The sequence below is a fragment of the Nuphar pumila genome, chromosome 7, assembly GCF_984573655.1.
Source record: "Nuphar pumila chromosome 7, dmNupPumi1.hap1.1, whole genome shotgun sequence".
NCBI classification, from domain to species: domain Eukaryota; kingdom Viridiplantae; phylum Streptophyta; class Magnoliopsida; order Nymphaeales; family Nymphaeaceae; genus Nuphar; species Nuphar pumila.
In genome coordinates, this window is record NC_143255.1 from 111,508,149 (window position 1) to 111,580,237 (window position 72,089).

At 37.4% G+C, this 72,089-nt stretch overlaps 2 protein-coding genes and 1 pseudogene across 3 annotated transcripts; 2 read left to right on the forward strand and 1 right to left on the reverse strand.

The window, feature by feature from the left end:
• The first annotated feature begins 675 nt into the window (after positions 1–675).
• LOC149832943 (expansin-A7 pseudogene) lies at positions 676–4,147 on the forward strand (annotated as a pseudogene).
• An 18,108-nt stretch (positions 4,148–22,255) lies between these two features.
• On the forward strand, positions 22,256–26,977 carry LOC149832944 (uncharacterized). Its single transcript, XM_090012658.1, has 8 exons — positions 22,256–22,641; positions 22,941–22,962; positions 24,550–24,606; positions 24,687–24,768; positions 25,965–26,060; positions 26,142–26,266; positions 26,344–26,362; positions 26,447–26,977. Exons 1-8 carry the CDS (start codon positions 22,542–22,544, stop codon positions 26,729–26,731), a joined length of 786 nt encoding a protein of 261 aa, XP_089868784.1. The 5' UTR covers positions 22,256–22,541; the 3' UTR covers positions 26,732–26,977.
• A 16,417-nt stretch (positions 26,978–43,394) lies between these two features.
• On the reverse strand, positions 43,395–51,087 carry LOC149832945 (uncharacterized). Of its 2 annotated transcripts, none has more exons than XM_090014789.1 (4): positions 50,788–51,087; positions 48,775–49,158; positions 45,509–48,600; positions 43,395–45,376 (listed from the first exon to the last, which is right to left on the reverse strand). In XM_090014789.1, the coding sequence occupies exons 2-4, from the start codon at positions 49,003–49,005 to the stop codon at positions 43,936–43,938; spliced, it is 4,764 nt and encodes a 1,587-aa protein (XP_089870915.1). In that variant the 5' UTR covers positions 49,006–49,158; positions 50,788–51,087; the 3' UTR covers positions 43,395–43,935. The 2 variants fall into 2 exon arrangements, with proteins under 2 accessions (XP_089870915.1, XP_089870914.1); XM_090014788.1 differs by having other exon boundaries at positions 50,262–51,077.
• Positions 51,088–72,089: the final 21,002 nt, after the last annotated feature.

Genomic DNA, 72,089 nt, shown 5'->3' on the forward strand with positions numbered 1-72,089 from the left:
TAAATAAATAAAAAGTGTCTGTACCTACAAATGACTAGCAAATATTATCCCAAGCAACTTAAGTGGTCATCTGAGCAGATTCTTAAAAAAGTAGTCATTCATCTTAAATAGTGAAAAAATTAAGTGGCTAAAAATAAATTTGCCATGCATTGACCGCCTATACTTAAATTATCCTAAAAAAGTTATACATAATCAAAGGGGGGCATTTATAATCTCTCTCTCTCTCTCTCTCAAATGTTAGTGGATATGAGAGGAGACATTCCTTTGAAAGATAAGTTTTGAAAATGTTGATGATCATATTTTTATTCTTTTTGAGACAAGAAGATGAAGCCTAAAACCTAGGGTGGCTTGCCACCAACTCTGCTACAAGGATGCACGATGTGATGCCATGAAAAAGCCCATGGTGGATTGCACGTCTTGGACGTCAGAGAGAGAGAGAAAGAGATCATGGCAGCACGGCTAACAGTTTTGGTCTCCATGTCATTATGATAATATTACACTAAAGTGGTCTGTTCAAATAGTCAATGCCGCCATGCGTATCTACAAAATATATATATATATATATATATATATATATATATATATATATATATATATATATATATATATATATACTTGTGTAGATGAAAGTAGAACGAAGTAGATAAGCTTTGTAACAGATTTAGCATCGGCTTCATGTCTTCACTGACCCACGTCCTTCTCCTCTGCTTCATAGTGCTCAGTTCACGGCCTCTTCATCTTCAGGCCGATGATAACTCAACATCCAGTGGTGGATTCCATCCCGGTTTATGGACCCCTGCTCATGCCACTTTCTATGGTGACGAAACGGCATCGGAGACCATGGGTATGTCCTTATATATGCCTCTTTAGTTTTTGCTTTCTCGGCTAGATGGGAAAAGGGTGATCCTCATTTCCACGCAGACAAAAGCAAGCCCACTGTTGGAGCAGCATCTGGGCCATCAATATCCAGCTTTACATGGTCAAGATCATACTTTCTTATGTTATACTTATAAACTAATTAACCTGAATACAGGTCTTGGACGTCCCATCAAAACTCTAAAGTTTAGCTTGATTGGGTGAGAATAATATGGTGATGGGTGACATCTTATGAAATCCTTGTGTGGCAACTGTTTTTTGCTGTAAAAGAAAAAAGTGTCAGCTTAGGTATCTCATCTAGGGATGGCAGTGGAGCGGGGGACAATGGGGCTCCGCCCCGCCCTGTTTGGACCGGGGATGAAGGTTAAAATCTATCCCCGTGCCGGGATGGACATACTCTTTTCCCCGCCCTGCCCCGTCTCCAATCCTTTAAGGGATGACTGTAGACTAAGGGGAAATGGGCCCTGCCCTGCATTGCCCCCATTTGACCCGGGGATGGAGGACATGAAACGGGGATGAAGGCGGGGGTGGAGGTTAAAATCCATCCCCGTGCGGGGATGGAATTTCGGATTTTGAAATGGGGCGGGAGTGGAGACCTTGTCCCCCGCCCCGCCCCGGTCGACTGCCATCCCTAATCTCATCAAAATCTGAAGTTAAGCATGTTTTGGCAAAAATAATACAGCAATGGGTAACCTCATAGAAAATCCTTGTATTGCACTTTTTTTTAAACCTAAAACTGCACCAAGATATGGGCTCCCTATATATAAAAATTATGTTGTGAAATTTAAAAATGTGTTCATTGATTTGGGCCATGTTGCATACACAGGAGGGGCATGTGGATATGGGAACCTTTTCAGCAGCGGGTATGGAACCAACACAGCAGCACTAAGCACCATACTGTTTAATGATGGAGTTGGATGTGGCACTTGTTACCAGATAAGGTGTAGTGATGGACCTCATTGCCTTCAAGGATCTCCCATCATAACAATCACAGCAACAAACCTTTGCCCACCAAACTGGGCACAGGCTTCAGATAATGGAGGGTGGTGCAACCCTCCCCTCAAGCATTTCGACATGGCCAAACCAGCCTTCATGCAGATTGCCGATTGGCATGCTGGCATTGTTCCTGTATCGTTCCGTAGGTAACTTCCCTTCCCCTATATATGCAAGCGTGTGCATATGTTTTATGAAGACACCGATGTAGATATTTCATCGTCGTTGTCATCATCATCATCACTACCACCAGCACTTTCCTATGTACAAGTACACATCAGTAATATTACATTTCATCCTATATTCCCTATGTCACAAAGGTCACGGCATTTAGCATCCTGTGTCTAGGAGACAGACACAAACAATATCTTATTATTCTTTAAATTATTTTAATCATTCTTATTCAATGAAAATTTTATATATTAAAAATGTCAAATTAATCACATTTTCACCAATTAAAATTAACAAATCCTCGTGTCATGTTTTTCAAAAGAAATTGTGAACTTTGTCTGGTACTCTTAGCAAAATCACGGCTCGTATCCATGTCTTTGTGACATAAAACTTCGTCTTAACATATATTTGTTCTAAGAAACCTAAGAAATGATTTCTTTTTTCTTTATATATACATAGGAATGTTTCATTTAACACCGTCACATATTTAACATGGATCCTCTATCCTATATATATATATATATATATATATATATATATATATATATATATATATATAGAGAGAGAGAGAGAGAGAGAGAGAGAGAGAGATATGCTAAGGTGCTCACCTACTCCCACCTACTAGAAATCATAGTTTTATGTTGCATCTTCTCAACGAGACCTTATAAATGTATTCAACATAGATTATTTGATAGGAGTCATGTTTTGGATCATGTTTTTTGGACATAAAAATAAGATATTTTACATAAAGTTTTAGTAAATTTTGAGCTATCGATTTTAAAGATCTTCAAAAACCTACATGTATGCCATAATCACATGATCCAAAACTTGTTTTTTGCTAAATAATAATTGTAAGTAGTTCATATATATATAAGGTCTTATCAACAACAAAAACTCAAAAATTTAGAAAAATCGAAGCTTCTATTGGGTGGGAGTAGGTACTCAGGCTGGACCATATCATTATTAATATATATATATATATATATATATATATATATATATATATATATATATATATATATATATATACACACATAGGCTTCTATGGTGGTATTGTGCTACCATATCTTATGGTGGTACACACTTGATTTACATAGGTCTGGACTCCGAAAAGCAAAATCTATGAACGATGATTAACATGTTCTATTTACTATTTTAAAGTTGATTGAAATTAATAAAATGTTTTGTAGCATTTTTAAACTACCATTGTTTCCATAAATTGTGAGGCATTGATTTTTCACCATCTCAAAAATGAATCTTGTGGTGTAATAAACATGATAAAACCTTTTAACATAGATAATAAACCATGTTAAACTCATGTATACAGTTAAATATACCATTTGGTGGCTAGATCCATTCAAACAAGGGAGTACCACCGGAGGTACCATGGTACTGTACCACCGCACACACACTGGGTGTTATGGCAGAGAACCAATATATATATATATTGGAAAATCATCATAGTTTATTTTATTATAAATCCTTTAAGCAAAATTCTGGATCCGCCATTGGGCACCACATTGGATCCTAAACCCCATAAGTGAAATTGGGCACATAATTGGTCTCCCTGTAAAGTCACGGGCAGGCGTTTTGGGGTTCAACCCCAATAACATATGGGGTCTATATGCTCTCAACCCTCTCCCCCAGCCAGGAGGACCTAAACCGCAGAGATCATATGATTACATTTCTCAATGACAAACATGTACTCATAAATTAATGAAGGGCAATCAAACCCCCGTTTTGAATTTCATATGGAGAAATAATACAATACTGACACATGGAGGTGGAATGCAGGGTCCCATGCACGTCCAAAGGTGGCATCGAGTTCACCCTGCAAGGGAATGGATACTGGCTGCTTGTATACGTTATGAACGTGGGAGGAGGGGGAGACATTGGAAGCATATCTGTTAAGGGCAGCCAAACCGGATGGATCAAGATGTCCCACAACTGGGGTGCCACATACCAAGCATTTTCTGCACTTGGAGGTCAAGCTCTGTCCTTCCGAATCACCTCTTACTCTACTCAGGAGACCATCGTCTCATGGAACGTTGCCCCTGCAAACTGGCAATTTGGCATGACATATCAGGCAGATAATAACTTTAGTTAGGCCTTATTAAGCCTGCCCATAAGCTTCGATGTGCCCCTTATCTTAGGATGCCCTACTTGTCACTCTTTTCTTTTTTTGATTTTTTTCCCTTCTTTTTGTTGGTGTTGTTGCGTCCTTATAAATGCGAATCGCTGGATGAAGATGATTTTGGTTTTTGTTTCTATATATATGAGTGATGTTCTCCATTACAAAATAACCCCACCATACAAAAAATTGTAATTGTAATTGTAATTGAATGGTTTTTTTTTTCTCTTTCTTGTGAACTATATAGATCAAGATGCGTTCAAGTTAGTATGTTGATGCTGAATGACGTTTCATCGAATGATGCCCTTTTTGACATCCAAAGATGGTACTGGCTGCCTTGCCTTCCCAATAATTTGTGTTAAAAGTGATAATCCTGCTCTTTTCTTTATTAATGTGCAAACTTGAAACCCACCGAGCTCCATCTTATTGGTTAGGAGAAACCTTAAATAGGTTTCACTCATCCCTTACACTACAAGAAAAATGCGGATTAGCGACGGATGATATCCGTTGCTGAACTGTTTAGTGATGGATATCGTCCATCACAATTCCTTGGTTGCTAAGTAGCAACATAACTGATTTGTCGCTACTTCCGTCGCTAATTTGAGACAGATTAGCGACGACCATGATCCGTTGCTAAATAAACATGGATTTGGTTTTGCGATAAATACATATTCGTTGTTATTTTAGCGATGGATTACATTCCATCGCAAAACCAAATATTAGCGATGGATAATATTTGTCGCTAATCCGTGGCAAAATTTTAAAAAATCCAAAGAGAAACAGCTCTTTGAGACATCGAAAGAAAAATTAAAATGCCTCATGTCCATTTCTAGAATCTTCCAGATGTTTCTACAGATACGACCACACAGGGTCATCAATCAGACTTTCTATATGTCTCTATCTCAAGTTGTCTAGGGTTTTTAAATTTTCACATGAATTGAGATAGTCCCTGTATTGAAAAATCTTGGTTAGACACAAACTTACTAGCAATACAAATCACCAAACTCTGCAAACGCCTACAATAGAACAATCTGACCTAAAGAACGTGTATTTTATCAAATTTCAAAAAAAAACAAGACCAAAGCGGAAGAGACTACCAAGAATATTGAAAGAATGCGAGAAGATGGGGCCTACGATCCTCAAATCCCTCGCTGGGATAGCCATGCTCCTCATGATCGCGCTCTTGTCGCACTAGATGAGTTCTGACTGCCCCGTCCGATGGAACCTCATCCAGAGTTGGGCTCCTATCTTCTTCTTCCCCTTCCCGCCAGCCACGGTGACGGCGTTGATGCCGGGTGTCAGGAGGGATTGCATCTCAGTCTTCTCAAGGCCAATCTTCTGCTTGGAAATGGAAGATTGGACAAACTCCAGTCTTTTCCCCATCCCCGATGCGCCGTCTCCACCTCCGCTCCATCAAAATCTCATGGAACAGAGGCCGACATATGAAAAGAATTAGGGCATCCCATGCTACAATGAACGATCAAAAGGCACAGAGAGAGATGCCAGAGAAACGGAGGGTTCGGCCAGAGATGTGGACGATGACAGGAGGTAGATAGTTTGGCAGCCTCTCGGGTTCTCTCTTTATATAGAGACACGAGAGATGCACCCCGCGCTCCAATTTGAGGCAACGTCCCTATATAAAGGGGAAGAAGAAAAGAGGGAGGAGGAAGTCATGGTGGTGATGGGTCTTTGATGGATGCCCAAACGGGGAGGAATACGACCACTGTCGACCGGATGGGTGTCTGCTGGTGGTTCTTGAACCCGAAAACACCTCAAAGGGAGAGAGGCTCTGCTGGTGGCTTTCGACCGAGATGACTCCTTAAGAAAACCGGACAGAGAGGGAAAGGAGAGCAGAAGGGAGAAGGTGGCTGATCCTTGGCGTACCGAAGGAGGACGGCGACCTCACTGGGTCTCCGACGACGGTGCGAGTCGGCGACAGAGGTGGAGTGAGGGAAGAGGGAGGTGAAAAAAGGTTTGGGGATGGTTGCAAATAGTGAAAAGGGAGGATATGAAACAAAAACAAGGGGCTTGCACTAGGGTTTTACTGGAATTGGTTGTTGAATTAGCGGTGGGAATATTTTATCTCAAAATTCATCGCTAATTAGCGACTTTGAAAAAATTTTGTATCAAATTTCATCGCTAATTAGCGATGAAAAAATTATGTCGCGAAGTTGCGATAGAGTTTGAGACATAATATTTTTATTGCTAATTAGCAATGGATTTTGATACAAAAATTTTCCGTCGCTAATTTCAATTTTAGGGACAACTAGTTTTCTCTAGCTAATCTATCACAAATTTGTGACTGAAATAATCTATCATAAATTTATGTCGCTAATTAACATTTTTCTTGTAGTGTTATGTCATCCCTATCGTCTTACCCCTCTTTAGAATTTCATTGATGCAAGTTATTTTAAACAAGACCCAAGGGGTTTGGCGCAGGATGGAGCCTAGGCCTTTTGATGGGCAGCTCAAGTTTAAATTCTAAGGGCGTCAACCCCCTGCGCAAGCCAAAGCTTGGCGACTCCCTGGGGTTTTGAGGGTAAGTCCTCGGAGTTTTATACTGACAGGACAACAACTCTATGATAGGTTGAGCGATTGCGGCTAGGTCTCTGCGTCTGGAGTGTTTTTTTTAGTAAAAATAAAAAAGGTTGTTTTGAACAAATTGGACTCCACATATGTGATCTACATCATTCATTTGGTGAAGATCAACATTTAAATCGCTGAAATCAGACTTGTGTGCAGGAGTTTTTGGCAATTTGAAAATCAACCGTGGACAAAACACAAAATTTTGTAATCTAAAAGATCATATTTTTTGTTGAAGAAATACTATTAAAGGGTCAATTCTTATTAAATAGACCATGCTATAAGGTCGGATTTGTTCAAAACAACTTGCATCATGAGATTAAAGATGAGTACGGAGATGGGCGATGAGTAGAACTGAACTCATGTAAGCCAACTGGAGTGGCTGGAGCACATCGGTTTTGGAAGTCTACCAGAGTATGCAATCATCAGAATCGGTCTACATATTCAAAGCTATATGTCACCGATTTCGTTGTGATATTTTAAAAAATGTCAATTCATTCCTGAAAAAAAAACACATCATATTTTTTCAAACATTGCCTATTTGGAATATTTCTTTTTTTTCTGATATTAACATTATTTAAACCATTTTTAATATTTAATGTTTCTGGTTTTTACACTTTTATATACTCATATATTTTTATGTATTTTATATATAACAATATTTTCTTGAGATTTTCTTTGCCAAGATTTTCTAGAGAGCAATTTTTTGCGAGATTATATTGAAGAACCCTATTTTAGCAAGGAAAAATATTTGCCACCAATGAAGGAACTAATGATCTAGAAACCATAGTTATAAGTTGTATGGACTCAATCTAACCACATAAATGTGTTCATCATGGTTTGTTTGCTAAGGATTAAGCCTTAGATCGTGCTTTTATGATGTAAAAATGTGATTTTTAGAGTTATGAAATTTTGGAACATTGCAGGTCATTGATTTATGGACCCCTTTAAAAACCTAATTATTTGTCATAATCACATTATTCAAAACAATTTTCGTACTAAATAAACCATGTAGAACACATCCCGTAACATTTTATTTAAAAAATAAAAAAAAATGCAGAAAAAAGTGATTTGTAATCATTAGTTCATTGCCTTCGTTACTAGCCAATATTTACCCTTTGAGCAACGTGAGCTTGTCAGACTCCCGAGGGACAACAACAGGAAAAGGAGAACAGATAAAGATGCTACTTTTTTTTTTTTTGACGGAAAATAAGATTCACCCACAATTAATTTATGCACCAAATTCTTTATAATATTCTTTATGAATCTCTAGCAGCATGGAACACTATCACCACATGCAAGAGCAATAATTAAAGATGTTATAATTGGTGTGTTTTAAATTTTTGCATCATTAAGGTGCAATTTTCTGTAATAACAAATTATCTATATGCCATTGGAGGTTTAAATTGGGTTATATTGTCTATTTAAGGACAAGATACTGTCACCCAGTGAGGGGTCTTATAACTTTAATCTTGTAGGCAGGGGCCCAAGTTTGTTCATGTTGGAACTTGGGGTTTCAATTGATCGTGTATGACCCGAACCCAGCCACACTAGGTCCGATAGTGTCAAAGTTTGGTAACAAAGGAAGGGGTCTGATTAACTATTCAAGTCAGACCTGTAAGGTCCAGTTAGCACACCAAGCCAGATACAATTTATGAATGTCATACCAAACACTGGTCCAACCCGAGTTTCAATTAAGATCCGTAAATTTTCAATGTAAATAACATAAAAAAAAAATATTAAGAGTATAGCTGGGTCTGGTTTATGTAATCCTTATGGGACCCTGATATGGTTTGTCCTGTACAAGGTTTGAATGGACCCAGGTTCGGACCCATATCAGCACCTCTTAGTCAGATCCAGGTCCAGACCAACCCATTTCTGGAGAGCAGAGATTTGTATTGATTACCTGGTTAAAGGGATTCACCAAAACCTGAAAAGTTGTAACCAAGGTTATATCAACTAAAATGCTTGCCAATGTGGTTTCTCTTAGCCTAGCTTAAAAAAATGTATTTTTATATATTAAAATATAAAAAAAGGTAGTCTTCATGGATTTAAAAAATAAAAAATACTTTCTCATGCCTTATTTTTCAAAAAAAAAAATCAACTTGAATCATATATCCGGTGTATCCATGTCTGTAGTTGTTGGTTGACCAAGAATGAACTCAAAATTAAAGTTTCTGTCGTGAAAAGTTGGGTACACTTATTCTTCCACGCAATGGACCCCTGTCATGGCTAGAGTGGATCAGGTCCAAGCACCTTGGGCAGTTTTGAGTAAGGGTTTCGATGGGTCAGGTTTGGTTTGGACTCAGTGAGACCAAACCCATATTTGATTTGAGATGTTGATACCGGGTTCAGACTTGGGTCTAATCAGATCCACCATAAGAAAAACAGTACCCGATCCTATAAGGATTACATGAACAAGACCCAAACCATATCCAGAAAAATAATATTTTTTATCTTTCTTACATTAACAAATTGCACATCTTAGTCAGAATTGGGGTCTGGACTGGATCTGGTATGAAATTCCATCTCATATCTGGCTCCATATATTAATCAGACCCTTTGAGTCTCACCCAGATTCTAACCGAACCCTATAGGGTGAGGGTTTGATCTGGGTCAAACGTGACCCATCGACACCCCTAGTTGCAAGGCACCTTGGTAGAATCTTACCTTTGGATCATTTTTTTCTGGTGTATATGTCAGATTTTATGAGGTTTGAAAAATCAACGGCTTATAACGTAGCAAAATTTCAAACCACAAAAAAATATATTTTTACATAAAAAAACTATGATCCACGGCAAGAAAAATGTTAAGTAGTGACGAAAATAATCTGTCACAATTTTGCGATGGATTAGCAAGAGAAAATTAGTTGTCCCTAAAATTGGGATTAGTTACGGAATTTGCGACAAAAAAATTATGTCTCAAAATTCGTCGCTAATTAGTGACTGATTAGCGATGGAAATGTTCTGTATCAAACTCCGTCGCAACTTTGCGATGGATGAGCGACAAAAATTTTTTGTCGCTAATTAACGATAGATTTTGAGACAAAATTTTTCTGTCGCTAATTTTTTATGTAAAATGATGCAGCTAGGGCACAAAATTAACTCTTCTCTCTCTCCCCTCTTCCGCTGACTGAAAGGGCCCTCTCTGCCTTCCTCCTCTCTTTTCCCGACTGCGCCTCCCCTCTCACCGCATTGCTCGTCCCTCTTCACCCTCTCTCCTCAATTGTCCGACCTCTAGCCTCCAGTCAGCGGAGTTCTCCTCCATTTGCGACCCTCGTCGACCTCCTCTTCTTCCTCCCCCTCCCCGAGTCTTCTCCTTACCTCCTTCCTTCCCCATCCGCAAGCCGCCGGAGTGGCGCCATCACCGACCTCTCATCCCCTCTTTTCTTCCCCTCCTTTCTTTTCTCCACCCTGCACCACCACTGTTGTTGGGGCTCACTTTGTCTCCCTGACGAGTGCCAACATAGTGGCCCTCCACTATTGCGATTCTTATCAGCCGGTATCAGATTCCCCATTGGCCCTTCTTTGTGTTTTTTTTTTCTTCTTTTTCTTTTCTGCCTTTGTTTGTGCAGGAACAACAGTGAACGATTGTGTACTAGCCGAGGTCCATCCATATCGCCGAGCCTCTGACCTATATCCGCCAATCATGAAGGTCTGTTCGGGTGACCCCCTTCCCCAATCTCCTTTCTGTGTATATGTTACTCTCTTCCCATTTCTTATCTCGTTGGAGTATTAACAGATTAGGAGTGTTGTTGATGGCTCTTCCTTTTGTAATGGCCATCGAAATAGGGATTTTGACCTTGGGAGTAATTCAGTCTCGGCTCGGATTATGTTGATAGGTGAACATTTTTTTTCTACAAAACAACATTGGTTAGGTCTGCTACCACCGAATTGGGTTTTGGTTTTATTATAAAACCAATTTCAATCGTTTAATTTTCCTTGGTGTGTTCAACCTAATATTTTTGACCAAACCTCATGACTCTAATAGGGGTTTTCTCAAATTTCTGCATATATGCGTTAGTTTTGAATTCTTGTTTACTATTTAGCTGCTTTAACCCTATGTTGAGTTTGTTTTTGCTTCTATGTTTTGGCGAACTCCTCGTCTGTGTGTCGATTCCCAACATTGTGAATCATGTATGGTTGTTGTGTATAAAGTAGAGGTACTTTTGCATTGTTGATTCTTTTCGATATGGTCTTTGTGTTTTGGATTTGGATACCTCAATTTTCGTTCCATCGTGAGGAGCGATATTCTGGACTGCGTGCAGCCGTGGGGTTACCCCACATGCCTGTCCAAGTTTGTTGGATTTGTTAGTCCGCTACTTGTTGTTTTTTTCTCAAATTAGGTTACAAAAGTTTGTTTTTGTTTCTATCGCTCGTATGCAAGATCATATTTAGATAAGTCGGTCGTTGTGTGTGTGTGTGTGCAGCTGTAGCGTTCTCTCCTTATGGGAGGGATGAGTAGATCATGTAGAGTAGCACTCGCACTGGACTTTCAGGACCTTAAGTTTCACTTTACTTTTTATTATGTCGAAAAGGTAGAATTCCTAAACTAAAGTTTTGGAATGTTATTCATGTTGTATGATAGATTCTTAAAGTTAGTTTATATGTACACTGAATTCGCACCATAGGCACAATGTAAAAATGCATTGTATTGTTTTGTATATCTATACTTTGCAGGTGCGTAGCTGAGTTAATTACACGATGCTTAGTGCTAAGCATCACATGCGATTAAAAATGCAATGCAAAAAGAAATAAGAAAAAAATGCAAAGGCAAAAGCATGCAAATCGAGTAAATAGCCGTGGTGAGTAAGTGATTCAAGCGCATCACATGTTATTTACTTTCTTGGATGTAACATTTTCCTGGTCACACACTCACTTAGTTGTAGATATCTAAGACTGCTTTGCTGGAGTTCAGAGCTCATGCTGAACATGATTTGAATGTATGGAAATAGAAGTACTCTTATTTTTGTAGTTCGGAGTCTATGCTAGTCATGGTAGTAGTTAGCGGGATATTGGAGTGTGTTTGTTGCAGATACATGTTTGACATTATTATGATATGAATGATTGAATGTATTGCAATGTTTGACGTGACTGTATCCATGCTTGCATGAAGTTACTTTCGAATTAATTATGCCCTCCATGTGAAATTGTATCATGAAAACATGCTTAAATTGAATGTTTCATGTTTATGAATGTAATTTCATCTTTCTAAATATCTTTATGATATATATATATATATATATATATATATATTAAATCATTATATCCACCAACAATGCATGATAAATTTGATATTTTTTTCATCGATGCATTATTATCATTCTCTTTTAACTGATGAAGATAATATATGTAACATTATAGGATAAAATGACTGCAAATCGTGAATAAATGTACTGTAGGATAGTTGATAATGAGGTGTCCCTTGAATATATGGACAGTGTTGACAGTTTTATTGAATTTGCAACAACAAGTGTCAATACAGTGGATCTGATCGGTCGGATCAGGTGCCCCTACAAAATGTGTGAGAACAACTGATTTGTAGAACCTCATGGTGTTAGACATCACCTATACATGAATGATTTTGTGAGTGATTATCAGAATTGGACGCTTCATGGTGAAAATTTTTGGAATAATTTTGACGTATGGGTGAATATGGTGCACTATAATTCAGATATGAATTTGATAGTTTGATGCCGCGGGACCAAAACTGAGTTCTGCTATGGTTACTAGTGATGTACCAACTGGGGTAGAAGAAGAAGCAGCAAATGATGCAGCTAGTAGATTTTATGACTTACTTAGAGATGCTGATGAGCCACTGTGGAATGGTTGCGAGAGTCACACTATCTTGTCTGCAGTTCTTCAACTACTGAATTTGAAGTCAGAGTATAATTTGAGTAAATCATATTTTGACCGTCTATGCTCTATTGTGAAGACTATGTTGTTCAAAGATGAAAAATTGTCATAAATTTTTTATCGTGCGAAGGTTATGGTCAACACTCTAAGTATGGGGTATCAAAAGATAGATATTTATCAAAATCACTGCATGTTATATTTCAAAGATCAAGAAAATAGCAGATCATGTCCATCATGTTGGCATCCTCGGATCAAGCCAAAGACAAGAGGCAATGCTAGCACGAGGTCAAAAGAAGTGACATACAAGTCACTCTGCTACTTTCCTCTTACTCCTAGATTGCAACGATTGTATATGTCTTTGAGGATAGCTAAACACATGAGATGACATGCAAATTTGCACGATTGAATTACTATAAAAGTTTTTTGACAACTTTAAAAGACATATAAGCATGATTTCATCACTATGAAAGTTTTTTGACTGCCTTATAACACATATATGCATGATTGAATCACTATGAAAGTTTTTTGACAACCTTAGAACACATATAAGCATGATTTCATCACTATGAAAGTTTTTTGACTGCCTTATAACACATATATGCATGATTGAATCACTATAAAAGTTTTTTGACAACCTTAGAAGACATATAAGCATGATTTCATTACTATGAAAGTTTTTTTAGTGCCTTATAACACATATATGCATGAATAAATTACTATGAAATCTTTTTGACAACCTTAGAATGCATATAAGCATGATTTCATCACTATGAAAGTTTTTTGACTGCCTTATAATACATATATGCATGATTGAATTAGTATGAAAGTTTTTTGGCAAAAACAATAGTTAAAAACATATTTTTAGCATTGGTGGGTACTGTGGCAGCCCTAGGGTTGAATCAGAATTGATTTCTAGTAGATCAGACTGAGTCAGGCTCGGTTAGGCATAACCAAGCCGAGCTTTGGTGATTTGAGCCAAGCTGATCTCGACTTTAGGCTAAATCGAGCTGAGCTCAAAAATTGAGAGGTAAGGAGTGTGGCTCGGGTAGGGCTTAATTGAGCCAAGCACATCAATCCAAGAGGGAGGGGGGCTCAGCTTGGCTGGGGCTCAACTAAGCCAAGCTCGATTGATCTCGAGCTAAGCTCAAAAGTCAAAAAGAAAGGGGGCTCAGCAAGGCTGGGGGATCAATCCAAGCGGAGCTAGGTTGAGCTCAAGCCAAGACCAAAAACTTTAAGAGGATCGGCTCGACATAGTTCGGCAACTGGACTGGGCTCAATTGGGTTGAGCCCAGACCAACAAAGGCCAACGGCTAGACTAGGCTCGACTGAGTCGAGCCCGATCCAGCTCAGCCCACTACGTATGAGGCGCTGGGGGAGGCATCATTGGACCAAGAGCAGAAAGAGAGATGGTGAGCGAGATGGCAAAGGGCACTCTGGCTCGAGGGACCTCCAGCTAGTCCTTCTAACCGACCACTATGATAGCAACAACTGTTGTCGTTTCCCCAGGGATAGCATAAGGGTCTAGGGGAGAGCCAGGGAGGGCGATGAAGGCAACCCAAACTCAAGTGACCTCCAACCAGCCTCCCTGATAAATACAAAAGGAGCAGTAGCAACAGCTGCTGCTGCTGCCAAACCTCGGTGAAAGAGGGAGGCATGAGAGGCGGCAAAAGGCATATAGAGTTTGGGTGACCTCCTACCGGCCTCCTCCGACCAGCATACATGGTAGCAGCAGTTGCTACTATTAACATTTCTAAGCAGAAGCGAAAAATAAAGAAGGGGGTGCATTATCAAACTCAGTTGGGTTCGGTACCCAGTTGAGAGAGAGAGGAAGACAAAGGTTGTAGGGGGGATATGGTCGAACCCCTTCTGATAGCTTCTTGTCAAAGGAGGGTTATAACCCCTTATGAAGGTTGGTTTAATACTTGGGTTTGGCTTGTATCCGATTGGATCCAACCCCAGACCCAAATAACCAAAAAGAGGGTCTTGGGTTTTTGGATTGGGTTGGTTCCATTTGGACCCAATTCAATCCACTAATATATATATATATATATATATTGTTTGATTTGGGCTTGGATTTAGAATCCAATCCAATCCAATACCACATTCACAAATCTAAATCCAAGATTTATGGATTTGGATTGAGATTGGATTGGGTCCATTTTGCATCCAATCCAATTTCAATGTATTTTAAAACATTATAATAATTAGGTTTTATCGATTTGGGTCTGAATGTATCCAATCCTTATGTTATATCTTATGTATTTTGATCTTATTTGGATCTTGGATCCAAATTGACATTATTTCATAAATATCTTAGTTTAATTGTTTTGAAGTTGATTCCTCTATTTGGATCTGATTCTAGACCTGTTTAGAACAACAATTTGGATTTCTCTAAGACCAAACTTGTTTTGAGGTTGGATCCATCTAATGGGTCCAACCTATGTCTTTAAGGTTTTGAGGAGTCCAAATTTCTTTCGAGATCCAAATTGAAACCATTCTAGACTTGGAGCGAGTCCAGTGAATGGATCTGAGTTCTTCTTACAGTTTTTTACAAATTCAGATCGCTCACTGGATCCAAACTCATTTAACTAGGAGATCCAATGGATCCTAGGCATCTTAAATGCATATTTCAAATTGGTTTTCATGGGAGTCGATCCTCATGGATCTTCCATCGAGATCCAAATCGGAAGGTGTTTAAAAAGCTCAAAATCAGTTAATTAATTTGTTTACAATGATAACTTAGTATAGGACTAGATCAAATTTCTGTATCAAACTTAAGTTCAGGTCCAAATCGTGAATAGGTTCCAACTTAACAATCTAAATCAGAAATATAAAAGAGCCAAGATAATTTATGGACTAAATTAACCATTCATCAATATAATGAATTGTTAGTAAACAATTGTCAAACAAATTAACAAGTCTTTCTATTCACAATTAATCTCACATCTAAATAATTAGTTCTTGGTACCACCTGCAACATTTCGCTATCGTGTCAGCTAATTCATTAATTACTTGATTTTTTGTAATATAAGGGTTAAACTCATCAAATCTCAGTAGGAATACCATATCAATTCATGTATATGCAAAACCAAATATACATATGATCATACATCCTTTCAGAACATATACGGAGCAAATCACAATCATAATGAAATCAGAGGAACAACTATACTAATTAAATTCATGGAGCATGCTACAAAAATAACACATATCTATGGTTAAACATTTGAATTATTAAAGGTATAAATTAAACAAACATATACCTTAGAGAATGTTAAAGTACATAAACCAATTCAGATATGCTTGTAATCACACGTGATACATGAACCAATGCATAATGCATGAGGTAGCTTTTTATCTTCCATATTACCACTTACTTTTGAATGCATAAACATGTTACTTATAATCAATTTAAGTTTTCTCCTTAAACCCTCTGTGGGTACTGTCATAGGTAAACACCAAAGTACATGCCAATACCAGGGGTATTTTCATCCCCACATAATTTGTATTTTATTAACCTGGTTTGCATATGTTCCTTGAGGTGACATCAAGCATCGTCACCCCAGTCGGCCACTGTGTAGCATCATTAGGCATCCTCACCCTAGCCACAACTTGGCATTATCAGGCATCCTCACCCCAGCCAATCTTTGTTGTCATCGGGCAACCTCACCCTAAACAATTCTTGGTATCATCGGGCATCCTCACCCTAACCAAGTCTTGATATACTAATACATTATCAGCTGAAGCACCACACCATCCCCAGGTCTCAATGGTAGAAAAGGTTCTCTACTACCGTGGCTGAGGACACGAGCTATAAAATCAGACTCTTAAAAAAAATAACACCGCAGAGTTTCATACCACAATATCCCCCACAACAGCCATCTAAGGATTCCAACATCATCAGAGGGCAACCAATCAGAAAATTATTAGCACACAATTTAGTATTTTTTTACATCTTTAATTTTTATACGTTCTTTCTAGAGAACAATTTTGGATCCACATCCATAGCATGCAATCATGCCATAAAAGCTCTATATCCAGCTCTAACATCCATATTATCTCATTAAACATCTGATTGGGCAATCTTCCAGCTCAGACACGTCATTATACTCATATGTATAACATGCATACATGCAAAAACTCATACCTCAACTCATTACAAACCAAGAATAAAAAATTTTGTATGCATAGACTATTTTCTGTTCACAAAACAATTTTTATTTAATTTTGTATTTTCAATAAAAATTAGTCATAAATCATATAAGATGAATTAAATGCGATGATTTTTACTATGGGTGGATAGATATGTTTGATTCAAGCTTACAAAAATCCAGAGTTAAATTCGATTTCAACAGAGAATTAAAAATTAAGTAATATTTGTTGTTTCAGTTATTTAACAGAACAAGTTCTAGAAAATTACATATTCTAGAGCAACTTCCTTGAATTTTTATTTCTAAACTATAAAGAATCAACATTCAAAATTTAAAATATGTGTTTTTTCATATCCAAACTAACATACCTTAAAATATCAGCCCCAAATATTGAGTATTCTGAGAGATAATTTTTATCAAAAATTTCTATCTTTATAAAATCACTATCAAGACAAGATTCCTATGTCGATTTTCAGAGGGCATATCACCCAAACCACAACTTATCTGAGTTTAGAATTTAGACTGAAACTACTTCTATATGTATGAAACATCTTATATTTTTATAGGATTTATGAGTTCACAGTTTAGAAAACCGAATTTATCAGTATGACTAGTCGAATTAAAATGCATAACACATGCAAATTTTCAAGAATCAACAAGAACTTCATGATTTCAACCAAAAACATCAATAAAATATATCCAATGCTTTTGATCCATCAAGAACAGATCAAACTCATGCATACAAATATTTAATCATGTTGTAAATACAAAAACATAATATATATTATGAATTTGCATCCGAAATTAAGTGTTTTACCAAAGAGAATATGTTTTTCTCAAAATCGATTTTCGAAAAAAGATTTTGGGTTGTTAAAACCTTTATACACCACACAATATCAATTTTCATGTAATATCTATGCTGATATATGTGTTGATACGTATATGTGGATCATCCCACATCATGCACATATATCTCATTAGGATACACAAGTATAAAGTTACGATATACATACCTAAAAAATAGTTAGATGTACAGGAAAAGATCTCTCGAATCGTATTTACCAACAGATTCTTTCTATGGTATGCACCATCAATGAAGCACACACACACAACCTTCAAAGAATTTTTTTCTCTAAGGTGAAGCATGCGGGAGGAAGAAGGAAGAAGGAAGAGAGAGAGAAAGAAAAAGACAAGGGGCGCGTGAGAGGAGGAAGGTAAAGGCTTCTTATAGTTTTTTTATAAGTTTTCTTAATCCCATAAGAAAACTTCATTAATTCTTATCTAATTTGTATTTCATTTCAATTTATTAATCCTAGCTAATTAGGATCCCTATATAATATGAAAAGTATTAAATACATTAGCTAACTAAGTCTCTTAATAAAATATGAAAACTATTAATTTAGTTTGACTAAACTAAATAGGTTGAAATAGAAAAGTAGGTGTGGATGTCCCCCCTAGATTGGCTTGATTAGATTGAGTCTATCTTGTAATGGACTCCAAGATCTAAGAGGGGGCTACCTAAGGAGCGTCTCACCCCATCGGTTAAGTTTCTAAATTCAATCAAAATTTCAAACCCAAATTAATTCTCAAATTGGAATTTAATCTAAATTAAATCTCAAATTTAAATTCAACTTCAAATTCAAATTCAAATAAAATTTGAGACATAAATTTCATCTTTTTATTTCTCAAAAAATTATGAAAAAATCTCAGGTGTTACATGTAGCCTTATCCATGACTACAAAAAGAAGATGACTTAGACCAACGACGAAGCCAAGAATCTAAACTAGGATGGGCACAAATATACAGTAAAAAAAGTAATTATTAATAAATTATAATAATATGTTTAAAAAATCAAATAGTTATCTAAAGTGTACCTTTTACAATTGGCAACATCAATTTTTCATATTTAGAAAATAATTCATAATTGATTCATTGTTAATTCATTAAAAAAAATAGCAATTGATAAAAATCATGGAAGTCCCATCTATGGTAATTGATAAAAAAATAAAATCCTTAATATTCTAACCAAAATCAAACATTTATTATTCATGGATTCATGTTTAATGCTAATTGAACAAGAAAAATGTATGAAAACACTAAAATCATAACTAAATGTTCATGATAATTTATAAACCCCAATTCCTACAAACGTCATAAATTTTGTATTTATGCTAATTGATAAAAAAAATAAATCCCTTAATATTCTACTAAAAATCAAGCATTAATTATTCTTGAATTCATGCCTAATAGTAATTAAAAAAATACAAAGAACCCTAAAATTATAACTAGACATTTTTGTCATAATAAAAAAAACTAAATCAAAACCCTAAATTGTAACAAACATCATCAATAGATATTCTAATTGAGACAAGCCTCCCCAATTCAATTTCTAGAAAACCAAATTAAATGCACCTCACTTTTACAAATATAATGAAAAATGCCACTCTTGATAGAAGGCCTACTCTTCATGCTACCTGCCTCTCACTTAGAAATAGCCAGAATTGCCATTATTGGTCATATATTCTGACTGGGTTATGGTTGCTTCGGGACCTAGTGAATAGAATTGAATGAGGTCCAACAAGTTGAATGCAGATCAAGCATATGCTAGTAGAGTCATAGTCCAAACCCTTGATCCAACCCATGCTTCCAGTTGGATATGTACCATTATGGATCAAGTCCAAGTCAGACAGTAAACTAATCAAGCATATTTTTGGTCAGACCTTGACCGTGAGATCTGATCAGCCCACTTTTAAGTGGGTTGAACCTATGAAATGAACAGGTCTGACCCCTTTACAACCTATTCCGACCAAATGTCCGTCTCGGTTAGTTTTTGGATTTGGACTTGACCCTAGATCCAAAGTTCATGCTAAGCATGTCAAGTATCTATAATGAAGTTCTTTTAACAAGATGATCATGTCATGCGTTAGTCCAGATCTGAACATTGTGCAACAGATCTGAGTCTGGACCCGAATCCGAACTAGTTCTAAATTATTTTCCTTTCTGGATCCGATGGTCAGTATGAGTTGCTTGAATTTACATTTTTTCTAGTCCGCAGACCAGTCATACCAACCCTGAGATCTCATTGGTGCAAGAAGTTTTGATCAATTCCTATCTGGTGGGCATGATCTGTATTATCTCTTCTTTGAATATTGGTGTTTGAATAATTGGAATCTGACTTGTGTGCAAGATTTTTTGACAACTCAAAAATCTATGATCGTAAAAACTTCAAAATTTTATAATTCAAAAAAATATATATATTTTCATGTAAAGAAAACGTGATCCAAGAGTCAAATCCTATCAAATCAACCATACCATGCTGAATCTCACCTAAAAAGTATGATTTAATAAATAATAAAAAAAAACTGGTTGCAACAATGAGATCCTAGGGTGGGTATGACGTTGAAGATGAGTGGTTCCCCTTCCAACAAGGACTTGCTCCACCCCATTGGCCACGGCACCAGCAGCAGTATAAACGCCGCGTGAGATCAAGCCAGCCTATGACAATTGACTATTTTTTTCAACAAATTGGCTTTGGTAGTAAAACATATCTCAGATTTGGACCAATTCTGGATCCAAATAACGTGATGAAGTGGGAAACAGCTCATAATGAGTGGAGTCAAATTTGTGCACTGTCCAGACTGGGACCCACCGAAAATAGTTAGAGAAAAAACAAATAAAACCTGGTTTTCTCTTTATTTTGTACCCTATTGTGTGGGTCATAGAGAAACCCACCCTTCTTTAACATTTTTTTTTTCATAAACATCCCTACGTTTATTTTGTTTGTTTGTTAAATGGTAGTTAAAGGTTAAAAAAAAAACGTCATTTCTTAAATGGTTATAAAAAAAATTGATAGAAATTTTATTTTTCAGAAAAGAAAAACGATTATTACTTTTTGTTTTATCTATAAAGTAGGGACGATTATATTAAAACACATTTTTTTTTTTAAATTCTTCTACCCAAGGTTTTTTAACCAATAGAAACGATGCAAGATGTGATTAAGCCTGCAGCCATACCGAGGTCCACCCCGCATATCTTTCTCTTCTTTCCTCTCTCTAGATCTCTGAAATAGTGCCAAACCACGTTGGCGTTAACACTGTAGATTTACAGATAAGGATCCTGCCTTCAGCTCTGTTTCATGTACTCGAGGCAGGGCAGGGTCCCTGTTTTTTTCAGTCGGCTTCTTTTTTTTTTAAATGTTAAACCGTGCTTTTAGTTTTGTTTTTCTTTCTTTTTGTTTCGCCTTTGCTTCTTTATTGCTTTTGGTTTGTGTTTCTTCTAGCTTTCGAGATGATTCTTGGTTCGCTTCTAAGTCATCCTTTGCTTTCTATTTCTTAAAATTTCACAAGTGCCTAACTTTCTGTTTTAGCTTCCCACTTTTGCTTTTCCAATTGACAACTTTGGGTTAGGCAAACCCCTACCGATAATACAACTAATACCATTGGGATTCGAACTTGAAACGCCCCAACAACACAAGGTGACCTCTTGCCAGACAAGCGGAACCCGTTGGTATATTTCACTATTTTGCATCCTTGGTCAGGGATACATATTTGGCCCAAGGATAGAACCCGGGCTTCACTCACCCTGATCTAGGCTAAGCTCTCTTGCTTGTTTATGCTTTTGGGAGAGGAAGTGAGACTGTCTTCACTTTATTCTTGCACTTTTCCAAAAAAGCATAAACTCCCTTGGACTACCAAACAGAGCCTACATGTCCAAGGCAGCTACCTTTATGAGTTATGGTAATAACTAAGTGAGCCAACCCTATGCCTGGTTGGATCTAGTCAGGTTTCAGATCAATGGATTATGGCTCACAAATGAGTAAGTGGCCTCCATTTCCAAACAGCTATATTATCAGCGTTGTGCATAGCTATTGATCTTATTTGCAATGCCATGTGAAATGTGGCTTTTCCCAATATATGCTGTAATCGCAAATCACAGTCACAGCACTTTCACAAATTTAGTAAAACATGTGGGAAAAGTGAAAGTCATGACTGATTTTCACTTGAGAATGCTTTCGCTTGAAACTCTAAAAAAGTGGCAGCAAATTTGACCCTTTGTTTAAAATCGCTTTCTCAAGTGTGATGCTTCATTCCACCTGTCACCAAATCAAACGCGTAAAAACTAATAAGAATCAAATCCCATTAAGGGCTCTCCCTAACTAATTCTAAATCAAGACGGGAATCGAAATATACAATCAAAAGTGCGAACCATTTAAAGTGTTGTGCAAGCAAAATAGCATGTTTGGTTAATTTCATATCATCCCTTAGACACCTTTCTCATCAATCTGGGTATCACAATTCTCTTGGCTAGGGAAATTTAACCATATATCCAAGTACCAAGCTATGTGTGTGTAGGGGGGGGGGGGAGGGGGGTTGGTCAGCATGCCTCCTAGTCAGAGATCCGGCATATAATGCAAAGTGAATTCTAAATAGTTTTCTCGCAAAATGTCAAATGTATTTAAAATCCAACAAAGTTAGAAAAAATAAACACGAAGTTTTTTTTATTAGAGAGAGAGAGAGAGAGAGCCAGGGTTAGTTCATTCATTTCCATCATCACCGGTGGGCTCTCTCTCTCTCTCTCTCTCTCTCTCTCTCTCTCTCTCAAGCACATTCTCCGATCGGATTCTCTATTCTCTCGGCTTCACGGGTTTCGTCTTTTCCAATTTGTTGGGTTCTTGTGCGTGCCGCAGCAGCATCCGAAAGAGAGAGTGTGGTATCAGGGGTTTGAAGAAGAAGAATAAGAACAAGAAGAGAAGGAAAGAGGGGTTCTGTTTGGGGGTTGAAGATGTCTTCCCAAGCGTCCATGGACACGATGGAGCTCCGCAAGAACTACGCCAATCTCTGGCACACCGATCTCATTCACACCATCCAGGCCGATCTCCCATGTACGTATCACCACCACCACCACCATGATCATCACTATCATTGGTTGTTCCCATAAAACAAATGAATCCTTTTCTTTCTTTCTTTTTTTTGGTGGAGGTTGGGGGGTGGAGGGTAAGGGAGGTAAGGGTTTGTGGGGAGTTTTTTTTTCGATGAAGGTTTGTGGGGAGTTTTTTTTTCGATGAAGGTTTGTGGGGAGTTGGTTTATGAATTTATACATCATTTTGTCACTGTTTGTTTCTGAGATCTTATTCCGGTTTTGGGTATTGATTCTTTCCTTCCTTTGGTTCGTTTTTCGCAGATTGCTGCTTCTCGTTTTGGTGGTAAGTGCTTCCATCTCTCAATCTTTGGATCCAATGTTACAATCATTCTCCTCCGTTGAGGATTTTGTTCAGTTTGGTTTTGTGTGAATTTCTTTGTTGCTTTCTGTGTATGTTAGGAATTCCATTTTTTATGTGGGAAATTTGGGGGGGTTTCGTGAATACTCAATTGTTCCTCAATAGAATTGATGTTCTCGTCCCTTGTTTTGCTCAAGAGAGCCATGAAAGGAATTAGAAAGGAAATTTAGTGGAGGCGTTGATGAGTATGTTTGTTGCTTCGCCTGATCTGCATTTGAATAGAATCATATTCCCTTTTGATCCTCTTATATAGACATTTACAATCATGAGAACCCAGATTTTTGTAAATAATTATTGAGCTATGTGTGATATTGTGCCATGTTGATGAAAAAATTAGCAGACAATTCGTTTCTTTTGTCGTACGGTAATGTAGGATAAGTAATATGACGTTTTATGTTCAATTCCAAAATACTATTCCACTGTAACCAATAAAAAAAGTAAGAAGATTTTGTGCAACGGACACCTCAGTAAACAAGACTGAAGTGCCTTAATTGCCATGATCATTGGGGCATCAAACTCCAATAGTGAATCAACCCTGAGGTCAAAAGGATTTTGTAGATCAAAATTATGGTAGTATCTATTTAGTATTAGACCGTCAGCTTATCGTAATATCTATTTAGTATTAGACCATCAGTTTATCGTAATATCTATTTAGTATTAGACCGTCAGCTTATTGTAATATCTATTGAGTATTCAGCTTCTCCCAGACGCAGGTGAATTAGGCTTGAGTTATATGCCATAAAAGGTTTTGTAAGCCCAAAAAACAGTGCTTTGATCTGTTGCATTGTTGGACAAAACTTACTGAACCAGAGCACTGGTATGCCGCAAAAGTCAAATAATTGGGTAGACCGGTTATAATGACACTATCTTAACCAAGGGATCTTAGGTTGAAAACATACTGGGACCAATCATCCAGCTTGGATATCCCAGAAAAAGGAAATAAAAGAGGAAGGAAGCTAATCTTTGGTACCTTTTCATACTCTTAATCATCATCTGACCATCCCCATATGGTGAGTAATGAACCATCATCCTGTATATAAGCAAGCTGGGGGCCTAACTCTTGTGGGATCAGTGTTGTGAAAAGCATTGAGGCATAGCGAGGCGCTCCACCAAAAACTTAGGCGAGGCAAAAAGCGTAAGCCTCAAAAAAAAAAAATTTGAAAACTTATACCTAAAAATATAAATTAATAAAGAAATGCTTTATTGATGAAATAACAACTAATAAGAAATAGAAAATCTCAAATCAGTACTAAAAAATATAAGATTAACGTATAAAAGTAACTAAAAAACTGATTACATTACTGGAAAACTAATTATATAATTGAAAAATATAATGTCCTATAAAGCAACAACCAATAAGCAATAGAAAATCTCAAATAAGTATAAAAAGCAAAATAAACTAATTAACATTATTCTTCTTTGTATACAATGCATTTACACTTGGTTCTCACTTTTAAGGAACTGGATTTTTTTTTCCTTATGAGAATCTAATATAATACTTTCTTTGTTTAGTGGTCCATGTGTATCATACTTGCTTCGCAAAAGAGCTCTATATAATGATATGTCCAGGTACCTACTTTTTCTCATGTTCAAAAAATTTGCTATTTTCCCTGCATTATTTTTTACTTCATTGTTGACATTTGCCACAGATATGTATGTTGTGCAGGGTACATGCCATGCAGTGGAAGATGCGGCGAAAGTAAATGCCCAGAGTTTTGCTTATGCACGGAGGTATGAATGTTCTTTTGTTCATAAAAAGAAGCCAGCTGTTAAACTTCTCTACCAAGAATATACCTTAATCTTTGAATATCAGAAGCTAGCACATAATCTACTTTTATAACTGAAGTAAAACTATCCTCCACCGAAGTCATGGGCTGATTTTGTTGCTTCAGTATACTTGTAATTTCATTATTAAAGATAATCTGTTTCTGGGGATGTTTCAAGCCGTTGTTCGTGAATATGGTAATTATGCTCAATTAATTAACAGATCAATTCTGACCCCCAAATTGTCAAATATCAATGCCTTGTGACTTCTCTTCGGTTGAGTTCTCCTCCCAGTAGTTTCTGTCTACATTTGATCTAGAGAAGTTTATACACAACATGAGGAACAAGTATCAATAGCCGCTCAGTTTTTGCAAAAGATTTTAGCTGAGATTATGACTTTTGGGGCAGTGCATTATGGATAAACCGTATGTAAAGGTAGCAATTTAAGTTAGTGAATGTTATCATAGGAAATTTCGTTTTAGACTGCACTCATGCCCTTATGATGGCCTACAGCATGGACTATAAACTGGAGGTCCTTGTTTTAATTTATTCTTGTTGTGATTAGGTATGACAATTATTTGTAACAAGGCACGTATTCCATTGTTAAGAAAGCTTCTTGATCTCTCTGTTTCCTTATTTGATATTCAGATTTCATTAGGAAATACTTCTGTTATTTAATTTGGATGGTCAAGTGTGTTGCTCTTAAATGTTTCTGGGCAATGATGATTAATTTCTGTGATCCTTACAAAGGGAGATTCATAATTCACTGGTATTTTATTGTCTGTGTCACTATTCTCGATTTGGATTCAGATATCATACCCCTATAATTTGTTTGAAAGAAAGAAGGGATAAATTTGTGCTTACTACCTTTATAATTGACAACTGCAATTTCTTGTGTATTATAAACTTTCACGTTTGTTTCCAAAAGCATCACCCTCAACATCGCCACAACTTACGTGCTCCTTTCTTCAAGATGTTCCCTATATCACAGTGTGCAAGGCTAACAAATGGTATGTGATGTGTGAACATGTGCATATTTCAAGCTGAGATTCTGATTATCTGTGACAGGTTTTTCAATGTTTTGGAAATTCTGTTCCATCAACACACTTTTTGTTGTGAACATTTGTATATTTGAAGCTGAGATTCTGATTTATCTGTGACAGGTTTTTCTATGTTTTGGAAATTCTGTTGCATCAACACGCTTTTTGTTGCAAGATGAGTTCAATATTCAGACAACACCATGTGACAACTGCATAATTGTACTCTCTCTCATAATATTTGACTTGTTTCTCTCCATCCATCAAGTACAACTTTGCTTACAATTCATGGGCTTCCTGTAGGGATTCATGTTCTGTCTTCAGCAACTTGCATGCATATTTTCACTTGTTGCGATGATTGTTGGAAGTGATGAAATACAGGCTGCTTCACAATTGCTCAACTGTTTGTCAGACTCCGTATACTGCACGTAAGTCTCATTGCCCATGTCAGTGTATTTGCCAGTCTTATTTGGTCTACTGAGCTCCCTGTCATTATGTCTTGCAGGGTTTGCGCATGCATGCAGGTCTGTTGGAAAAAATATAATTTCCAGGTAACATTGGTATAATGGTGAATTCATTCTGTTTTATACATTTCTGGGATTTTTCAGACCCAACACAAGATTGAAATGGATAAACGAGATGGCAAGTTCGGCCCGCCAGGACCAATGACAGTGCCTCCTGTTCAGCAGATGTCACGCATAGACCAACCTGTTCCACCACCTGTCGGATATCCTCCCCAATATGGTGCACAACCTGCATATGGTCAGCCTTATGCGTACCCTGCTCCTCAGGGCTATCCTCCTGCTCCTTCTCAGGGCTATCCTCCTCAGGGCTATCCTCCTGGCAGTTATCCTCCTCAGGGCTATCCTCCTCAGGGCTATTATCCCAAGTGATAATACTAGGGCATTCCTCTTTAGTGTTTCAACAAGGTGGACACACTAGAATGTGAATAATTTAAGTGATGCAATTTATTTGTTTGGAGTATGCTGTTAGGAGGTTAAGATCTATAGTGCACTAGGTGTAAATGTGATGCACGCATTATAAGACTCATTGAGTTGCTTTATTCCCTTATTTGCTTTGTTGACAGAAAACTATCTTGATATGGTCGAGCCTATTCTTCGCATAATTTGGTTGGTGAAGTTGTGTTGTTGTTCTTTAGTTTTAGAGTCTTAGGCGAATTGCAGATATCACATGGATGTGACACCAAAATTATTATCCAGAGTTTAAATCTCCCAAGCAAATGAAAACTTACATTGGATGGTTAGATCACACTATCATAACCAAAGGGGGTCTCAAGTTCGAATATCACTGGAGGTATCACCAGTTTGCCTATAAAAAAAAAAGCCTCGTGTTAACTATATTCTTGATGGTAACTTTGGATTCCAGCACTCCATACTGCATGGCTAAGATGTATGCTGCAAATTCAAAGTTAGACCTATGTTGGCCATGATCTTATGCAGCTGCAGATACCTCTGTTACAATTTGATATTTGATTTGCTTGAACTTTTTGCAAGCCATTTGCCTCATTTGAATCCGCATGCATGCATGAAAATGATCCCGTGGTTTCCTTGACAATAATATTTAAATAGGCAATTGCCCAAGACAGGCTGTAACTGCGACTTAACCATGAGGTGCAAGTCCTTTAAGTGTCTGAAATTATTGATTCAGTATCTGTCAACATGAGAATCTTCTATGCATTGGTATATGATTTAATTTTATATGCAAGGGTTCTTTAAGTTGCATGGTAAAACTTTTTAATATTTCTTGTTAATTTTTATTCTGTGCCTTTTCTCTTCCAACTTCAAAATCTTGAAATAGTTTCATAACTTATTATATATATTTAAAAAATGCATGAATCCTTTATCCATCCCTATTCATTAATCCTGTTAAAGATAGACTGAATATACTGTCACTGGAGCAGACAGGGTCTGAGATTTCCTCAACTGGTTACTCGGATGCAGATCATCTTAACGATTCAAACGGCTAATGGTGTGCGCTTCATTCAAAAATAGGGCGAACATGGCCTTGTGATGCCATTTGCACTCTAATTTCTGTGACAAGCATAGTCATGGATGCTATCAGCCCTTGGAGCCTCTATGCTTTTCATTGCAAAGATGAACAGCATTCAAAATCTTTGAGCAGTCTGATCCTCCATGGAAGGTGGACATCAGGCTGGGTGACCTTACAAACTTCTGGTAGCTGGTCTGGAGGTTTTACAAATATAACTTGCGCACTCTAGCCTGAGTGGGACCTTCATTTCTCTGGAACAAGATTCTCAGATTGTCATGCTTATCTTAACATTTCCAGACTGCTGGCAATGAGCCTACAGGCAACTATGGTAAAGCATGATTCAAGTGAAACTATCTCAAGCATTAAAGTTGGAAAATACAATAACGATCTCATCATCCCCATAAGCATTGTCAATAATTAAGCTTCATTGATTGTGATCAACAGCAGCTAACACAAACATTGTAAAATGCCCTCGTCTTAATTATTGATCATTTAATTATGTCTTCATTATACATGTCCCCTTGTGTCTATCCACGAATTCATTTCAAACCTAACTGCCATCATATTTTTCAGTATTTCTCAACTACAATTGTACTGGAGGTTCACTTCAGCTAAAATATGTCTTTCATATACTACACAAAAATCTGATATGTAACGCAAGTCTACATCGGGTTACAATTATCCATGAAATTATTTACAGGGTTAGATGGCTTAATTAATTTATCTTTTTAAAATTCTGAAACTGAAGCCACTTCAAAAAAAAAAGTTCTGAAAATGGAGCGTGAATATTGTGCAGTTTACTTTAAATTGGCGTTTCTTTTTGAAGAATGTTAAACACATTCAAATAAAAGCCTAGTGAGTATTGACAGGTATTTTAAGTGTTTATAACTGTGATGAAAAACCCTGTTTGGTACTCTTGGAACTTTTGGCCTTTGAAAGTAAACTCCTGCATTGGTGAAGATCCTTCTTTCCTTGAGCTCAATATCTTGGGATATCGAATGAATTGGCAGGGCCTCCCAAAACCCTAAGACACAATCCCTCAACATGCGCACTAAAATGAATAAACCCTTGAAAATACCAAGGGAAGCTTTTCAGTTTAAATGATGGTTAAGAATGCCATAGATACCAGACCACAAAACTGTGATAACATATGATTTTTTTTCTTTTGATACTTATCGAGGGGAAACCCTGTTTCAAGTGGTGGGGGCTGGGAGAGATTGACGGCCCATCTCCAAGCAGTTAAAACCCCTCGCCTATTAGGGAGCCTGCTGATTTGGCCATAAGTCCGGGTATGGTGATAAATAAGAAGATCCGATTAAGACCCGGGTCCAGACCCGAAGGTCCGATTAATACATAGATCTGGGTATAGTTTGTGAAATTTTATACCAGACCCAGGCCAGACCCGAGTTTCGATTAAGACCCACACATTTTCAATGTAAAAATGATAAAAAATAGTATTTTACCATGTATGGCCTGGGTCTGGTTCATGTAGTTTTATCGGGTCCGGGTATGGTTTCTCTTATGGTGGGTCCGGACCCGATACCATACCTAAAATCAGGGCCAAGTCTGATTCCACTTGGGTCTGAACCAAACCTGACCCATTGACACCCCTAGCCATAAGGCAAGGGATGCACACGCAGGGTATCGAACTCATGACATCCTTCAACTTGAATGCCTTAAAGCGACCCACAGGGTTAAATTCAATGCCTGCCAGATCAAACCAAAACCTCATCCTTTGCAATGCCTAATCCAAAGAGGTCTCAGTAAATGCGGAAATATATCAAAATCATTTCTCTTTCATTTGTTAACCAGACCTTCCACATAATGGTATTTCATAGATGAGCCAGAATACCCTTTTTTGTTGCTCTCCTAATGCGTTGTTGTATGCAAGGTTTTAAGGAATAGAGGCTTATCACGAATTAAGATGAGTCGATCAAAGAGAGAGACAGAAAAAAGACTCAGAAGAGAAGGAAGAAGAGCTATCTGAGACAGCTCGAATTCCTGTAGCCTCTCCTTTTGCATGGAGATTAAATGGATTAAAAAACATTTAAATAAAAAGTTGGGATATATGTTATTTAAAATTTTGAATAATTTGTTTTTTAAAAACTTACATTTTTATGTATATTTATAATGTTAAGAAGAATATAATGTATTGGATGAAACTGAGAAATCTCATAATTTAATATAATCACAATAAAACAATATGTTGTGCCTTTCAAAAAAAATAAAACAATATGTTGCATATAAACACTTTATTTATGACCCTTATTATTTTATTAAAAGTAGCTCGACCATGCATTCTTTTACTTTAAGCCAAGTAAATTATATGTAAACTTGAGTGTAAAAGTACAGTTTCTGTCATTTAAATTATACTGGATTTGGTATTTGATTTTCTTGACCCGACATGATCTGTCCAAACCTGAGCGGTTATCCATGCAGATTCAGGTAAACATAATGGGTTGTCCCAAGGGGTTTGGCATAGTAGGATGGGGAGTAGGACGCTTGGCGGGTGGTCTAGGTTCAAATCTCATGAGTGTCACCTCCTATGCCAAAGCGTGGCAACTCCCTGAGGGCGAGGGGTAAACACTCAGAGTTTTACACTGCCAGGACAAGGACAACAGTAAGGACAGCACCGACTAGGTTTCTGATCCTGAGATCCTCAATCACATACAGTGTCAATGTCAAGAAACACCACCAGCACGGACTGTAAGCTGCATTTCACTCAATGTAAGTGAAGTGATCAGATAGGACTATAGGGCATTTGAACCACTGGCCTCAACTCAAAACACCATACACTTGATGTTTGTGAACCATGTAAGGCATAAATCCCACAAGGGTATCTAAAAATGATGGAAATCAAACATGATCAACTGGACACCAATACGAAAGGCTAGCAGCCAACATCAGTAAGAAAAAGCTTTGGAATCAATGCACAATCCCCTCATTAGAGGTATTTTTAGTTGAAAGGTTGCTGGCGATCTCGTTATTCGAGTAGAATACAGTAGATAACATGCACGGAAGTGACTGACAGGAGCGATGCTTGTAAATCTCATCAGCCTCTGGGAGGTATTTGCAAGCAACAATAAAATATTAACCACAACAACCCATCAAATTTCATAAAAGATTATGCTTTGGGTCAGATTCCAGAAATATTTCAAGCCACCCGAAGTGTAGATTCAGAAATCTGGAATCTGAATGAAAAGAAGCTCTATGTGACTTTAATAGTAAAATTACTACTTGCTTACATATGACTTCCAGCACAAATTTCCATTTCTTGGGATCGCAAAGGACCAGAACTTGGTCTGAATACATAAAGCTGTCACAGCATCAGTAGAATAAAATTCCCAATGATTGACAGACTGAAAATAACGGTCTGCATAAAAAATTCATAGGAAAAACAACAGCAATTCCAGTCTAAATCTAAAATCGCATGTAACAAAATTGTGACTCAAAATCCTTTTTGCATTTTAGAACAAGCAGATCAAAGAGCAGAGCACAGATAACAGAATACCTCCCAAACGGAAACAGTCGGTCGCGTTGAGGAAAAAACTTAGCAAGATAGCAAGTTAAACATAGATGAAACATAAAAACACAGATCCCATGTTGAGATGTATGTTGTGGATTGCATTGATCAATTCCAAGAGGGGAGAAAAAGGTTTCTAAAAATCATTAAACTATAAAAAGTGTTTGCAAAAGTTTTGTGCCGAAAAAACAAAGGAAAAAAAAAAAAAACACTCCAGAACAAGAGGTTGAACAGGCCAAGGAGCATATTGATGCCTTCGTGTTAGACAGAACTACGAACATTTTAGCACCATGGCCTCTAATTTCAAAAAAGATTTGAGTGGATAAAAGATATATGTTCCAAAGAGAAGTCAAAGTCATAATAACAGCTGGTCTGATCTAAAGCTTATCATCTTTTAAGCCCATAACCTTTGATTGATAAAGTATATGACAAAATTACAGAAATAGTCACACATTTTCATACTTCTGAACATGAATACGAGAGATACTGAAAAAAAAAACAGCAGACAAGTCAACATTGTCAACCTTTTCCATTAAATTTTACATGCTGCTAGTTTAGGGTTCTTTCTACAGTGGCCAAAAGCAGAAATGAGAAAAAGCAGGGGCATGGAAGCTCAAGGCCATAAAATAAGAACATAGGTGTGTGTTTGTGTAAAGAGAGAGCAGGTTCAAGATCAAGAGCGGGAGCATAAGAATGCAAGGCCAGTAAATAGGCATAGAACAATATCTTGGTATTACATTAAAATTTCAGGTTTACACAACATTTTCAAAATATCAAAGCCTAAAAACATCACAAGTATATTGTAGTAATATCATAAATCTTATCAAGATACTTTTATATGCTTTATCTGTTGTACAATTTAAATATAACAAATTTTCTAATCCTTATTTTTCAGCTTTGATAATTTCTACCTTTTCACATCATTCCAGAAACAGTACTAAAATTCATTTATTCTTTTCTAAAATATTTTAGTTAAAATAACATGAAAACTATAAGAAATCTCAAAAGAATCTACACACACACACACACACACACACACACACACACACACACACACACACACAAGAGTGCCTATTGACAAGGTCAAGTTGAAAATGTTCGGATTTTGTCTTGCCACTTGAGAGGTTATAACTACTTTTTCCGAAGTGCTCAACCTTTTTGTCAGTTCCCTGACTGCCTCTGACATTCACACATGGCAGATCCAGAATATTGGTCTTGACCTTTAAACACTAAGTCAGCACATCTCTAATCTCTGACTTAGTTATGTGCATTACTTTATGGCACTTGTACAGGATGGGTAATATCTTAGGCCTATGAGACAGCCTTTGCCTCAGAAACAACAAGAATAAAGATCATAGAGAAACCACAGAGCTTATTCACAAGTGTATAATTTACGGGAACCACATTCAAATCACAATAGGAGCATGGAGGGAGAAAAAACCAGGTCCCAAATTATGGAAGCATGAATCTGAAGCAAATGTGTGACATACATACATTACTATTCTTTCTTTTTAAGAAAAGCAACCTGGAACTTTTCCCCCAAAAAAAAAACAGTATAAAAAAGATACATACATATATATATATATATATATATATATATATATATATATATATATATATATATATATATATATATATATATATATATATATATATATATATATATAGATAGATAGATATATACATCATGTCCACTCTAACAACTTTGACCACCCAGACTAGTTTACTGTCCTCAAGTGATTTGGTGCATTGTATATAAAACAAAATAAGAAATTCTTTTATCTGGGTTTCGGATATAGTACATGTCCAATCAAAACAATCAACTTTGCCTACCCAGACTAGTTTACGTTCCAGAAGTGATTTGGTGCATTGCATTTAGATAAAATAAGAATTTTTTTTATCTGGGTTTTGGAGAATATAGATATGATTTATAAGAAAAAGAATAAGATGTGATCCATGATATTTGAACTAAAGGCTCACAGCATAATACTTCCATCACTAGGCAGGCTGGAATATACATCAATTATTTGAAAAACAGAGCAAAAGCTAACAATGAATTCCCTTATATATTACTTTAAATAATTGAGCCACTACCTTTTCCAACAATGGGAAATTTGGCATCGTTGTTTTATTGTTGAATTGCTTCTCTTGAATTTGCCTCAACGTGACAGTGCTTGTAATAATAGTTAACTTACACATGGTCTATGTAGTCAACGTAATGAAATAGCTAACAATATAAAACCAATGCTACTAAGGGCTTGAGATTACAATCACAAGTGCACACACAAATCCACTGTCGGACAATACAATAGCCAACAAAGGGCAACACAAGATAAAAAATATATCTTTTATTGAGTAAATGCTTCAGCAAAAGCATAAAGAAATAGCGAGAAAACACCCCTATTTATACACATACATTCAAAAAGAGAGAGATAGAGAGAGGCCATTGGGGGCTCCCACATAGAGACGGTGAGAGCTCCCAACGACCCCCAATGGAAATGAAATTTACAAAAATATAAAAAATAAAATAAATACAAAAAATAACTGTTTTATAAAAACAATTATTTATTACATATGTGAAAGGACAAAAATGCCTCTAATGGACATTAGCTATTACAAAACTGTATACACTCCTAAAACTTACAATGAAGTGATTGAAAGTTTGTTAAGGAGAAAAATAAATCGAAGTGCAGGAAGAGATTTTGTTAATAAATCTACAAGTTGATACTCGGGTGTGACATATGACAACATAATAGTTCTTCTCAAGTATTCATCATGCACGTAATGACAATCCATCTCAATGTGTTTTGTTTGCTCATAAAAGGTGTGGTTGCTAGCAATGTAGATTGCACTCTTATTGTCGTAACACATAATCAAAGGTTTTGAGATGATAATACTCATATCACTGAGAGAGCCTTTTTAGTTACACAAGCTACATTGTTGTTGTAGCCATTGCACGATATTCAACTTCAGTTGAAGATAAAGATACTTTTTGCTACTTCTTGCACAATATTCAACTTTAGTTGAAGATAAAGATACTTTTTGCTACTTCTTGCACCTTCATGATATTAGAAAAAAAATCTATGGTTGAGATTCTATTATTAAGATTTTCTCCCCAATCAGCATCATTATAAATAAACAAAGCATCATTATAAATAAACAAATTTAAGAAAAAAGATGAAGATAAAAAAAACTCTCTTTGTTATGGTGTTTTTAATATATCTGATAATTCTTAACACAACACTCATGTACACAATTGTTGGAGCATGTTGAAACTGACTGACAACGTGAATTGCATGAGTTATATTAGGTCTGGTGATTGACAAGTGAGTGACTCGATTAGTTGACTATAAGGTGTAGGATCTTCAAGGCGAGTCTTATCTTCAAGTCTTAACTTAACATTGATCACTTCATAGATTTCTACTTTTTTGTCACTTGAGATGGAAAACTTAAAGCAAATATTAATAGCAAGCTTCACTTGAGACAAAATATATCCTTTGGAAGAATAAGCAACTTTAATGCCTAAGAAATATCTTAGAAAACTCAAGTGAGACATGTCAAAAAAAAATTTTAAAACATTTTTAATATCACTAAGTCCTTGTTTGTCACTCTCAGTGATGATCATATCATCTACATAGAGTAGAAGTATGACTACTTTAAAACATGTACTTTTAACAAAAATAGCAGTGTCAGTATAACAGAAACGAAAACTCAAAAGAGACATAACACTACTAAATCTATCATATCAGGCCTTTAGAGCTTGTTTAAGACCATATATGGCCTTCTTAAGTTTGAGAATTTTACTATTTTCAATACTAAATTCCAGCATAGGGTCTATATAGACCTCCTAATTTAATTCTCCATTAAGAAAAACATTTTTAACATCAAGTTGATATATGAACTATTTTTGAATGGATGAAACTGATATGAGGGTCCTAACACCGGTTATCCTAGCTACTAGTGAAAATGTTTACTCATAGTTAATTCCATATTTCTAGGAATATCTTTTGACGACTAGTCTAGCTGTATATCTTTCTAGGGTTTCATCACTCTTGGTTTTAACCTTAAAGACTCATCTATGTCTTATAGCTTTCTTTTCTAAGGGTAATGAGGTTACTTCCTAAGTTTTAGCCTTTTTTAGAGCATCTAATTCTACATTCATTGCTTCAACCCAATATGAAAGATTTGTAGCTTCATTACGTATTGAAATAAGCAAAAATACCAAAAGCATCCTAATAAGGACCAACACAAATACAAATGAAGTGCATAAGCACTAATTCATCTGAATATGATACAAAGTGAAAACAATCTCAAGAACATAGCACACAAACACAAGTAGCCACTAAGGGCATACACAATAGCCACTAAAGGTACACATAATACAATGTAAACATATAGGATTCACTTGATAAATGCTTAAAAAAGCATTGTATTTATAAGGGGTTTCAACCCTTATTTATAATATAGGAGAGAGTAAAGGGAGCAGCTCAGCTAGGCATTAGGCTAGCCCCCAACGGTCATATTTATGACTGTTGAGAGCAGCCTAACGTCTAGTTGGGCTGGCCCAGTAGCCATAAAGTACATAATAATAATAATAGTAATAATAATAAAAAGATACATAAACCTCTAATAGGCCAATGCCTATATATTGGTGAAATAATTGAAATACCCTTGATGGATATTTCAGTTTACATAAAACATAAAACATAAAACAATAAAATGAAATATATATACATATGTACATAGATATTTTAACACTTTCACTCAAACTTACAGTGTGATCACTGAACATTTGCTAAGAAGGTACAAAAAATGTGGTGAAGGCAAGGCCTTAATGAAGAAGTCAACCAACTGACATTCTGAAGTTATATAAGGTAATTTGATAGTTTCTCACAAAAATTTTTCTCGAACATAGTGACAATCCATTTTTATATACTTGGTGCATTCATGGAAGGTGTGGTTGCTTGCAATATAGATAGCACTTTTATTGTCGCAGCCCATCTTCGAAAGACTAGAGATGATTAGGCCCATATAAGAGATTCATCGTTGTGATTGCCATGGCTCTGTATTCAGCTTCAGTGGATGGCAATGAGACCTTCTGTTATTTTTTGTACCTCCAAGATATGAAAGATTCACCTAAAAAATATAAAGACCGTAGTTGAGACTTTATCATCAGGATTACCTCCCCAATCAACATCAATATAAGCAATTAGCTCTAAAAAAAAGGAAGATAGAAATAGCCCTTTGGTGATAGTGTCCCTGATATATCTAACAATTATGAGAACAACACTCATATGCACCATAGTTGGTGCATGCTGAAACTGACTAGCTGAGTGAACCACATGAGAGATGTTTAGTCTATTGATGGATAAGTCAATGATCTAACCAATTTTCGATATGGAGTTGGATCGTCAAGTAGAGTTTCATCCTCCAATCTTAATTTTGCATTTACAACTTCTCACATATCAACCCTTTTATCATCAGAAATTCTAGATTTGGCAATAATTTCTATAACTAGTTTCATTTGAGACAACACATATCCTTAAGGAGAATATGTCACTTCAATACCTAAAAAATACCTTAGAAAACCAAGGTCAGACATATCCAAATGTTTCTTAAGAATATTTTTTATTTCATCAATTCCCTTTATGTCACTTCTTGTGATGATCATATCATCCACATATAATAAGAGTATAACAATATTAGTACTTGTATATTTGACAAAAAAAAGCAGTGCCAGTATAACAAGATTTATAACTCAAGTTTAGCATAACATTGTTAAACCTATCATACCAAGCTTTGGAGGATTGATTAAGCCCATACAAAGTTTTTTTTATTTGAAAAACTTTTTCTCTCTCGATCTCAAAACCGGGAGGAGGATCCATGTACATTACCTTATTTAAGTTATCATTTAAAAAAGCATTCTTAACATCAAGTTGGTAAATAGGTCACTTTTGAATAGATGTTAAGGCAATGAGTGTCCTAACACTAGTCATACGGGCTATGAGAGTAAATGTCTCTTCATAGTCTATTCCATACTCTTGGGAATAACCTTTAACTACTAACCTACTCTTATATCTTTATAAGGATCCATCTCCTTTTATTTTGACTTTATAGACCCACCTTCGTCCTATAGTCTTTTTTTCTATAGATAAATGCTGAATTTTTCAAGTTTTGGCTTTCTCAAGAGCACCTATTTCTAAGTGCATAGCATCAATCCATTTGAGATTTTTCTTGGCCCCTTTGTAGGTTGTGTGTTCATAAAAAGAATGAATAGATAAAAGATAAGCTCTATATCTAAGAAAAAAAGTCTCATAAGATAAATCTTTCAAGATGTCTAGAGGGTCTACTAAATTTTCTAATACTAGATTCTCCTAGATTTTGGTTTTATAAGTATCTATCAAGTGCACTAGGAGGATGATCAAGAGTTCTTTTGTAATAAGTTTGAATATCATGAGTTTGGGTATCTTCCATGGGAATACCAGTCCTCGATATATATATCATTATCGCATACCACTATCAGGAGGCAATAAATCAAACAAAAAGGAATACTCAAAACTATCGTTAGGCTTATCAAAACCATTTTTACTTTTGAGAAAGTTAACATTTCTTGAGACATAATTTGTCATTTTTTTTATCATAGCATATATACCCTTTTTTGTTATTACCATAACCAAGAAACACACATTCAGTAGCTTTAAGAGATAATTTATTTTTTTTGTCAATAAGTATAAAACATTTGCATCCAAAGATTCTTAAGATTCTTAGATCATGAATGGTTTGATATAGTTTTTCAATTGGAGATATGTTTTGCAAAGTGAATGAAGGCATTCAGTTGATAAGATAAGCTTAGGGCACTTTCAACCCAAAAAAATTTTGAAATATTTTTTGAGATAAGCAAAGTTCTTGTAGTTTTAATTAGATGTCGATGATTTCTCTCAGATAAACCATTTTGTTGAGGAGTATTTGGACAAAATCTTTAGTGTGAAATCTCATTTTATTTTAAATAATTTTTGAAGTCAATAGATAAATATTCTCCCACTAAATCTGATCAAAAAATAACAATATTTGTTTGAAATTGGTTTTGTATAATTTTATAAAAAAATTTAAAACATGAGAATACATCAGATTTTTACCTAAAAAAATAGATCCAAGTATACCTAGTATAATCATCAATGAATATAACATAATAGGAGAGTCCTCCTTTTGACATAACTGGCATGGTCCTCATACATCCGAGTGTACAAGTTCAAAAGGTTTTAATGAAATAAAAGTTCTAGGACCAAATTAAAGGGATCTTCTTCATTTATTTAAGAATACATTTGTTACATATAAACTCTTTATTACAAGAGTTTTTCAAAAATGGAAAAATAGATAACTTAGATAATTAGGATGACCTAATCTTTAATGCCATACAGAAATATCTTTTTTCTTGACAAAATTACAAAATAATTCTTTGAAAAGATAAAGAAAATCATGTAGTAGAGGTTTTATTTCCTATACCCTTCCCCAATCAGCTTCCTTGCCTAGCAATCCTGCACCTAATTTTTTTTTATGAGAAGGAGACCTCATACCCATAATCTGAGATTTGAGAGAGGATAAAAGATTTAAATTAAGTTTTAGAACAACTCTAACTTTATTAGGTACATGATTTTTTTTTGAAATATTTGAAAATATTGCAATACTTTTGATTTCAAGATTAGTTTCATCAGCCATAGAAACACAAGAGTTATAAAAAGATTTTGTGCATTCGGATAAGAGAGAATCTAAAGGGGTCATGTGAAAAGAGGCACCGGAGTCAAGAATCCAAGAAAGCATACCTGGAGAAAAGGAAGTAGATACGACAACATCGAAAGTAAATGTAGAGAAGGTCTTAAGGAATTGTTGAAATGCTTCTGTTAGATGTTTAATAGAATCCTTAAGTGCTCCTCTCATAGTACTTTCACCACCTTTTTTGAGTGGTGTTTCTTCAACGGTTGCTACATTTCTTTTTAGCTTAGGACAATCTGGTCTAATGTGTCCCACCTCTTCACAAAAATGACAAATCATTCATCTTCTTCCTTCATTGTTATATGTTCCTCTTACATTGTTGTTTTTTCAAAATTGAAGAGGTTTATATACTTTAACATTATTACCGAGACTTGACACAACAAAAACCTCTTAACTTCCTTTTATCATGCCAAGTCAGGTCTCGACTTGGTATATTTCTCCAAGCGCATCATCAATTGAAGTAGTTTTGGTCCTATGCAAGATATTGGATCTAACTTGATCAAATTCAGGTTTTAACCCGAATAGAAAGGAAAGAAATTTGTTTCTCTGCAAGTTGTTTTTGTCTCTTTTCAATGGCGGAACTTCTCATATGGGTTCAAGCAAGGCTAATTCATTCTAAAGAGGTGAGAGAGTACCATAATAGTCTCTCACAATCTTATCTCCTTGTTTAACATCTCAAATCTTTTATTGTAAAAAGTATTTTTGCATGAACATACATCTAAGAAAAAATCATGTTTCACTTGCCTTATTAAATTTGACTACAATTGCCGCAATTTTGAGGTCCATGCTATTAATAAACCAAGAAAGAATTTGGGCATTTTTGGCTTCCCAATCTTCTATTTTGATGTGGTGTTCTTTGTTATAAAACCCTTCTCCTCTTTCTCTTGTTTTTTCTCTTCTCTCTCACTCACTCTCACAATCATGGTGTTGCCCTCAGACGCCCTCTGCCCTCATCCTTGCCCACCCTCTGCCATTGCCCTCATGTGCCCTTCATCGTTGCCCTCATAGCACCATCATCGCTTCAAGTATGCATGCTTCTTCTTCTTCTCCCTTCCTCCACTTCTTCTTATTCTCCCCCCTCCTCAGTTTCTTCTTCCTCCACCTCTTCTTCTTCTCCTCCTCTCTCAATCTCTTTTTCTCTCCCACTTCCTCTACCTCTTCTTCTTGCCATCTCTCTCTCTTCTTTGGACCCTTCCTCTGCATTTCTTTGTCTCTCTTTTTCTCTTCCTGACTCATCATCTTCTTCGCCCCCCCCCCCCCCCCCCTCTCTCTGACTCATTTTCTTCTCCCCCCTTCCTCTGCCTCCTCTTCTTCTTCTTCTTTCTCTATCTCTCTCTTTCTTTTTCCCCCTTCCTCTTCTTCTTTTTCTCTCTCTGTGGCTATATCATTCCCCCTTCCTCCGCTTTATCTTCTTCATCTCCTCTCTCTATTTGTCTTTCTTTCTCTCTCTCCCTTGCTCGGCTTTATCTTCTTTTCTCTTTATTTTTTGTTGTTGATTTTGTGATAGTGTGTTGATTAAACTTTTATCTTTTAAACCACTAAGGAAAACACTCAAAAGAACATCATCATTTCAAACATTACACAAAGAACAAAGATCCTCAAATTGAGCTTGATATTTTTAGACTGGACCCATTTGACGGATTTGCTTCATTTTCACTCTATAGTTGGTGTAAGGAGTTGGTCCAAAGTGCTTGAGCAACTCTTGCTCGAGCACATCCCATGTTGGTTGACCATGCCTTTGGTCATACCAACAAAACCATCTTAAGGATTCGTCTTCCAAGTTCATGACTGCACATCTTACTTTATGTACTTGACCCAAGTTATGGCTTATAAAGTATTGTCTCACTTTGTAAACTCAATCCAATGGGTCTTTGCCAAAAAAGATTGAAAATTGCATTTTTATGGACCTCGACATTGTTTGAGCATGCTCATGGCAACCATTTTGAAAGTGCATGTGTGGGTAATCAAGTGTGTGATATGCGCCATGAGACGAATGCATTTGACTCGTTCCCAAACCCATCTCATCATATGCCCCATATGCTTGAGTATTGGGCTCAAAATCACGCTCTCTGAAATGTAAACTATGCCTTTCTAATCTTGGTTTGAACCTATTGTGTTGATCATTCACTTCAAACACGGGTTATGCATGTGCGGGCACACCCAACGCTTGGGCGCTGAGCGTGTGCACACCTTGCTAAAAATCTCCCTGTGCATGTGTTTCAACAATGTGTCAATGTTTGTGCTCATCTGATCTATTTTGTTCTTGTGTGTGTGTGGATAGGAAATCCGATGTCCAATCCCATAAACCTTAAGAAACAGATCTAAAGCCTTAAATTCTTTTCCACAGTGAATTTGTAAAAACTTGATTTTTGACCCAACAACATTTTCAACATGAGATTTAAATTTTTGAAAAATAGTAACTACATCCAATTTATTTTTCATAAAAATATCTTGGTGAATCAAGAGAAAACATCCACAAAACTGAGATAATATTTGAAACCTTGAGTGCCAAGATTAGGGTAGGTCTCCACACATCAACAAATATCAAATCTAAAGGTTTAGAAATTTCATGCACACTATCAAAGAAGGAAAGTTGCATCATGACTAGTTGTGGAGGAGTTGGCTATATAAGCTTCCTCTGAAAGAAGTGGGTTATGAAGCTGGTCTATGGTGATGTGGTCGGAATGTGTAGACATGGAGACTCTGAAAGCCACATACTCATAGAGAAGAGCTAGTAAAATAAACAGAACAAACTCTTCATCTAGGACAAGTTTACCTGCCATGGCCAACTGGTGGGTGATTGATTTTGCTTTTTGGAAAAGCTCATCAATACCTTACTCTCATTTTTTAAGTCTATGGAGTTGATCTTTTCACTACGACATGCTAGATCGAGGGTGAACATATGTCTTTTAAGACTTCCCAGACATCATATGAGGTTTTTTAGCCAACGACCTATGTGTGACCGGGTTCAGATAAAGAGGGTATAAGCCAGCTAAGAATTGCCATTTAATAAACTCAAGATTGAGTATTTACTTTTCATATTGCATAAAGAAGGGCATGATTTTGATTCATCAATGAATTTGTATAAGTCATATGAGATTAATAGTGTGATAAATTGAGATTCCCATAACAAATAGTTGTTTGTAGGCAATTTTGTGCTCAAGAAATATTATATGGTAGTTGGAGCATGAAGAATAAAACTTATCTCTAAAGTTGAGCTAGTAATTTAGTATTCATGTAATATGTATATTATAATGTTTGACATTTTTTTTATGGTGATTGATTTTATGTTGCATACACGTTTGTTACTAATTTTAACAGTTCATTTGCATTTTTTTATATTTTTTAATTTTTTAAAAATTACGGTACTGATTAGTCTGCTAATCCGACCTAGTCTTTTTAGGGGTGGCCTAGCACTTTTGACTATATAGCATATGGTTTACAAAAAACTTCTCTAATTAATATATCTGCGCAAATAACTCTGCTTCGTTCATAGGAAAATGGATTTGCATAAACATACTCATCATGAACAACTTAACATTATGGTTAAATTGCCTAATTGGATATGATCTTCAGGAAAATAAAGCACAACTGCCATCTGCTATCAATTGAGCTAAATATAAAGCACTTCAGCAACTGAGAGAGGGGCGGGGGGAAGGAAATAAGAGCAGATCGCCAGATAATTTTTTTGGTAGGGTTTACTGAACCATGAGTATGAATATGATGTGGCAATAGTCCCCGAGTGTACAACTCAATCAACAAATCCCAAGCTTAACAATTCACATGTACAAAGTAGATGAGGACATGGATGTGAGACTCAGTTTATCAAGCCGAACTTGGCTATGTAATAGACACAGTGCTGCTGAAAGTACAGATATAATGCCACTACAAGTGCCAAAAGTCTATGCTAGTCTCCATGGTACCACAAATCAGAATTGTCCAGTACAGTGGTGAACTTAGCCAATGTAAACCTCCAACTCTTCATCAAATCCATTTCTGAAGACACAGTGAAGTTTTTTGTTAAAGATCCTATCTGATAAATGCCAGCAATTTCAAGATATCTATGCTGAACAACTGGACTAATCATTACAAATTCATCTATAATAAGACTATCCACTTTAGGTGCAAAACCAACTTCAGATGATGCTTGTATAAATTACACGAGTCCATTTACAAAAAGGCCAAAATAGCCACCACTCCAGAACTCCATCATATTATTTATATTATTTTAGCATAATTGCCTCTCAGATTCATTGGAAGGAAAATGTGAATCTGGATTTCATATAGGACTTCATATAATTATTTGTACAATGCTGAAGAAAATTCATTACAATGGCAGAAGAACACAAGGAATAGCCATCATCCTCATGAATATGTATGGCAACCATCCAGTCATATGCTCCACTTACATATTTTAAAGAGGTTCTTCCACAAGGTTAACTTTTCTAATCAGCGGCAGAAGTTGTACTAACATGAATAATCAGCTGAACCATTGACCACTGATACCTTCGGAATTTGATATAAACCATGCCCACAGAATGATCGTGATAGCACAGCCTTGTACAATATATAATTACATTAGCAATGGACCCATGAAAGAAAAAGGGACATGAGCCCAAATAAAATCTGCAAAGGCACTCCTAATAGTGCTGTGGTTCTTACAAATGCTGTTAAGATGAAAGCAGGTCTAGGGTTATGATGCCTCTTGCTGCTGATAGAGATTTACAGCATCATTCATCACAGGCACAGAAGCACCCAAATAGGAAACTCCAAGAGAACCATTCCTCCTGACAATCATGAAGGCCTTCGCCTTCTAGGAACCATGTCGTCATCACCAACTCCAAAACGCTTGAAGTTTGGGCTGATCCTTCCTTTTCTGCCATACCTAAAATGACCTGCTCCATCTTCTCTGGGTGAAATTCTCCTGGATGCATCCCCAAGCCTTCTCTCTATACTCCGATTGTAATCTCTTGGACTTCCTCTTCTCTGGAACTCTGCAGCATTTCCATGGGAACTGTGCCCCTCAAACCCATCTTCAACATCATATGGGAGGCGCCTGTCATCACCATCCATATCATATAGCCTACTAGGATGATCTAACCCATATCGTTCACAATGTTTCCTCCTCTCATCCTCAGACATATCATACCTTGGTCCTCGACCATCAACATCTAATTCAGGGGACCTAGTAGACCGCACATACCTAAAGTACTCATTATCCTTCATCCTTCGTTGTGACACCAACATGCCATATCTACGGCCGCTTTGTGAGAAAACTCTTTCAGGTGAGCTCCTTTCCAATGCAGTTCTCCGAAACTCCTCTCTGAACTGACCCATATCCCTCCTTTCATCAATCCATCTGGATGCATGAGATGAAGAAGAGATATCATGGGATGATGGAATAAATCTGTCCAGGTGTTCTACAAAAATAGGCCTGCGGCGAGGTGATCTAATTCTTTCCATTCTAGTCTCCGACCTGAAATTTGGAGATCTACTACGTGTGTGTAAACCTTGTCCCTCGTCATTTACAAGTGCATTTCTTCCTCTAGGGGAAGTCCACATCCGAGGTGATCGAGTTCTTGATCTTCTAGGAGACCTGGTACAAGGAGATACACAGAGAGGAGAGGTCCTTCTCTGACCAGGTGAAAAGCTCCTTTCTCTTCGGTTCGCAGAATGGTCTGCGTGCAAGTACGAACCGATCCTGTCACCGTCCAATGGTCCACCGTACCTTTCTCTAGGACCCAAACCAATCATCCTAGGACCATATCCATGTGATCTGCCCCTGCCCACATTAATAATCCTATCAGGGCTGATATCTCTAACCGATTCAAGTCCTAACTGAAGATCAAAGCTCAAATCCTCATCTTGGTCTGTTGGTGATCTTTGTCTCACAAGTGCACCACGCAAAACTCTTGGTGACGTGCTTATGTGTTGCCCACCGATCCTGTCGCTGGTCCACATCCCACCTGCCTTTACAACGGTGCCATCAGGAGCAATAATAAAGCCACTGCTATGTAACTTCGCTGCAGCAACAGAAGCAGCATTATTCGGCCCTGTACGTCCAAAACCAGAAACACCATAACGAGTAGGTGAACGGCATCGGTTTGGACCCCAATAACCACCTGGAGAGTCCAACCAATCACCTCCTCTTCCTCGAGCATGGACACGTATGGAAGATTCCCTCCCTTGACCAGCATCCCTTCCGATTTGTTTTGTATCATTATAAGCATCAACCCTGGAAGAATAAACAGGAAAGTAAGCACTAGATTCTTACAAGATCAAATTTCAAGAATTTTGGTCATGGTGAAAAAAAATCAATAAAAGGGAAGGGAAAACTGAAAACTGTAGGTGCAGCAAAGAGGATTGCCTGTTTCGATGTGCATGTATCCTCTCCTTTCCAATATCAGTATTAGATGAGACTGGACCTTGAATCCGGGATGATAGCTCTCTGCCTGGCGTTGACCCACCCCTTTTCAGGGATTCTCCAGCATTGGGCCCATTGGAGCTAACATCCTCATTTCTCTGGGTACCATCTTGAGTAGCCTCAGCCTTCTGAGAGTTGTTATGTACATCTGAGAACGCATCCCTTTGTAATGATTTTGCAGGTGGACTCACTGCATTACCCAATTCCATGGCAGCTTCCTTACAAGTTGTCACTTCATCCCTGTTACCACTGGATCCTTTGACAATATCAATGTTGTTGCCAACCTTTACACTGTTTTTTTTTCTTTCAGTGTGTCCCTTTGAGACTTTTCTCAATACCTTCATAGATCTATTTATGCCAGACCCAGTATCAGAAACTTCTGTTTGTAATGACTGATTATGATGGTTCTGAACACTGGCCGCTTCCATATTCTTCTCAGTACATGTAGCATCCTCTGAAATGACTGAAGGAAAAGATTCCAGTGGCATTTTCCCTTTGCAATCTGTGCTCTCAACTTGTAACGATTCTGCATTGTGATTATCTACAGTAGTACCAAAATCATCAATGTCTCTATTGTCTGAATATCCATAAACCACATGTTCATCTTCAATAGCATCTTCCTGCCAACCAGGTACAAGCAACTCTCTGAATTCACCATCTTCACACTGAGAGTCATCATCTGCATATGGCTTGCTTGTGGTTCCCACACCAATAGCAGCAAGTTTAGGAACTTTTCGAGAACTATCTGACTCATAGTCACTTTCATAGTTACCTCCCCGTAAATCTTCAACGAAGCTGTTAATGTGATCATCAATATAATTTTTAGAAGCCTCACAGTGACAACTGAAATCAACCAAAACAGGATCTGTTGCAATTGTATCTTGTTCCATGCACACGCACACCAAATTCTTCTCTTCACTGCTTTCTTGCAATTCAGCAGAATCAATATTCCCACCAGCAACTGCAGGGCATTCTGTCTCTTGCTCATTGAAAACCACTGTTTCTAATGAAACTTCCAGACGTCCAGGGCCCTCGTCAATCTGTTCATTTTCAACAGGTGCACCATCATCATTATTCTTTCTAACAAGGCACACTTCCTTGATAGGAGGATGACAAACCATATTAGCATCATGATCAGCTGTTGCAACGCCATCCAGCTCAAGGGGACTGTTTCTAGGACCATCATGATAATTTTGAACAATAGAACTGTTCATTTCATGGTCCACCAGTGAATCACCCTCATTAGCTATCATCAAATGTTTGTCATCATGATCAGATACCGCATCTATCTTTTCCTCAACCATGGCTGCACGTCCCATGGAAGAATCATCATCAGAAGGATGTGATGTTTCATCAACATTTCTTTCCACAACACGACTAAGAAGCACATCATTATCCTCTGCAAGTACACAACCATGTTCAGAGGAACTAGAAATAACAGGCCCAGTATCAGTGACAGAAACATCTTCACTACAGGGATGTTCTTCCCCCGCTGATGAGCCCCCATTTCCATCAGCTGCTGCCATTGTACTAGAACCAATTAGTCCAGTATCAGTGCTAGCAAGACCTCTGCTACAAGGATACTCTTCCCCCTCTGACAAGCCCCCATTTCCTTCAGCTTCTGTCATTGTACCAGATACAACTAATGCAGTATCAGTGCCAGCAATACCTTTATTACAGGGATATTCCTCCTTCTCTGACGAGCCACTGTTTCCATCAGCTCTTGTTATTGTATCCACGAAATGTCTATCCGTATTAACAAATGCAACATCTGTAGTAGCTGAAAAACATTCAAACCCATCACCCTCTGATTTACAACCTACTTGAGAATTCCGGCAAGGATAAGCGGGTTCTTCAGACACTTCGGTGTCAGGATCCTGCCTCTGCAATTCAGACATTCCCAAAGAATTATCACCAAGCTCTTTACCACAACATGATTCAGGACCAGATGTTGAACACAACTGCATAGGCATGGGAACCTTAGAATCCAATTGCCATAAAATGTTGCAAGTTGTGTCCCTCGATCTATGGCCATCTTCATGCTCGTCTTTAACAAGCACTTCCGCAAGAACACCTTCTGATAGCATTTTGGTTTGAAGATTTTCCCCTCCGACCATGTTCACCTGGTGCCCTTCCATCTTGCCCACCTTATCCTTGCATCTTTCATCTTCACCAATCACAATGTTATTTGAAGGACTCTCCCACTCATCCATGACAATATTCAAATCCCAGCTTGTCCTATCCACCCATGAAAAAGAGGAATCAGGCCTCTCCCATATTCCTCTCTCTTTGTCCAAAGAAGTGCTTGGAAACCTTTCCAAATCATTTGGAGAAAGAGAACCTACTGCATTCATGGAATCCACGCAACGGCCTCCATCAATGAGAATATCTTTTTGGCTAACACTGCAGGCACCAGCAGAGTTGCTTTTTATGTGGACTAAATTTTCCTTCTCACTATCATCATATTCTTTGCTGCTTAAAATTTGGGCCTTGGGATAATTCAGCTTTCCATCTTGTCCACGCTTTTGATTTTGTTCCAAGAGTAATTCATTATTCATCCCAGCTGACATTCCATATTTATTATCAGAATATTGAAGAACTTCAACCACACTTTCAAAATGACTGATACTGCTTCCTAGATCACTTTTGCAAGCAGCAGCTGCCAACATTGAAATACCAGAGAAATCTACAATATCAACACCTTGCTCAGAGAGAGAAATATGTGCCACAGGAACAGATTTTTCTATCTCTGACTCTAAGTGATGCGCATTCTCCACCTTGATTTTGCCTTTGCTTATTTGCAGCAGTTCCTCTGCAACATAACAACCTACTGGAACATGCCTATCTTTATGAGGATCTAGAAAAGATTCTGTAGAATCCAAAGGAGAGTTGAGAATGTGATCAGGTTCTGTTGCACGTGGGGAAGGTGTTTGAGGTGGAGGTGATGGAGACCGGAACAGTGCAACAAGCCTTTTCTTAATGGGAACACTAACAACTGCATCACTAAATCGCCGACTAAGGACAGAGATACCAAGCTGAAAAAAAAGAAGTCGTGATTAGTTCATATAAAAAATGGGAAAAAGACATGATTAGATCATCCGAGAGAGAGAGAGAGAGAGAGAGAGTGTGTGTGTGTGTGTGTGTGTGTTATTACAGGTAATGGACTAATGAGCACAGTGAAAAGGCAGCTGCAAGAGACAAATACAGACCTTTTCAGATTCAGAAACTGGTGTTTCCTCCATTTTCTGGGGGACATTGTTTTTTGAATCTTCAATGCAAGATAAACCTTCTGTATTTGGTGACTTCTTAAGACTACCTGTTAATGCAGTCCTCGCTCGTCTGATGGCCCTCTTATTACCTTTTGATGCTTTTGAACCTGTTTTCCAGTTAAGGTCTGGATCTATGACTCGGGGAAGCTCAGTTTCCACTTTACTTGGCATTTTCACTGATATGTCTTCTCTTCCATCAAACAGTGTGTTCCTACCGCATATCTCACACAAACTACTCTGTGCTAGATTACCAGGAGACCCTGAAGAAGAAATACATGTAGCAGGAGCAGATGCTGGTCTTCCACTGCAGGTACAATAATAAATCTGCAAATTTTGCAGAGATTTGGGTTAAATAGCAATCATAAGCATTACATAATATACCATACATCAAGACGGATGTGTCTGCATTTATGCCCACCATCAGAATCATGAAGACAAACATAACTGATCATGGAATTGTAACAGAAATCAATACCCTTTATAATAAAGTCATACAGAAGAAATTCAATGATCAATCCAAAGATATAAGACCTAACACTGACCCAGGTTTTCCATCATAACTATCTCCACATACACAACAAAAACCGTCCCCCCCCCTAATCACCTGGACAGACTCATGATCTTTCCCAATATAATCATGATCACCTGTCACATATTTCTGCAAAATAAACAAGAGCACAGACCATTAACCCAAACATCAAACCATAGATCCAGACTATTAAGCAACAATTTCACAACTTGATGCTTTACCGCTCAAGCCTACAGCCGGTATACCTTGTATCCCAGTGCTTGTTCCTAAAAATATTACCTCGAGGCAGATCATTAACCAGCAGCAAGGTCTTCTCAACAACCTGTGTTCAAAGCACGGTTTCAAGGAAGTCCAATGTAATGACCGCCTTAATCTAACCAAAACATATGCACGCCCAAAAAGACCTTAAGGAGGTATTCAAACTATGCAATAATTATCGAACTCTAACTTATCCTTTTCTTGTGCCTGATTCAGTACAACTCATCTAGCATTAAAATTGCAGAAAACCCAATTGAGTATTCGGATCAGATTCGTTTCACGATAATACACAAGATGTCCAAGAATTGCAAGGCTCAAAACCTACTCCAAGTATTCAACGGATCTCCACAAATACAAGGACATCGTGAATGGACAAGCCTATCCAATATCCTTCCATCTTTTGCTCTATAATCATATATATTGTGATCATCAATCATGATTTTAAACCACCGTAGTCTCCATATCAGCATTAAAAAAACACCACTTTCCACAGCTAGCTAGATGCAGGAGACGGTGAAAAACAGAAGGGAAAGTAAATAATAGAACCTAAAAGACACCCTTGTAATTACAAAAGCACGATTCAATCGGAACCAGAAAACATCTATCTCCATCTTGAGAACTAAGTCTCACAAGCACAAACCATGAGGAGGAGTCACGCGGCTAAACGAAGCTTCGGTGGTAAATATCGCCAGCATCTCCCCAAACGCCAAGCTTGCCGCTCTGAGAAACCCAACTATCGGAGAAAAAAAGAAAGCCTAGCAAGGGAGCCCCATTTTCTTCACCATCACATGAAGAGATGGAGGAGAGATTCACAAGGAGAAATCGACAACTCGAAAAGAGCAAGTTTTAATCCCACGCGAATAGCAGCCGATCATCGCTTCTAGACCGCAAGCCAGGATAAGAGAGCAGCGGAGATCTACAAACTGCAGACTCAACCCACAAGCCCTTCCATCCCCAGCTCCCCCGAATTCCCATCCTTGGACCAAACGGAGCGCATCCGGGAATAAACAAAACCCTAACTCTCTGAAACAACGCAGAAGCGGAGCCTCTTCAACCAGATCAACGCTCTCCCAGCCGTGAATTCCGACGAAAACCCGCTGAAGACGAAGATCTCAGAGAAACCCCTAACAAAAACGCACAACAACTCAGGATGTGAGACGCAGTACCTTCGCTGGGAACCGCTTCTGAGGGAATGTCACCGACGCCCAAGACGTCGTCGTCCTCGACCTTGTCCTCTGCGTTCGTTTCCCCACCGAAACCCCAAGCGCCGGCCCCAACAACCACGAAGAAGAAGAAGAAGAATAAGCGGGCGATGCGATGGTAGAAGAAGGCTCCGCTGCCGCTGTTGGTGGAGGTGCCCTCGTCTTCCTCCGATTCCAGGGCTTCACCGCCACCGTCGTCGTCGTCGCCTTCCTTCTCTTTGCCTTCTCGTGCTGGACTCTCTCTCTCTATCTCTATCTCTCTCTCGGCTGGCAGGGAAAGAGGTAAGAAATAAAGAGGGAGGAGGGGAGGTGGGTGTGGAGAGATTTCGGGGCCCACCATTTCAGCCAATTTATCCAACGCACAATGCCCCCTTATCTGTTTACCAAAAATTATCTCATATTATATATATATATATATATTATGTCGTGTTGATTCTTTCTCCTTTTTCCAACTTTTGTTTACCTTCTACCATGTGAACTCTTATATTTTTCTTCTTGATTAGTTGATTATATCAAATATTTTTTAGGGTGGTGTGGAAGGCATCTACATGAGTTTTTCATCGACAAAATACTATTAAAATAAATATATTTAAACATTAAAACCCTAGTCGCCCTCCATCTCTGCCTCCATTTCTGTTTCATGTCCTCCATCATCTATACAAACACGGCGAGTCTGGTTTCACCTCGGTCCATTGTCATCCGCTAAAGAAGGATTGGGGATGGGGCGGGGCAAGAAGGGGATCAGGATGGCGATGGAGTGAAGAGGGGGAAAGTGTAAGTTCATCCCGGCACAGGTTTTGATTTTAACCTTCATCTTGGTTTCATGTCCTCCATCCCCCAGTTCCACCGTCCAAAGGGAAAATTTATGGGGCTGAACCCAGCCAGCCTTAGTGCCTAAGCATGGAAGAAGGGTAAAGCAGAAAAGGGCGGGAACATTTTGGCCCAAACGAATTTTGACCAATGTGAATGTTATTTTTTATATATATTTTAAAAGGGATTGCAGTTACTTTCTTTTTTACATGCATTGAAGATTATATCGCTGTTTTCGCACTTAACTTTTTGCTTACGAAAGGCTCATTTGGATGACGCCCAAAACCATGTTTTAATGGGGAAAAACTTGGTTTTATGTATTGTTTCAAAACTGAGTTTTCCTTAAATAAGGTTTTATTCAAAACCTGGTTTATGAAAAAACACTCAACCCCTAGTTTTTTTTTCCAAAACCAGGTTTATCAGGCAGGGGTGAGGGACTAGGATGTTAATCTTCCCCACCCTCACTCTATCATATGTAGTCATTTAATGGTCAGACTAGTTCTAGTTGGGTGGCGTGGCACCAATCCGATCATTTTCTGGCCGGCAATCAGTTAGAAAATTGCAGATTTTTTCTTTTTTTGCAAAAAAAAAAAAATGTCTAGCCATTTCTTGCCAGCCACTGACTGAAAAATGGCCGAGTTGGTGTCCCCCTACCCGATCCCGGCCATTTTCCAGTCAGTGGTTGAGCAGAAAATGGCGTGGTCATTTTTGTTAATGCTTTTTCACTTTTTTTTAGGCTTTCTAGTCATTCTCAGTTGGCCATCTATTGGAAAATGGACGGATTGGTACCCCCTTACTAGGTGGCGCTAGCTCGACCATTTTCTAACTGTTGGCCGGCCAAAAATTAGTCTCGCCGTGTATTCTTTTATTTTTAACATTTTCATCCTTTTTTAGGCTCTCCGGCCAGACACTAGCCAAAAAGTGGCCGGACTGGTGCCTCTCTTACTAGGTGGGACCAGCCCGGCCATTTCCTAGTCTTTGGTTGGTTGGAAAATTGCTCACCATTTTTTTTCTTTTATTTTTAATTCACTTTTTTTACTTTAGGCTTTCTAGCCAGACACCAGCCCGAAAATGGCCAAACTGGTGCCCCCTGGGTGGGACTAGCCCGGCCATTGGCTGGTCGAAAAATGGCTCTGCCATTTTTTCTTTATTTTTCATGTTTTTTTCACTTTTCTTTTGTTTACTTTTGACCATTTTTCGACCAGACACCGATCGGGGGATGGCCAGACTGGCCCCCCCTTGCCAGGTGGGACTAGCCCGGCCATTTCTTGATTGTTGGCTTTCTGGAAAATGGCCCGACCTTTTTTCACCTTTTTTGAATTTTGGAAACCCAAAACCTGGTTTTTGAGGTTTTGGGTCATCCAAACACCCACAAGACTGGTTTTCCAAAAACCAAGTTTGCCAAAAACCTGGTTTTATCTATTGTCATCCAAACAGGGTCTAAGGCTTTGTTTGTTTCGTTAGTATGTAAAGGAAAGTCTTTCTTTATCTCTTTAATGTGCATTATATTTCCAGAAGGCAAGTAAATACTCTAGTCTGTGGTGGAAATAAACACCACTATATCAAAAAGGCCTTTATGCTATTATTAAAACTTATATAAAGAATATCATATTTATCGATGAGTGTTCGAATTCTAGTTTCTTTGCACCAATTTGCCTGTCAATGTCATCCCTAATACCCCCATTCTCAATAGAGATATGTTGAACTAATCAGGTTTAGACAATGGGCTTTTGGATTTAGACTTCCATTCAAGTTGGCAGCATTCTCTCATCATCAAACATATGAATGAGTCTGACCCTAAAGGAATTCAATATCAAATTTCTTACTTGATCCAGCCAAAGACCAGGCACCCCAACCAGAACCAACACCATCTACCATGCCAACATGGAAAGATACATTCAAGGAAGTTTTATATTTAGCCCCAAGGGGTTTGGGGTAGTGGGAGAGGGCCTTGGCTACAAGGCAGGTGGTCAAGGTTCCATTCTCGCAAATGTCAGCCTCTTGCTTTACCAAAAGTATGTGTATCATGTCCCTTGCTCATGTTGAAGCAGGGCACTCTATGAGTATAAGGGGTGCCCCCACAGATTTACACGGTCAGAGGACAGAGACAGTAAGTACAACAGGCTTAGCCAGTGAGATTAGGTCTTTGAGCTTAGGGGTGGTTACCTCGTTCCTCGTTTAAAAAAAAAAATCTCTACTTATGTGCACCTCACAATTCACATAAGCCAATTTGGAGCAGGTTTAACCAAAATTTGATATTTTCAACCAATTAAGTTCATTTCACATACTTTACAAGAAAAAAGAGGTAATATTCTGTCTTGAGAACCAAATGTAAAGTGGGAGATGAGAAAAGGTAGAAAAAATATTGGGTTTAGCTGTTTTGTTTTGTTTTGTTTTGTTTTGTTTTGTTTTGTTTTGTTTTTTGGGCAAGAGCAGAAGAACGGAACAAAGTGATTCCTTGTTTTCACTCAATTGGACCTAACAAGTGGAATACGTGATGCTCAATGCCATGTGATGAGGAATCTCAAAGGATAATCTTGTTTTGCTTGTGCCGTGTGACTGAGGGAAGGTGATGATGGTGCATCTTTGACATGGACTCAAATGTGAAATCCAATTGCCCATATTCAACACCTTTTTGGTGGGACCAAGATTTGGTTTACCTCACCAACAGGGCCTCTGCTTGTTTGGTAGGAGCTGTTAGTGCACGTCACCTTGTGTTGGGAGGTTGCAATTTCAAATCAGAATGATATGATGTATAACTGGTGGGGTGTGCCTAACCCCAGCTTGCTTATAAATAAAAAAAAAAAGTCTGGGTTTAATTACCTGGCATGGGAGCAGACCCATTAAGTGACCCGGTTCTCGACAAGGGTTCTTCGTTATCAAAAATAAAAAAATAAAAAATTTTGTTGGACGTGGATGTGTTTTGTGGCTCCCCAATCAGTAAAGAAAGAATGAAGAACAGTGGGGGCAGAGGAATCGAAAGTGGTGCAGTTCATGCGGTGGAGAATAATTGGAAAGGAAACTTCCAGGAAGCCTTCAGTGGCAAGCACAGCCAAACTTTGCAGTTGTCATCTTGGACTTCTGTTTTCTATTTTCCTTAGGGTCAGACCTACTGATGTGGCCATATTGTTTGTTTAGAAGATACCCTGACTTTTGTGATGTGTAAGCAGCTGAACAAATCAACGGCTCACAATATACTAAAATTCTATATGGGCCCCACCAGCTTCTTCCCTTAAATCATGAGGGACGCCCCACCTGTGGGTCCCACTCTAGCCTTCAATGTCATGATGAGGTGGCACCCTTAGGGCTGGTTTCACTTGGCCTAGTTGGTATTGGTGATGTGGTATCCTGATGAAGGGTCCTACAGTTGGATGGAGCTTGGAGTTTGGATCTGGAACGACACCAAATAGATCTTTTTCAAGTATTGGTTGCAATGGGAGACCTACCCTTTGTCAACCACACAGGGCTTCTCAGCATGACGCACTCAGACGTCACATTCGTATGGCGCACGCAGGCAATGCCGTTTGCTTCACAATTATCAACTAGGCTGGTTGCTTGAGGAATGGATGCTAGTAACCATAGTAGCTTGCTGGATCTTGGGAGAAGAGTATTCAGTCTGCAAAACACATAATGAATCCTCTACAGTATTGATAACAAAAATGGAAGTCCTATGCACTTAGCTTGATTGTGAAATACAGTGAGGGAGCTCAGCTCGCATCACTGGAATTTTGTAGATCTCGTTTGAGTTGAAGATTCAGACAAATGAAACTCGACTTCCACGCATCTGCTCATCATTTCTACAAAATCACAGACTTAAATGTTTGCTAAGATCTAGTTGGATAATTCGTTATTAATGCACTTATCTGAAGCGAAGTGAACGATAAATTAGATTGAATATCTAATATCATCGGAGGCAGAAGTCTGCGTCCTTAGAGCATGATCCGGCTGATCCTTGAAAGACTGACCGACGAAAGGATGAAGATCTTCTGCTGCTTGAGAATGGATAAAGATCAAAATGATTGATCTTAGTGAATTTCTTCTTGACTTGCGACTGAATCAAGAAGACTGATCCTCAATTGAAGCCTCTCCACAAGTGGAACCAAAGGTAATTCAATCTTTATTGATCAAAGCAAAATTATAAAATTCAAAAGTCAACAGATTCAAAACAGATTCTAGAAGATACAAATTACACATGCATGCTCTTATTTATAGCTTGATCCTGAAGTGTGCGCCAGCTCATTGGGTGACCCACACTTCCAAACTGGCTGGTGATGCCCTTATGCGGCTGCTACAGACCGAGACTCCTTGCTGTACTACTGTCTTGCCATCCACTAGCTGACTGACCTTGCCAACCCGCTCACCTGACCTTCCTTTCACGGACCCTGTGCACTAGCTGGGCTGACAACTGTTCTAGATGGTGCAGTCTTCTGCTGGACCCGTATCACTTGTCCCAAGTAGCCTCCAAGCTTGGCCAGAATTATGTTGTTGTTAACTCCAGAATTCAGCCTGACTTGCATCAAGTATATCTCCAAAACCATAGCTGATCTAAGGTTGAAACTTTAACCCTAGGTTATCCTACGTGTCACTAACCTACCCTCCAAAAATCAATATTTGACACCAACCCAGTTGTGAGATCTAGATTTTATACCTGAGCCTATCTGAGTCAAAACACAGTCCTGACCCAATCTAAAACCCTATTTTTTATTGCTTGTTCTCGAGCTCATATCTCCCGAACCCATTGGAGTTAGACCATGAAATTTTGACAGGGCCTTCCCCCATGTGTCTAGTAGCTTGACCTAAAAAATCAGAATTTTTTGTGCAGCCATTTGTGAAAAATAAATTTTCTCTCAAGCTCTGTCAGTACCCAACAAAACCAAACCTAGTTTTAAATGTGTTTGCCTACCTAACCTATTCGACCTAACTCAGTCTAATCTAAGCCCATAAGAGACGCAACTATTGGTATTAGAATGAACGATCCTTCGTTCCTCTATATTTTTTTAAACATGAGTTTTGCCTTCACTAGCTAAATTTCCAAGAGAAAGCCTAACACCAAGTGTCGTGGTGTTGAAAAGAACATGGCCGATTTCAAAACCAGCCTCCAAAGCCTCACATGCTTGTTGCAGCAAGTCCAAGTGGAAGTTCGGGCCATGCGGCAGCAACTCTGATCTATTGCTACAATCAAAAAAATTCTCGTAAAGTGTGTGATGCATCTAGTACATTGAACCCACACATACATAGTGGTCACTTGGAAATCATTGGCAAGGTTCTTCACCTTTTGGAATGTGGTGTCATCTAATGGAAGTGGCATACCAGCTAGCTGATCTTGAGTGGACGGTTCCACCATGGCCTCACTCCACCTCTTGGGCAAGCGCACATCTAAGCTTGAGTTCATATCTCAATGAAAGCACCTTGAGAGTGCAACTCATAGTGTTTGGATTAAACCCATTCACTATTTTTTATCCCAGTGAAAATTACAAACCACCGACAAAGTGAGCTCCCTCTTCACGAGGCTCACATGCACAAATGACTTATGAGTTGGAAGGATGCACAGGTGTCATGTAGTGTTTGTAATACCCACAAATTTATTATAATTATGAAAGAAATAAAGATGAATTTATGTCTTAAGTTTGGATTGAATTTTAAATTTAAATTTTTGTTTGAATTAAAATTTAATGTGAATGTTAATTTGAATTTGAATTTCAAGTGAACTTGAATTTCATTTAAATTTTAATTTGGATTAATTCAACATGAATTTGAATTTAAAAATTTATTTGGATTTGGATTTAATTAAATGTGAATTTGAATTTAGATTTGATTTAGAAGTTAATTTGGATTTGGATTGGAATGTGGATTTAACTTAAATGAAATTGGATCTACTTTAGATTTGGATTTTAAACTAGAAATTTAAATAGGATTTAGAATTTCGTAATTAAATAAATTAAATTAAACAAGTAGGATCCCAAGGGTGGGACACCCCTCCCTATGTAGGCCCATCCTACTTGTCTAAAGTATCGTGTTTCTCTTCTAATTACTTTGAAGTCTCTATATTTACCTATATCAAATATCTTTTAAGTTTCCTAATTCAAGAAATAGGCTTAATAGGCTAATTAGATTTAGATAATTATTTATAGCAGTTTATTTCCTTAGGCTGTCCCCTCCTAAACTCTCTAAGAATCTATTGTGGAATGCACTCAACCAAAAAAAGAATCCAAGGAGGTGAGATGTCTCCTCTACCTTCCTTATTTTAATCTAGTTAATTAAAATTTTAATATATTTGGTTAAGGTCAAACTTAGGTAAATAGTTTCCTTATTTTTGTAGGAACCTATTGGAATGGACTTTTATTAAAGAAAAGGGAGTCCCATTTGAGATTTTGAGAAGATCTCACCCCTTCTCATGTTTTTGGGAGGTATCCACATGGGATTAGGAAACCCATGTGGAAAACCTTATATAGAGGCTAATTCACGCCCCTTATCTCTCATTAATTCTCTCTCTCACCCTTCTCTTTTCTTCCGCCTTATCAGACGCCACCCCTTAGAGGTCTTAGTGTTGGTATGTCTATTCCTCCATTGGCGGTGCAGCTAAGAGGAGGAAGGTGGACATCAAGGAAGATGGGCTCTCTAAGGTTTTGGTATTCGACTTTTGAGGTAGGTGCACTCTAACTATAGGTATATGTATGAACCTAAGGAGTATGAGCATGTTGAGGTGTGATTTTCATATGCATAAATATGTATATGAATATCAGCATAGATCAACCTAGGATCTGATATATTTTGAAGTGTGGAGGTTTTCGATAAACCGAATCCATTTTTGAAAAAACATTTTAAGAAAGAAAACATATTTTGTGTGTGATTAAGAATGTAGATTCATTATGTGAGTTATGATTCTATATTTTAGCATGTTGAACATGTTTATATATTGATTGAATTAGTTTTTGATATATTAAAAATCTCATTAGAAGTTTTCATAAACTTAAAATCATTTCCAAGAATCAATTTTGAGAAAAAATATAGTTTTTATATAGAAACATTGGATTTAATATTTGATTTAAGGTATGAATAAGATCTCTATGTTTACAGTATGCTTGGATGTGTACATGCATGTGTATGATGTGTTTATATTGAATAAAAATAATAAAAAACATGATTATGGTGTTTTCTTTATAAAAAACATGAAATTATTTATGAGTATTGAAAATGCATTCTATCTTGTTATATCTATTCTGACTAGTCTGAAAGAAATTCATGATTCTCCAAAATTGTGAACCAAAAAATTTTCAAATTTTATAAGAATGTTTTAGATATGTAGGATCAATCCTAAAAAAAATTGTATTAATTTGATGTTCGGATTGGGAGAAACTACCTCTGCAAGTTAGCACATAATTTCTAGGACATAAATTCTATGAAGACTGCATATTTTTATTGATTTTTATTTCTCCCAAATTATTTAATGTTTATACATAATATTTTTATGTATATTAGTTTATATAATGAAGAACATACAATAAAAATCTTATATACTGATTCATTACGGTTTCATAATTAAAAATTATGAAAGTTTGTTCTAGAACTTAAAATTTCTGGAACACAGTATCTCCAAGAACAAAAATATACTATAGTGTATAAATTTTAATTTTCAGTTGGTATAAAATTTAGACTTGATTTCTTTTCGAGCTTGTATCAAATATACTAAGCTAACTACAATAAAAATTACAAAATTTATTGCATTCTAAAAATTTGTTGGCTGATGTTATTTCGATAAGGTTGAACCAGACACAACTGTTGTAGGAATAAAAAATAGGTTTTGGTTAAAAAAATATTATTTTCTTATCCGAAATGAGTTTGGGTCTAGGTTTTTGCCTGTAGACAGCTAACACATATGTGCATCTACAATAAAAATCTTAAATTTAAATTCATTGTATACGAGCCATGGCATAATCTATATTGACTCATAAATTCAGTCTATATAGTTTTGAGTTTGAGAATTCATGCTTGAGTTACGACATGATTCATGAATAAATCAGTTGGACATGATTGAGTTTTAGAACTGAACTAGATGGACATACACCTTTTTAGAGTACAGTGTGTGGGCCTAAGGAGGTTATGTGGTTGTGCCTTTACATGTGAGTATGTATTGATTCATATGTTGTAAATTTTTGTTACAATGTTAAAATGAACTGCATGTTTTATTAAAATATTTGTATGATAACATGATATGCAACATGATAATATGACATGTAACATGAGGTTATGACATGCAATATGATGTTATGGTATGCATCATAATGATATATGTTATTGTTATATGATATGAGACATGATATGCATGCTTGCACATGTGGATGCTCATGAATGAACTTATGGTTCAAGGAACCGATTTAGTGTTATGAGAACATGAATTTGATATGTGGCATATGCTTATGATTGATGTGCTGCAAAAACATGAAAATACATGCATACACAAGATTGATGAATGAATTTATGGTTTAAAGAACTAATATGGTGGTTTGTGTGCATGAATGTATGTATGTGTGGCATGCGATATTATTATGTTGTAAGACATAGAAAATATGCATGCACATGGGATCACTTCTGAACGAGCAAGGAGTTTAAAGAACCCATTGGGTGCTAAAGGTGCACCAACTTATAAAATGAATATATATGCACACATAGCTTAAAGATACCTTAGAGCAGACGTAGGAGTATAATAGATCAAGGTCACCTCATAGTGGATGTAGAGGTGCATACTGAGAGCATTCTAAATAGGTTATTAATACAAATGAGTAAATAAAAAATGTATAAATACCTCAGAGCGAATGCAGGGGTATAATTGCTCAAGGTCACTTTAGAGTGGATACGGGGGTGCATACCAAGGGCAATATAAATGAAAGAGCAAATAAACTTGTAACTACCATAGAGTGGATGCAGGGGTAGAATGCTCTTGCCATAAATGTAATTTTGGCAAGTTACCTCAGAAGAATGCGAGGTTACTTAGCCATGTTTAAAAGTTACCTCAAAGCAGATGTGGGAGTATTTGGTTATAAAAGGTAATTGTGAAAAGTTACCTTAGAGCGGATGTAGAGGTACTTGGTCATGTCTGAAAGTTACCTCAGAGCGAATGTGGGGGTATATGACTATGTTTTAAAATTACCTCTGAGCAGATGCGGGGGGCAATTGACCAGGAAAGGGCCAAATATTATATGACATATGGGATAAATGCAATGAACCTTTAATGTAATAAAAGAAAAAACACTTGATAACAACTCATTTAGACCGGACTTACTTTTGAGAAGGTAGACGGTACAAAACTTCATTGGACCATTATGTGTTTTGAGAGCAAGGCATCTCATTTTGTCTCCAGTCCTTAAAGTTAAAGGGTCAAACTATTAATGTGTTCAAGGTGGTAGGTCTATGTCTTCTGCAGAAGTGTTAAGATGCATCATGTTTGCTGCGGCTAATAGAGTTTTCTCTCGATTATGAACCGCCCTCAGTGGAATTCACTTCAGTAAGTTACTCGTGAGAATTAAAATACATAGAATAATAAACACCCAAGTAATCACTTCTAAATATGCTGACTTAACCTGTGTGTACCTACAAGAGTGGTAAAAACAAAAACATAAGCTTTAAACATGATCACATTTATGTTATAAAAACTTGTGTGAAAACATGCCCTAATAATTCAAATGCATAATCATGAGATTGTTCTTGTTCTATGACATGTTGCATAAAAGTATTGGTTATGCATGTTCAAATGAATGCCTTGTGATTTAATTATTGCACTATGCATGTTCTTTATGATATTGATGTTTAATTAATAATATATTTTGTTAATATGCCACATGAGTTTAACTGTTGTATTTATCCATATGAATGCTTGATAATTGCTAAATTGTCTTAAAAAGAATGTTTGATTCCATGACTTCTTAGTTTCACATATGCATGCTTAGTTATGGTGTTTCCTATTGAGACTTGTTGAAGTTTGACTCCTATATGACCATATTCCGATGACGAGTAGGAAGCTAGAGCGATCGCGAGATGTTGCAGATGGTGTCAGTGACCATTTTCTAGATATTGGATTGTTTTGAGAATAATTTATGAATTATTTAAACTTGTATTTAATTTTATTATGTTTTCTAATTAATTTAATTAAATTTATGAATATTATTGTTTAATTGTTATTCATATATTGGATTCCTGAGTAAGAACCGAATCATGAGTTAGAGTTGGACCCAAGTCCATTACAAAAATTGGATTTAGATCCATGTGGAGTTATCATATCTATAACCCGCTCAAATTTTTTAACAAAAAACAAATAATTATTTTTTGCTATATAAATTTTTTTTTTTAAAATCCTCGTATTTTTGAGTTATGAATTTGGAGAATTACAGTGTTCAAGGTTGGAAGACAGTCTACCAAAAACTATGAAGGTGTGTGACAATCTTCGTGGTCGACAGAGTGGAACCTTGCCTAGTGGGCTAGGCAATTTTTAAGAGGAAGATCCAAAATTTGAAGACTTTGATCTAGATCCATTGCCCTAAGTACCTGATGCTCACCCTAGTTTGAGTGACCCAAATCCAAGTCCATTGCACCCAATACTTGAAGTGGATCCATTTGATATTGCTCCAGATTCAAGCTTCATCCAGTTGTAGGACCCTTTATTAGGATTCCATGTCATCAAAGGCACCAAGCATGTCAAGTGAGACCCGCTCCAAGGGCACCACCTTATCATGACACTGAAGGCTCAAGTAGGACCCATAGGTGTGGGTGCCCCTCTTAATTTAATGAAAGAAGTTGGTGAGGCCCACATAGGGGGCGACTTCCCTATTTTTGGGAATTGGGAAGTCATGTAGCTGATTTAAAAGCTCCTTGGTTATTCCAAGGAGGTAATATCCAATAATAGCCTAAGTCAAGTGCAATGTTATCTAATGGCTATGCATGTGTTTTTTAATTTAGCCTTAGTCTTAAGTAGATGATAACTAAATTTGGATTTAAGCTTAGTAGGTTGTATCTAAACGTAAGATCACATTTATAATTTATCTTTGTAATTTGTGAAGGCTTTATGAGTCTTTCTTGAGCCTATATTAAGCCTTGTTATCTTTGAAATTGAAAGAAAAAATATTGAACTTGAATCCTCTTAAACTTGTCTCTCTCATTCTCTCTCCTTATCTCTAGAGGACAACTCTACTCTCTCCATTGGGTGTAGCCCTCTCTCCTCTCTTCTCTCTTCTCTTTCTATTGGGCATGACCCACTCTCTCTCCTCCATTGTGAGTTCCTACCCTTGACTCGTATTCTTCTCTCTCCAAGGCTTGTCCCTGACCCAACTCAGTGGATGGACCCTTGTGGTCAAGCTCGCCATGTGGACCAAGGTCTACCTACATTCAATGGACTGCATCACCCCTATGATAACTCATGTGTTCCCAGCTCAATTCATGTATTCCAGACCTTCTCCAGTTGACGAAGACCTTGTTGCAGACCTAGATAGACTTAGACTAAGTCTGGTAAGTCAATCCCAACCATTGACCCTAGCCCAAACCCACATTGGAACCCACTTGTCCCAAATAGCCTCCAAGAATTCTAATGATGTTAACTGTATAATTCAGCCTGACTTGCATCAATCATATCTCTCAAACCAGAGTTGATCTAGGGATGAAACTTTAACCTTAAGTTCTCCTGCGTATCCCCAGCCTACCCTTAAAAAATTAGTAATTTACACTAACTCAATTATGAGATCTAGATTGTCCAAAATCCTAATTCATGTTGCTTATTCCCAAGCTCATATCTCCCGCACCCAGTAGATTTAGGCCGTGAAATTTTGAGAAGATCTTCCACCACATGTCTAGTAGCTTGACCTAGAAAATCAAAAAATTTTGTGCAGCTATTATGACCTAAAAACATTTCTCCCAAGCTCTGCCAGAACTCAACATAACTGAACCCAATCTTGATTGTGTTAGCCTACCTAACCTACTCGATCGAACCCGGTCTAACATAGGCCCATATCAGAAACACAACAGGCCCCTTTGATTAGGAGAGTATATCATTTTCAAATAAAAGGTTATATATATATATATATATATATATATATATTTATATATATATATATATATATATATATATATATATATATATATCAAGTCTGAACCATGAAATTAACTACAGGTCTATATTTGATAGGTTCACTGAAAAGTTGGATCTTGAAATGTCTGCTCAGAAAACATGTGACTTTTCTCTAGGCAAAAGGCGAGTCCCCAAGGGCGTGGTTGCATACATGTCCTGCCGCATGAATCCAATTTCATCCGAAACACCCTCTTTCATGGGAAATTGCTCCACCATGGACAAATTTGGGGAGAGGGTGTCGCCCAATTTTCATATGAAACACGACATTTCATAGGAAAAATATTGTCCCCACCACAAGAATCTCACAAGGGTTTTTGTTTCACCCCTGTGGAAAAGTGACCTTCTTTCATACTAAAAATGGACTTGATACAAATTCAAATGCATCCTAAATAGAATTTTCCCTTTAAGCAAAGTAGTTCTATGGGCACACATGACATTCTCAAGCTACCATGGTAGTCCATCACCCTCCATCAGGTCTTGGGTTCCACACCTGACAGGCCCTATCCCAAAGATGGAGGGTGATCAGGTGCTTAATGATGAAGGCAACTGTTGTAATTTGACTTATGATTTAAACCTACTTAAAGGACAATAATAAATGTAGGCTTGTTTGAAAGTTTTTAGGAAAACTTTGGCCCATATTTAAAATTTTAGAAACATGCTTGGAGTGTCAATTGCTTGGATAATTCTAGCGGGCCGAACCCACTTTAACCACTTAGGCCCTTTAATCCATTGCCATATTATTGAAAAAGAAGCGATAGAGTGAGAGAGATCAGATGGTTGGCATTTTTCCTTTTTTCCTATTTTTTTAACCAAGGGCAGGGGTAGGGGGAGCTATCGAGTGAAGGTAGGGACTTAGTTATCGTGATATGATATGAAATGAATAGGGGAAGCAGAAGCGGATAAGACAACTTAAAAGTGGAATATAAAGTTTATTTTAAAAAAAGTGAAATATGAAGTTGGATTCATTTTGAAAGCGATTGTGGAAGCGTGAGAGGAAGAAAGCAAAAAATAATATAAAATAATATAAAAAATAAGAAAATAATAAAAAACTAATAAAAAACAAGAGGAAAACATGTAAGAAATGATAAGAATAGAGTGGAAACTGATTTGAGAATCAAGTTAAATTCTTATAATATAGGAAGTGTACTTCCCACAAATGAAAAGTAAGTTTTCCCACGCTTCATCCTCTTGGAGAAGCATGGCGCTTCATGCTTCGGAAACACACTTTCTCTCTAAGGAGACACTTTTGATAACTATGAATAGGGCACCACCCATCGTGCATGGTACCTAATCAATCCCCTTTGTTTGAGGATTTCATTTGAGCCATCTAAATTGTGATTGGATGGTTGATATGTGTCTATCATAGTCTGCCTCTACTAGGTTCTAAGAAAGTTTGAAGGTGCACAACATTGACAATTTCTTAAAAGTGATAGTTTCCCCATCGAAAGTAAACCAAAGTGCAGTAAGGTTGGATACAACCTCGCTTATGTGAAACAGTCAAGCTTGCACCTCACGTGCAATACCAGTCATTCCTAGCACTGAGAAGACTGGACACCATGACACAGTCACCTTGAACAACTTTAAAAAAATGATAGAGAAAGGAAGAGAGACTGAGAGAGCATAAAGAAGATAGAGAAAAAGGGCTAAGCTCATTGATGGAATGACCCGAGGTAGCCAAGGTTTATATAAACTGCAACAGAATGGTCTAGAGGACCATTTGTATGAGCTCATAACGGCCAAACGAGAGTGACATGCACCCATTTAAGGACCAAACATGATGAATGCACTCATTTAAAGCTTAAACGACCACCTACAATGAGATGCATGTGCCCACTCATCATCTCAATGTGCCAAAGCCGTTGAGGCTAGGTGTCACTCCTTAAAAAGGTCAAAAAAGTCCTTTGACTACCCTGGTAAACCACCAAAACAATTAGGTAAAAATAAAAACTTTTAAAAGGTACAAAATTATCCAAAAAAAGTGACAAATCCAAATTCAAGTATAAGTCCAAAGTTCAATTGACAAGCCCCTAGAGGGCCTTGCCCTCATAAACAATTCTACACATTTTAAACCCATTGTGTTCTAAAAAATATTTAATGTGGAACTAAACAAATTTCATAAAGTGAACTTTTCCTCTAAAAACTCATTTCCCAAAAGCTTAGATAAAGAGGTGATTATTTGGCCAAAGAGATTGGATCAAAAGGCTATAAATTTTGAGCCAAAACTATAACAATCCCCCATATGGGTCAAAATTATAAAAAAAAATATGAAACTGCTCGTGAAAGTCAAATGCATAAATGAAGGTACCTTTTGGGTTTGAACATTCACTTAGTATGAACAAGATTCAGACAGTCTCAGAAACTAAGTTGTTAATCTTTGAACTTACTCTTTATTATGGTCTTCTTAGTCCTATTCATACACACATTTCTTTCATATAACCATATGTGTCATCAATATATAGAGGATGCATATATTAAGGGTCATATGCAGTATCCTACTTTATTAGTCCTCTAGAGACAACCTCAATCTCATATAAGACGACTCACACATTTACACTCATATATGTATGTCAAAAATGAAAACATGTTTAAACCACCTTAGTCAATTTGACCTACAGATCTCATTAAGAGTCATGAGACTCATCTTTATATCATAAGTTTTTTAGTACTTACATCAAAATGGGACATGAAAATACTCTCTATCTTCATATATTTTTGTTGCTTATCCAATTACTCTAGTGACTTGTTTTTTCCTTTGAACTAAGAACTCAGTGAACCTAAATCACTTGGTTGAGTTTTCAATACAGCTAATCTCTTTAGTAGGTTTTAATCACATTTACTTAGACATACTTTTAATGATTTTTTGTGAAAAGCCTTTCATAAGTAGATCTATCAAATTTTGGAAAAAAAATCACATATTAAACTCAAATAACTCATTATTTGATTAAGTTATTCACAATATCATGTTTTATAGTGATATGTCTAGATTTTTCATTGTATATATTGCTCTTTGCTTTATATATAGTAGCTTGATTATCATAGTGAATCGTTATAGGGGGCAAGAATTTGCTACTCAAAGGAATCTCAATCAAGAGTTTTCTCATCCATTCAACTTCCATACTAGCATATGCTAGTGCTATAAACTCAACCTTCATAGTGGATTGGGTTATGATGCTTTGCTTATTGGATTCTTAGGATATTGCTCCAGATCCAAGGAAAGACTTATCTGCTTGTAGATATGGAATCATCGCTATTTGAATTCCAATTTACATCATTATACCTTTCAAGGTTAACATGTTCTCTTGTATAGAATAACTCATAATTCAATGTCCTTTTAAGGCACTTTAGGATCCTTAAAGACCAAGTCTAGCATGCCATAATTCAAGAGAGTCAATTAAGTAAGCAAAAATTGAAGTAGTCTTATTGGTCACATTCAGTTTGAACGGGCTATTAGAAACAAAGTCTTGGACTATAAACACAGAGTTCTTTGACAATATTAAATTTTTAAATTCAAATACTAGCTTAAAACTATGTGTGGTTAGTAAGAAGACTGATAAAAGATCCTTAGTCATGGTGGGTACATGATATATATTTGTGACGATAAGACACTTCCCAAATGTGAATTGGAGTTCCACAATCTCTTTTTCATCAACTCTCACAGAATGAGAATCTCTCATGTAAACTTGATTGTCTTCTTCCATGACATCATATATTTTAAACATAGTTCATACATGACAAATATGAATTATAGACCTGAATCCACATACCATCCTTTGTTCATTTGAACCATGAAAATTGAGCTTACTACAACCACTAGGTTATCTTTGAGAGCATATGCCTTAGTGAATGGTCTCTTGAGGTGACGACAATCTCTCGCATAATGTCCTGGTTTGCCACATACATAGCAAAAAATAATTTCAGGTTTGGATTATTTGAAATATTTGGATTTCTTGTTTTAGACTTCAAACTGAGCTTGAACATTAACTTACGTTCTATCATATTCACCTTGGTGCCAACTTCTTTAATCTCTTCTTTTTTATCTTTGTGACAAGCTTCTTCTTCAATCCGAAGACGAAAAAGAAGTTGTTCCAAGGTACAATCCTCATTCTTATATTTTAACATATTACGATAATCCTTTCATGAATTGGGCAAATTTCTAATTATCATAGCCATTTGAAAGGACTCGTCAAGGTTCATGCCTTCTACCTTAAGTTGGTGAGCCAACAATTGCATTTCATCAACTTGAGGCTAAAGTAGTTTGCCATAAAAAAAAACTTGAAATCTATATATTTTCTAACGAGAAACTTACGGTTACTCACTTTCTCTATGTTGTATTTATTTTGAAGAGCTTCGTAAAGCTTTTATGCAGAGTCCACTTCTGAGTAAAAATCAAACAATGGGTCGGACGAGGCATTTAGAATGTGCCCTCGACACACAGTCATCTTCCTTCCACTTGTGGTGCTTCCCATTCTCAGCAACAATTTCTTCTTCTTGTTTTGGAGCGCCATAGTAAAGAAGATTATCACTTTGTTTTTCCACCACTTGAAATTGGTCCCATCGAATTGAGAGAGCTTAGGAAGCTTATGGTTCCCGATCTTCATATATAGTTGATGCCATAGAGGTGGTTGTCACTTTTAAATTATTGGAATTTCTTTGCAATTTATTGGACCAAAAGCTTGAAGGCACGTAACAATGACGCTTTCTTAAAAACGATAGTTGTCCCACCGGGGGTGAACCTGAGTGAAGTACCTTTGGACACAACCTCGCTTCTTAGAGACAACCAAGCATGCACCTCATATGCAATACCAACCACTCCATCATTGAGAAGATTGGTGTTAGGGCATGATTTTCTCAAAAATCATAAAGGGTTGAAGACTGGTGTCACAATCAAAGGAAGAAATATGTTTCTGACGATCAGAGGCGATGGGTTCAATCAAAGGTAGATCATCAATCCTGATGATTATACCCTAAAAAATCATGAAAGAAGAAGAAGGAGACAATGTGATCCTAGAGAGGAGAGTTTCCCAAAAACATTCAAGACATATTCATTATGGGGGTTAAGTCCACCTTAAATAGTTCAAGGGCAGATAGGGTTCAGTATGGATCTGATACAATATAAATAAATCAAAACCAAAACAAATACGAAAGAAAATATGAATTAATTAGTCCAAGATGGATCTCGTCTCCACAAACCAAACCAAAGAAAGAAGTCCAAAACCCAACAAAATACCTGACCTAGACACACATGGGTCCAAACAAGAAGAAATGAATTCGATCGAGATCCCTTCTCGCATTTTGTTGAGCGAATTCACGTCTGGGGCCTGCAAACCAACTGAGGGTCTGCTCGAGATGAGAAATGTGCTCCTCCATGTCTATCATGTGCACTATGATGATTTCTTGTGCTCGTATTGTCTAGGGGACCTCTACTCCTACAAGGGCATGATAGGAGATCTCTAGAGTCCCGTCAGCTTAATCCTATGTCTCTGGCTTAGCCTCTGCACCCTCTTCCTTATCATCCTTATTGTCTGAGTCAAACATGTACAAGTAAAGTAGCTTGCACTTGTGCCCTAGACACCACACCTCATCGCAATTGTAGCAGAGGCCCTTCTTCCGCCTCTCTACCATATGCTCACGGGAGAGAGTGCAAGCCTCCCATCATTTCTTCTGCTTGGGCCTCAAAAAAAACTTTCCTAACTCATTGTCGATACAACTCCTATTGGCATATCTAGTCTATTAGTTCCATGCAACTTGTCTTCCTATGCTCGTCTCATGGTTATCTCTGTATTTGCCAGTCTGCTCTACTACATCGACATTGTCTGACCCAACTGACACCTATAAATAAAAAGGTCAATCCCCCAAACTATAATGCCAGTAACATCCACCACTACTGACAACCCCTGGTCTCATTCAATCTGAGTAAACAAGAATGCCAAAAGGGAGCATGCAGTGGCACCAGTCATAAGCGCGATGTTGGCTTTAGTGAACGTGTTAGCTTAAGCAAACAAGAGGGAGAATCATCGTTGGGGATGGAGGTTTGATGGGTTGTTCAACCCCGAAATAGCAAGGCAGGGACAATGACCTCTAAATGCTCTGATGCCACGAGTGGCCTATGTGCATGGATCAATCAAAGGTGTTATGCAAGTCGGACCATGTGCATGGATCGACCTGCATGAGAGAGCGATAGAGAGAAGTCTGGTGGTGGCAATAGGGTTGCCTTGTCCCCCCAAAATAAAGAAAGAGAGAGAGAGAGAGAGAGAGAGAGAGAGAGAAGAAGAAGAAGAAGAAGACAAGAAGATAAGACGAGAGAGGGAGAGAAGAAATGGAGAGATGGACGACCAGTGAGGCAAAACCGGGAGTTGTCGTTGGCAACAATATCACTGGCCTACGGGAAGAGGGTCGACAAACGTGATGGCCATGGATGAGGGAGGACACGACAGAGGTGGCGAGGGCAGAGGCGACAATGGCATTGGTGTAGCCTGAGTCTGTCTTGTTGAACAAAAACTGGAAATGAGAGAGAGGGTTTCCCTCTGATGAACAGAAATGAGAGAGAGAGTTTCCCTCTCATGAACAAAAATGAGAGAGAGAGAGGACATCATCCTCTTCATCAGCGATGGTCGGCTTGCATGAGAAAGAGGCTGATGAAACCCGAGAAAACGTGGGTGTCATGATTGAAGGGAGAAACATGTTTTTGATGATTAGAGGTAGTGGATTCAATCAAAGAGAGATCCTCAATCCTGATGATTTTACCCTTGAAAAGGAGAAGAAGAAGAAAACATGATCTCAGAGAGGGGAGTTACCCAAAAACAACCAAGATAGATTCATTACGGGTTAAGTCCTCCTTAAATAGTCCAGGGTGAATCGGGTCCAGTGTGGATCAGATCCAATACAAATATATCCAAACTAAAGCAAATACGAATAAGTCCAAGATGGATCCGATCTCGGCAAACCAAACAAAATCAAGAAGTCAAAAACCCAACAAAATACTTAACCCAGATACACACAGATCCAAACAAAAAGAAATGGATCTGATCAATCCAAATAGAAAAATAATGGATCCAGGTCTGTCTGTCTGTCACAATTGGCCACTATGTCACAATCACCCTGAACAACTTCAAGCAAAAGATAGAGAAATGAAAAGAGAGTGGGAGAGCACGAAGAAGAGAGGGGAATTGCTAAGCTCTATGATGGAATAACCTAAGACAATTTGGGTTTATATAGACCCCAGCAGAACGATCTAGATGACAGTTTTCATGGGTCCATAAAGGCCAAACAGGTGGCATGCGCCCATTTAAAGTCCAAACGGGTAGCATGCACCCATTTAAGGCCCAAACGACAACCCAAAATGGGCTGCATGTGCCCACTTGCCATCCCAACGTGCCAAAGCCATTGAGGCTAGGTGTTGCTCCTCTGAAAGGTAAAAAAAGACCTTTGATTGCCCTGGTCAACCACCAAAACAGTTGCGTAAAAATAAAATCTTTTAAGAGATACAAAATTTTTCAAAGAGTGATAAAAGATTGGTCAAAGTCAAACTATGATCGAGAGAAAATTTGAACAAAATCAAGCCAAGCCGAATCTGGGTGAAAGTCCAAATCTAAATCAAAAGTTCAAAGTTCAATTAACAAGCCCCCAAGGGGCCTTGCCCTCAAAAGCAACTTTACACATTTTAAAGCCATTGGGTTTCTTAAAAATGTTCAATATGGGACTAAACAAATTTTATAAAGTGAATTTTTTATCAAAAAAACTTAGGCAAAAAGAGGGTTATTTGGCCAAAGAGTTTGATTTAAAAGGCTATTAATTTTAAGACAAAACCATGACACAACACACTCCCTCATCCGACCCTCCCCACACACATGTGTGCACACACACACATTGTACAAAGGCAACATTTTTGTATATACAAGTCACATATTTGAGGTTACCTACACTATAGAAAGAAACTACAAAGTGAACCTCAATATTATAGTTTCTCTAATTTAATCATAAATAATATGCACTCACAAGGGCTTTGCACACCTGGCTAGGTGAGACAACTTAAGGTGTTTAAGTTAAAAGATGTCACATACCCAGGGTGTGCATTCCTTGTTGCAACCGGTGGGGGGAGGAAAGTTTCGCTGGAAAAACTTTCCCCCTTTTTCAGTGAAGCCTACACTCTTCCATCAAACATGGGAGAAATCCCGTCCGCTCCCCCTCTTTTCCACTATTTTGGGGGAGAGTTTCTCCCTAAAAAAGAGGAGAAAAAAATTAGAAGGTTGGGTGTAACACCCTGATCCGAGACCTCTCGTGTCTAGGGTTGTAGGTATTGCTTCCCAAAGGGAAGAGTACAATGTATACGTAGGGGAACATTCCC

Excerpts from the sequence above, each read along its gene's own strand:
- LOC149832944 (XM_090012658.1), top strand. The coding sequence starts at position 22,542 with ATGTCTTCCCAAGCGTCCATGGACACGATGGAGCTCCGCAAGAACTAC. Across the intron at positions 22,963-24,549 it reads TGCTGCTTCTCGTTTTGGTG|TGGTCCATGTGTATCATACT; the intron begins GTAAGTGCTTCC and ends TTCTTTGTTTAG. Across the intron at positions 26,061-26,141 it reads CATGTGACAACTGCATAATT|GGATTCATGTTCTGTCTTCA; the intron begins GTACTCTCTCTC and ends GGCTTCCTGTAG.
- LOC149832945 (XM_090014788.1), bottom strand. Across the intron at positions 48,601-48,774 it reads CAGTTTCTGAATCTGAAAAG|CTTGGTATCTCTGTCCTTAG; the intron begins GTCTGTATTTGT and ends CTTTTTTTTCAG. Across the intron at positions 45,377-45,508 it reads ATACATGCACATCGAAACAG|GGTTGATGCTTATAATGATA; the intron begins GCAATCCTCTTT and ends TTATTCTTCCAG.